The 72,089-nt window shown below is 37.6% G+C and overlaps 2 protein-coding genes and 1 non-coding gene across 3 annotated transcripts; 2 read left to right on the plus strand and 1 right to left on the minus strand.

Moving 5' to 3' along the window:
* The first annotated feature begins 9,788 nt into the window (after positions 1-9,788).
* Positions 9,789-39,846, plus strand: LOC149838973 (uncharacterized). Its single transcript, XM_090006910.1, has 9 exons — positions 9,789-9,903; positions 11,641-11,689; positions 15,816-15,904; positions 16,025-16,081; positions 32,839-32,901; positions 32,986-33,051; positions 33,797-33,883; positions 38,779-38,872; positions 39,023-39,846. Exons 1-9 carry the CDS (start codon positions 9,799-9,801, stop codon positions 39,550-39,552), a joined length of 1,140 nt encoding a protein of 379 aa, XP_089863036.1. The 5' UTR covers positions 9,789-9,798; the 3' UTR covers positions 39,553-39,846.
* A 7,974-nt stretch (positions 39,847-47,820) lies between these two features.
* Positions 47,821-47,894, plus strand: TRNAE-UUC (transfer RNA glutamic acid (anticodon UUC)). The gene has a single exon. It is a non-coding gene; the product is annotated as a tRNA-Glu (tRNA).
* Positions 47,895-69,468: 21,574 nt separating this feature from the next.
* On the minus strand, positions 69,469-70,636 carry LOC149838975 (transcription repressor OFP7-like). Its single transcript, XM_090008351.1, has one exon. The coding sequence runs from the start codon at positions 70,634-70,636 to the stop codon at positions 69,650-69,652; it is 987 nt and encodes a 328-aa protein (XP_089864477.1). The 3' UTR covers positions 69,469-69,649.
* Between the last annotated feature and the right edge of the window lie 1,453 nt (positions 70,637-72,089).

Consider the following 72,089-nt stretch of genomic DNA (forward strand, 5'->3'; position numbering starts at 1 on the left):
ACCCAGAAGAAGCTGACACCCAAGCCAACTCGATGGCAAATGTTGGGAAGACCAACATTGTTGCTGACACTCCAAGTCGCAAGGCAGAACTGGCGGTTATACAGGCAGAGCCTTATGAAGTTCATTTAGAGGGCGCATTGCCGGACCACATCTGCGAAAGAATGCAACAGGACACGACAGCTCGTGACTAAAGGAGAACACGTCTTCGTGCCACAGTGGGAAAGCCTTCACCACAAATTTCTTAAAGAGTGCCATGATACTTTATGAGTAGGTCATCTAGGTCAAAAGCGAACCTTAGCACTACTTGAGCGAGATTACTATTTGTTGTAAATGAGACACTATATGGAGGGGTATATGCGAACATGCCTTGTATGCCAGCAAGACAAGAGAACTAACCATAAGACTGTCGGCTTCCTTGAGCCTCTACCTATCCCAGAACATCCTTGGAAAAGCATTTTCATCGACTTTATTATTAGCTTGCTGAAGATAGATGGCTTCAGCTCCATCTTGGTGGTGGTGGATCATTTCTCTAAATATACCACCTTCATCCCAACTTCCAAAGAGTGCCCTGCAGAGAAGACGGTGGAGTTGTTCGTCAAGCATGTGGTAATGCACTGGGGTGTACCAAGAAGCATTATGAGCGATCACATTGTTTGCTTCAGGGGCAAATTCTGACGTAAAGTGTTTCGGCTACTCAACTCTGATATGCTATATTCAATAATTTTCCACCCACAGACCGATGGGCAGACATAGCGCTTCAACGAACTATTAGAATAATACCTCAGGCACTTTGTTAGCGCCAATTAGAAGGATTGCGTAAAGCTCCTGGATGTAGCTCAATTCTACTATAATCTTCAGAAGAGAGAGTCATCAGACCACATTCTGTTTGAGATAGCCACGAGATAGCAGTCGCTGACCCTGCACACTCTAGCCGCGCAGGAGAAGGGAAAGCCATCTTTTGCTTATTAGTTTGTTCGAGATTGGCACGAGTAGACTGAGTTGGTGAAGGCTTTTCTGCATAAAGCGACCATGAGGATCAAGAAATAGGCAGACACACACCATTGTCCTGCTGGGTTCCGTATTAGGGACTAGGTGTTGGTGAAACTCTACCTGGATTGCATAGGCATCTTCCATAGATGGCACCGCAGATTGATCAGGAAGTACGGGGGATCATTCACCATCACCAAGAAAGTGGGCAACCTAGTGTACAAGCTGAACCTGCCCCCAAACTTTAAGGTGCACCTGGTGTTCCATGTGTGCAACATGAAACCATTCCATGCAGATGAGGAGAATCCAAAACGTAGTGTGCTACAACACACTCCTATCCTGCATAGGGCCCTAACAGCATAACGGCTCGAGAAGCATCTCAACAAGATCCTTTGCCACAAGGTCAATTACTTGGGCGAAGCAAAGAAGTATTTGGTGCAGTAGGAGGAGACAACGAAGCAGACATGAGAGCCAACATTCCGGATGAAGAGCAATTATCCGACCGAAGTCAGTGCTTACCACGAAGCAGATGGCATCGAGGGGGCACATGACTTGAAGGGGGGAACCTGTTCCCCTGCGACCTACTTTGTAAAGTTGTGTCTAGGGTCTATTTTTCTTTGGTTGAGTCTTGATGTAAAGTGTTGAATCACTTGTAACTTTTTTCTGGCCACCCATGTACTTTGGTTCAGGTTGAAAAATACCCTGAAGGGTCAGCCCATAGATCTGAACTGTAACAAGCCTTCGGGCAAAAATGTGAATAAATGTAAATACGAAGCGCTTTCTTTTGTTAACCCTCATTATGATTGCTTCCAAATGATTGTGATTTCTCTCCCTCTCTACCCTCTTGCTTTCTTTCGCTTTTAGTTATCAAAGTTTCTGTAGCAACAAGCGAGTGGCCGAAAGTCTTGCGACGGTAAGGAAGGACCGTCGCGTTGCGCTGGCCTATTGAAGAAGTAGGCCCGTGACAAAGCATATGTTTTATAAATTTTTGTGATATGACACTGATGATCGCACCAGACTACATCTTGTCAAATGGTCTTCTCTTTGCCGGCCTAAACTTGAGGGAGGTATTGGTAATCGTAGGCTTTAGGATGTTAATCGCCCTAATCTAGTCTATATGCATGGATGGTAATATTCTTATTAAACCATCTCTTCAAGTTATGAGGAAGAAGTACCTCTTTGTTAAGAGCTTATGGTCTTTTCGCTTCGTGACTCATGGGCTTGGAAAGGGGTTTTCGAGGCTTAATGGTTCTTTTTGCCCCTTATTGTTGTGGCAGCTCAAAGATAGCAGCATAGCTAAGTTTTGGTCGAATTCGTGGTCAAATTATCTTATTTTGCATTACTTGGACACCCTCAGAGTATGATCTCAGTCGCGGTCAGCTCCATCAAACTGTGTGTCAGGTGCTTGAGGTTTTGACTGACAATCCCTCTATTGCTGCCATACTTCTCGATAGGATCTATCTGCAGAGTGCGAGTCTTACAAACTTGCCGGATAAGCTTGTTTAGAGATCTACACCAACACATACTATCTCCATGAAACAGATTTGGCAGGAGCTCAGACCTAAATCTCAACTTCTTCCTTGGTCTAGGTTTGTTTGGGTTCCCCATGTCCTTCTGAGAGCTACATGGGACCCTTTTCTTGCCTGTGATGACAAACTATCTACTTTAGATCGTCTACAGAAATTTGGGATCTATTTGGCTAAACCATTGTATGTTGTCACCATGAGGAGTCACATTAACACTTGTTTATCTCATGTCCTGTTACTTTTGAACTGGTGTTTTCATTCTCGCTAAATTTGGTTGAAGTCGTGTCTTTTCTCAAGACTCGAAGCAACTCATAACCCGCTGGTTCTCACTTTCTTTTCCCTTACCGTTGTTGACGGTAGACCCTTTGTAGCGATTTCTGAGATATCATCGTGTAGCGATTTATGAGAGATACCATTGTAGCAATTTATGAGAGATCACCATGTAGCGATTTATGAGATGACTCACACCACCATATAGCGATATGTAGATAAGAAGCGATTTGCAGGTATCAATGTGTAACGATTTACACAGTGTACCAGATGGATGACAAACACGATTTGCCACAAGAAGGAATTAACGTGGTTCGGTCATATTAGACCTACATCCACGACAAACACTCTCGCTTTCTTTTTTCTTTTTATTTGAATCATCAGGGATACAATATTTATAATACACAACGTATAATCAACTTGGAAAAAATCATAGCAATACGATATACAATTTCCATAACCAACTTGATACGCAAAGATGTTTCCTGTAACCGTCGAGATCAGATCCCGCAAATCAAGGAGAGAGAGGTGAGAAGGGTTATCGTCAACACTCCCCCTCAAGTGAGGTGTAGATGTTTGCACAACCCCACTTGTCGAGAAGGTCACGATGATGATCTCGACTCAGTCCTTTGGTGAATCCGTCAGCAAGTTGTTTTGCACTTTTAGTATATGGAGTAGAGATCTTTCTTCTTTGAACTTTTTCACAAACATAATGACAATCGATTTCGATATGCTTAGTCTGTCCATGAAAAACTGAATTTGCTGCAATATGTATTGCTGCTTGATTGTCACAGAACATGAAAATAAGTAAATCGACTAACATCTTTATTTCTGTTAGGAGAGTTTTGGCCCAGGCTATTTCACTGGCAGTAGTTTCCATGGCCCTATACTCGGCTTCTGCACTAGATCTGGCAACCACCCCTTGATTTTTGTTTTTTCAGGTAACCATATTGCCACCAACAAAAACACAATATTCTGTGGTAGACCTTCTGTCTGAACTTTCTGCCCAGTCTCCATCTGTGAACCCTTGAATTTGATGACAATCGTTTCGCTTGTACCATAATCCTTGGCTTGGCATTCCTTTCAAATACTGCAATATTCAATTTACGATTTTCCAATGTAGTTCCTGAGGAGCATGCATACATTGGCTTGTGAGGTTGATGGCAAATGTAATGTCTGGTCGAGTAATAGTTAAATAGATTAGTTTTTCAACTAATCTCTGGTATCCTTCCTTATTAACGGTTACATCATCAGAAGAGATAATAGTTTTTTGTCCACTTTCCTCCGAAGTTTTAACGAGCTTACACCCAATTTTTCCTGCACTTTTAAGAAGAACTAACATATATTTTCTTTGAGATAAAAATAGACCCTTTCTTGAATGAGCTATTTTAATGCTTAAGAAGTAGCGAAGTTTGCCCAAATCTTTTATGTTAAAGGCGTTATGCAAAAGCCTCTTTGTTTCTTGAATGCCTTCATCATCTGTACCTGTCACAATGATATCATCCACATATACCAAGATAATAATCAAGTGATTACCTTCTCCTTTGACAAACATTGAATTGTCAGCATTGCTTCTGACAAATTTATGTTGTTCCAAGCAATTGCTCAATCAATGGTACCACGCCCTGGAAGATTGTTTCAGGCCATAAATGGCTTTATGTAGTTTGCATACTCTATCAGTATTTTCTTCTTAAGGATGTTCAGGTGGAAGTTTCATATACACTTCATCTTTTAAGTCTCCCTGCAAGAAAGCATTTTTAACATCTAATTTATAGAGAGGTCAATTGTAATTACAAACAACCTATAAGAGAATTTTGATGGTATTCATTTTGGCAACATGAGCAAATGTTTCATCATAATCAAGACTTTGAGTCTGAGTATACCCTTTAGGAACCAACCTGGCCTTGTATCTCTCTATAGTCCCGTCACTGTTATGTTTTATCTTATATATCCAGCGACATCCGACTGCCTTTTTCCAAGAGGTAAAGAAACAACTTCCCGGGTCTTATTTTTATAAAGAGCTTGTAGCTCTTCATTTATAGCTCAAACCCATATTGGGTCAATTCTAGCCTCCTTATATGTGGATGACTCCTTAATCTGAGAAATGAGACTGATGTAGGCTTTGTGAGTCCTGCTAATTTTGTGATACCCAATATAATTTTCAATATGGTACATAACTGAGAATGTAACATAATCATTTAAATGAGCAAGAGCTCTGGATTGATGCTTTGACCTTCTTAGCAAAGGTTGATTTTCTGTTTCAGAGTTTGCCTCTTGAGATGAGTCCAAAGTTCTTCCTATACTGGTTGCAATTTCTTCATATGAGTTAGTCGCAGGTAGAACTACTTCTTCCTGAGAATAGTTTTTCTCAAATATGTCTCTAGATGTTGTCTCCCTCTGACATTGATTTTGCTGAAAGTATGAAACATTTTCGTTGAATTCGACATCCCTGGTGATAAAAAGATGTTGCTATTCTACATTATAGCATTTATATCCCTTTTGAGATGCAGAATATCTCAAAGAAGACACATTTGGAAGCACGACTGCTAAGTTTATTTGATCCTTGTTTGGCTATGAATACAACACATCCAAAGGTTCTCATGTGATTTAAATTGAGTTTCTGTCCCTTTAGAATCTCAAAAAGAGAGTGTTTTTCTAAAATCTGGCTAGGCAGACGATTTATAATATAGCAAGCAGTCAGAACAATATCACTCCAAAATATTTTTGGAACATTCATTTGGAATAATAGGGCTCTGGTAACTTCAAGCAAATGACGATTTTTCCTTTCGGCTACTTCATTTTCTTAAGGAGTACCTACGCAGGTAAATTAATGGTTTGCACCCTTTTGTTTTTCAGAATCGTCAAACTAAGTAGTCTTATACTCAGTGTCGTTGTCAGATCTTAGGATCTTGATTTTTGTATCATATTGGTTTTCTACCATAGAAAAAAACTCTTTAAATTTACCAAGGACTTCATTTTTGGTTTTAAGTAAATAGATCCAGGTAGCCTTTGGAAAATCATCAATGAATGTTAGATAATATCTAAAACCAGAGTAAGACGTCACAGATGAAGGTCCCCATACATCGGTATGAATTAGATCAAATGGTTTTTCAGCAATATTATCTGATCTAGAAAAGGGAAGCCTAGTCATTCGAGCATATCTACAAACATCACACGAATGACAATCAAATTAAAAATCAGGAAACAAAATGTTCAATGACTGGCTTGATGGATGTCCTAGGCGTTTATGCTACATACATCATTCATATTTTTCAGCAAGCATGGCCCTTTTGTGTCTTCCAAGCACATAAAGACCGTCTGAAAATTTTCCTTCACCAATCACTTTCTTCGTCGCTCTGTCATGAAATATCACATTATATGGTGAGAAAATGATATTGCAATTAAGCTCATTTGTAATTTTTGACACAGATAATAAGTTGGCCGATAGGCTTGGGACTACCATAACATCCAGTTCTTTTGCACGATCAAATGACTGAAATCTACTAATACCTGTTACCTCAACTTTTGTTTCATCCGCAATGACAACATGCTTACAACCGCAAATTGGTTTTAGCCTGGATTTATCAGCTATGGTCAAACACATATGTTCACTTGCTCCCAAATCAATGATCCAGTTTTTATCATTGTGACGAGCAGAAATATTACTTGGATTTGATGGAGAGGATGTGGAGGCCGTCATGGCAACTTGATCATTTTTTGGCAAACAGTTTTAAGCAGCTCAGCAATATTTTTCAATTGAGTAGACAAATTTTTTGAGCTAACTTTATGATTCGGATTTGAAGTGGTAGCCACATGACTAGATGGTGACGTCGAGCTGGAGCAATTCATGGTTTACCGTGAAGGTTTTAGCATCTATCCCGAGTATGTTCAGTTTTTTTTACAAAAGGTACAAGAAATATTGTTTCTTGTTTTATGGCCTGATGACTCATAGTTTTTTGCTACACAAGCTACAACATCAGAAAGAAGAGCTCTATCAGATGCTTCAGGGAGAGACTTCTCTACATTCATTACTCGACGGTGAGTTTTCTCTTTTATTATGATATAGCGTATATTGTTAACCGATGGTAATTCAGTTGATAACAAGATCTGACTTCGAACTTGATCAAATTCATTCCCAAGCTCAGCGAACAATTGAAATGCTTTTTCCTTTTCACGAAGTTTTTTAAAGGAAATCATATCCGTGCATGTGGATGCATATGACTCATATTCATCCCATAAACGCTTTATTTTTCCAAAAAAGTCAGAGAAACCTTGAGTATCCTTCTTGAGGTTATGAATCTCGTAGGACAATTGATACATACGAGCTATATTGTTTTGCTCGCTATACATTTCTTCAGCAGTGGTCCATATTTCTTGAGCGGTATTTAAAAATAAGAAACCCTCAGCAATTCGATTTTCCATCGAATTAAGAAGCCAAGACATAACAAGGTCATTCACAGACCTCCAATCACGATATTTGGGGTCATTTATGCTTGGCCTAGTTATTTCTCCATTACTATATCCAAGTTTAGATCTACCGCTTAAGTATAAGGAAACCGATTTGAACCATGAAAGATAATTTGTATCATTCAATAATATTGATATCGATGTGATTTTTATATTAGGTACCTGATCCTGAACAGGGATTCGCTCTGTTGATGATAGAGATTGAGGTTGTCCTGAAGAGCTGTTTGCCATGAAGAGGAATCACACACAGTTGCCAAAAATACTTGACAAGAATAAGAGGAAGACACAACAACTAGAGATCAACTAGGATCTGATACCATGTAGCGATTTGCGAGATATTGCCGTGTAGCGATTTATGAGAGATACCACCGTAGCGATTTATGAGAGATCGCCATGTAGTGATTTATGAGATGACTCACACCACCATTTAGCGATATGTAAATAGGAAGCGATTTGCAGGTATCACTGTGTAACGATTTACACAGTGTACCAAATGAATGACGAACGTAATTTGTCACAAGAAGGAATTAACGTGGTTCGGTCATATTAGACCTACATCCACGGCAAACACTCTCGCTCTCTTTTTTCTTTTTATTTAAATCATCAGGGATACAATATCTATAATACACAATATATAACTAACTTGAAAAAAATCATAGCGGTACAATATACAGTTTCCATAACCAAGAGATATTTCCTGTAACCATCGCGATAAATCAAGGAAAGAGAGGTGAGAAGGGTTATCGTCAACACCCTTCACATTGTTATTTGAAAATTTTGGGCAATTCGCAACCGGAGGATTTATTTACTCTCTCAATGTTATCAGAAATGATGTTTGGAGGGCTTGTATGGAGAAATTTCACAAGCTTGACTGGTGTGATCATGACCGGCTGGCGATTTGCTGTTGGTTTGACAAGAGACTTTTCCCAACCCCTTGGAAGCCTTGTGATCGTCTGTGCATTGATATTCAGTTTGCGGTTCTCTTTATCCACCCTTCCTATAAGGTAGCACCCCAGCTGGCGCCCGTTCTCCTGATGGTCACTATTTGCACATTGGCATCGTTCATTTACGTTTGCCTGAAACAATAACAGTCTTTGAGAGAAATAGAATACTCTCTTCTCTACCTGGCATGCGACTTCTTTTCCACGTTTTCTCTCATTGAAGTTGATGGATTTCTCACCTTGTTCGTGTTAACAGTGCTTATCCCTTTCGCTGATGATGTCCCAGTTTTCTTGCAGGAATCCTTACCTTTTCTCTCTGCTGCTTGTTTTGATTGTAATGTAATGTAATATGGGTGTTGGTGAGGCATGACAGGCCGCCGCCCTCTCTCTGAATCTGTATCTTGATAATTTTCTTAATCTTCTTTAATGGAAGGGGCCTAACCCCAGCTTTGATTATTGAAAAAAGAAAATAATAGACCACTGTTCTTCTGCAGTGAGGGTCCACATTACACTGTCAGAAGATTCAGAGTATGAGGTATTCAATTGCAAGTTGTATTGCAGTTTGTCATTTATTCCACTATCGTATCTCATATTTTCATTTCATTGGAATCTTAATCGGACCTTTGAATATGATTGTGCAAGATCTGATTACGTCTCAATGAATAATGCCTATATACAATTCTTATGTGCAATTGTGGTATTAACACGTTAAACAAAAGTATGTCTAGTACTCATTCACATCTCCCCATTCTAGTCTAGGGCTGGTACACGAGCTTAACGAAACCGAACGCAGCATAAGGCGTTGAATTGAAGGTCAGCTTATTCTTGTGGTGAACCGAGCCGAACTCAGGCTCATGGCAAGTTCGAGTTAGATAAGATGAGCTCAAGCTAGCTTATTTTACAAAAAAAATACCTTTTTTCAAAATAAAAAATAGCAGAAACCTGAATTTGCTCATTTTTTTACAAAATAAAATATATTGTTTTCAAAGCTGTAATCCACAGGATTTGAAACCTAAACTTATTATTGTCGGGAAGCTAAACACTTTAACCATGATATGAAATATATGTAGTACGTATTGATTACTGGCTGGCGAGCATATATGAGTCGAGCTGAACACCCACGGTAAGAGTAAGAGTTCGTCTTGAAGAGCCTATTTCAAGAACGAGCTGAAGGCAAGCCGAGGCACGAGTGGCGGCTTATCCAGTTTGAGGGGCGTTTGATTGTGTGTCCTGCGCATTGCAAGAGACGCTGGCACAGTCAAACCGCAGACATGCGGATGCTCTGCTCCACGTGTCTCGCAGGATGTGATTTTTTGGTTACGACACCCCTGGAACAGAGCGGATAGGAACAGGGGGACGATACTCAATAAAATAAAATAAAAGAGGGTGTTGGGGGGACGGTGTGTCCTGGATAAAAACACTGTCTTGTCTGTGCTGGACAGTGTGTTCTGTTCAAACTTGGACAAGCAGTCAAACACCGACGTGAATGCGGATCAATATCGATCGGAACCGTATCCGATCCGTTCTCAGTTGCATTACGGTATCGCTTTCCTAAATTGAGGAGGCGGGAATCGAAGGCTCCTCCTCAACGAAGGGAGGCAGCAACCATGACGACTCGAATCGCTCCGGGCGTCGGAGCGAACCTGCTGGGCCAGCACTCCGCCGAGAGGAACCAAGAAGCCACCGCCTACGTCGGCAATGTCGACGCCCAGGTAACCTCTTCCACTTTCTCCTACTAGGGTTTCTCTAAGGCTTTATAGAAATCTGGGGTTTGCAACTCTAATTCTTCATGACCTACCCTTGTTAAGGAATCAAGAGCCCCAATTTAGTTTCTGGCGGAATGATTGGGTGTAGCGATTAGGGTAAACTTACGAGCTACGATTAGTCCTGTTTCCCGAGTGTAGTGCTTGATTTTAGCATCCAATTTGTGCATTCTTTTCTTTTTTAAACACGCTGGAATTGTGGGATCAGCAATTGTTTGTTTGATGAACTGTTCACAATGAGATCCTTCTGCGCTGTTGTATTGATTTTTAGTAGCTAATCGGGCTCATTTGGTGCACCTCAATTTTTTTTCATAGTTTTAGATGTCGATTCCTCGCACTATTTCCATGCTTCGCGTGAGGTTTGTTTATCAGCTCCTACATTTTAGTTCAGATTATCCTACAACATGATGCGTTCCGACTAGGAGACCTAGCCTAGGCGGTAGGCTTGCGCCCTGCTTGACTAGGTGCCTAGTCATGATTTTGGCTACTAAGGTGATGTCAGAAATTGTTGTTATAGTCTTTTGAATCAATGGAAACATATTCAACAATGCGACCAATTACAGCGATACAGGAGAAGGCATGAAAACAGAACAGAAAGTGAAGGCACAAGGTGTTGCCCACATGTGGGAATAGATTCCAACAGATGAATTCTGAACTTGATTGCCTCTTTCCTGTGAGCATGGACTGCCCTCAAGCAATATGGATTTGGATGCTCAATGCCACTAGTGAATGAATGTCCCATGATTCACTTCTAACCAGATCTCCACCGGATGGATTTGATCTACCAGACCCACTGCATCGCCCATTTCTTCGCCCTTGGTCTCAGCTGCCTGGTAGGAAGAAGCAAACAACCATCCGTACCTAGTTTTTACATCTTATCAAATAAAAACAGCCTTCTGCTTAACTAGTTACTCAGTGGCTACTGCTAAACTTTTTGAATATAATGCCATAACATTCATGAGTCATGAGCTAGTTTATCAAGTATCTGCAATCTACTTACGACTACTATGTGTTAACTTCTGATTCCAAGATCAACTTCCGAGGAATGGAAGTAAGTTCTGAAACTCTGATACTAATCAAGTATTCATTACTTTGGATGCAAGAATCATATCAGACATCTATATGGACAATAATGATAAGCAAAAAGGTTTAGACATTGCATCTTAATGAAAGTTAATATGAAAAATAATTCATGGAGAAACACAATAATTAGCGTCTTCAAAATTCATATGTACAGTTATTAACTGAAAATATAATTCTAGATATACTTAGATTGGGTCATCCTACTAGATTGATTTGGTTGAGTCACCAAGCCAACTGCCATTTCGTGTAATGACATAATTTATAACTACTATGTAATAATGTAAATGAATGTTCATAATGTATTTTTATTTGCTTTGATTGATTCCTTTAATCTAACTTATAGGTGTTTTGAGCAACTGCTTACTGTGATTTTAGGTCTGAAATAGCTCCCAACTGCTCTGCACTAAATAGTAGTGTGGTCTTTTGTGCACTGATGATATCATTTGAATAACTTAAGACAGGCTAAATTTCTTGAATCTCAGGTTTTACTTTTATCAGCTTAAATGACTTAGGTCAGTCAGGTTTCTTGTATATTCATCTATTGAGCCTTCAAAACTTCCTTCTGTGTGACCTTTTGTCACATGGTGTTGCATCTTTTTGCAGGCCACAGAAGAGTTATTGTGGGAGCTGTTTGTTCAAGCAGGCCCAGTTGGTAGGTTTCCCTATGCTCATCTATATGCATGATTTGGATACTAATGCATAAACTAAAGAGCGATCTCAGCAGCCTTAATATTTTCTTGCTGTAATGGTCTTCAACACTGCCCATTGTGTGCTTGAATGATGTAGGAAATTCTTGTTACCATTGATGCTTTGTCGATGGTAAATGTTGTTTTCCTCTGGTGTTTATTTAGATGTCCTGCTTCCTATCTAATGATTTCATGAATATCAATTTTCCTATTGTATTGATATATAGTTTTATCAAAATTTTCTTTCTTTTGTTTTTCAGATGCTTCTTATTGCTTGAATTGTCATTCAAATTTATGTGCCAACGATGCTTAGTCTTCCATAACCTTTTAATACTTATCCCAACATAAGTTTTGGCTTGCTTTGATAGCTTGTTTTTTATTGATTTTCTAGAAAGGTTCTCATAGGTCTATTTTTTTCTTTGTTCACGCGCGCGTGTGTATCAAATAGAAAATCAATTTGTAGGCCTCACACGATATGGAGCTTAAGCTTCAGATCAAACTTCAAAGGATAAGTATTACTTTTCACCCCCTTGTGCTTCACCAACTAGGTAAGCAAACACCATATATAAATCTATGTTATGCATGTATAGCAGGCTATATTGATGGTTGGGCAAGTTAGTTGGCTTAATCGGCATCTTTATATTGAATTTGGAACCACACATTTTGTTTTCAAAATGGTAAGTTTTCCAAAAAAGAAAAGGAAAGAATGACATGCCTGACTTTGGCTGTCAAGTTTTTATATTATGTTTCCTTCTTGGTTGAATGTTTTAAATTGGGAACAAACTATGGAATTTTTAGCACTTCTTGTATTTGAGTGTGAAACCCATGCTTTTTTTCCCTTTTATTTTTAGCATCGGCTACGCCAAGGGAAAACCACCCCCCGATCACCAACCACACGTTGGCAAGCCTTTGGTTGGTAAAACCCTTGAGGTCCCCCCTGCCCACAAGGGAGCACAGCCAGCTTCGACCTTGTATCCAGGGAGCCCCCCTGTGGTTTTTGAACTGTGGTCATCCGATGGTTACATTAAGCACTTTATAGGAATCCTGTTTCCTAGGAAGTGGGAAGTAGAAGCGGCTGGAAATTTCAGTTCCTAGTCATGGGAACTTGATTCCCTGTTATGAAATTATCTGGGTACATGTTTATCATACAATGATATGAATATAAGTATGTTTGAATGTGAGATCTTTTAAAAAGTTGCTTGAGATAATGAATATATTTTGTTATTATCTTTTCCTACTTTAGTTTGGCATTGGACACCATTTTTCAAGTATGGATCTATAGAGCACTTTATACCTGTAGCATATTTTTTTTATTGTCCAAAATCATCGCATAGTAGTTAATTTTTGTTGTTAGGCTTACTTGAAGTTTTTAGATTTGACATACATGTGATAAAGTATCTTATATTATTTCAATGTTTTGTGTCCAAAGTGAGTAATAAGATGTTGCTTTTGGATATTTTATGCTTTTGTTGAATGTATATTTTCTCTCAAGGGATCTAGGGATTCCTCTTTTCAATGGACAAAAATTGATCTAGTGTTTTTTGATAGAATTATATAATCATTGATTGAGATCTTCATGTAACGACCCAAACTTATCCTCGTAAAAAGTGGATTTTTTTTTTTAAAACAATTGTGAAAACAATACCCAATGATCCAGGGTCTCACAGATTTAACATATTGATGCAATTTTTTGTGAAAGTATTTTTAAAAGATATTCTTCAATGAAATTCGCTTGTGCAAACTGTGCATCAAATTTCAAATTCCAGTTCACACTAGTGGTGAAGTCTGGGTCGAACACAGGGAATGTGAAAAAAAACTTTTGTACCCCACATAAGAACTATCTTTATTGTTTTAACTAAAAAAATAAAAGTAAAATCAAAAGTGCTACCCTCTACGGAGGGCTTAAAAATAAAAAGGCCTTATTACAACCCAATTAAATGGCAAGTGACCCTAAAAAAAAAAAACTGCCCATAGATTTTCCCGAGAGAACTCTAACAATCCAAGTCCACTACTCAAGAGTGCTCCAAACTGTGCACCAACCTCTGAATTACAAAAACCCTTCATAAAGAAGTCAATCCACAACAACCAAGAGAAAATAAGTAATATGCAGTCCCAACGTGAAAAGAATCACCCAACTACACCTCTGTACCCACAGGTCCAAGATATCGAACAAAGGATAGTACAGCCGATCTAGAATCTTCAAGAAGTTCAACAAGCAAGCACCAAAACACCACAGAATCAGACAAAGAACTACTGATATCAAGAAGACAACCATCTATCTTGATGCTATGCAGTAACAAGCAAGTCAGATGCTAAAATAGCAGTCAAAACACCACTATATGGGAAAAGTCAAAGTTACCGCCTACTATAAGGGACCCAAAACTTCACCAAATCAACAAATCTCATACCCAGACCATATACAACCATGATGCATCTATTTTGGGTCATCGAAAACCACTAATAATGAAATAATCATTGAAACACCATTATATGGGCAAAACAAGGTTACCACGTACTATAAGGGACCCAAAACTTCCTCAAAACTTCACCAAATTAACAAATTCCACACTTAGACTATATACAACAGCATCCACACATAAAATGACCAGGATACATTCATTTTGGGTCATCGAAAACCCCTGATGAGATCAACACCAGGTGATTTCTCAAATGTGAACACTATTCACATCACTATTCAGAAATTGAGAAAAACTCCATATAAAATTGAGTATACCTCCGATTGGAATGATTCTTCATTTAGAAATTATCTAAAATCAAGAGTTAGCAAAGCCCCAACACAATAGAATCAAACTGCAACAAATACACTGACACCCTTCTTGGGGCACACAAAACAAGACACATCCAATGCACCCGAATGGAGTTTCTTCTTCCGTTTTTCTTCCAGATGAACACCAAATACTTCTCTCTAGGGTTGGGTATGGATCTGATATCATATCAAAGCAATAAAGTTCCCACCATGAGAGAGAGCAAAGAAGATGAGAAGCGACGCTTCATTAAGTGGCAAAAGAAAGAGTTACAACAATATAAGGGGTCACCCCCCTTCACTACCAAACTATTAGAAAGAAGACATAAATAGACTTCTAGCTTGACTCTTACAACAGAAACTTAAAAAATACAAGAATACCCCTATACAACAACAACAACAACAACTACGCCTGCATCCCAAAACAATTGGGGTCGGCGATATGAACCAACAAAGAAAATCATTTTGGGTCTTCCACATGAATCCCCCTATAAACAATAAAATATACAAGAAGGGGCAATGCATAGAATGATACAATATACTACATTCTTCAACATCCTTTAATAAATTTAAGAAAAAAATAAGTATAGATATGGTGGATGATGAGTTTCATTCTTGCTTGAAATTCTGATCTTACAATGTGATTTAATGGTAACCTTGCATCTATTCATGGAGCATTGAAATTGCTTTTTTTCTAGCCACTTCTTACTCCGAACATTCTAATCATTTTGTATGTTATTGTGTATATGTATGATGTGGTCTGTTAATGTTTCCTAAAAGGGTTCTAGAGTTTCATGAAACCAAACAAAACCAGATAACCAATGATGACAAACTCTCGAGAGAGCAACCGATTTCCTAGCGTCCCCCTCATGGTGTCTGCATTGAGATGACTACAATCGTCCTGCATGTGATCAATGTTGCCCATGCTTCATAAGCAATTATATCTTTGTGGTATAATGCGGTCAGTAATTATAATTTGGTTACATTATATGGTGGCTGTCTGGGCTTCTTGTGAGATTGATTGCCTTTTCTCTGCATCAAAACATTTAACCTTGGTCTCTGTATTTTGATCATGCATTGGTGTACTTTGATTACTAACTAGCGTAGGAGTGTCTCAGACATGTAAGTTGTATTTCTAAGGATGAAACTTTTTTCTGTAGGTTATGTTTCTAAGGATGAAAATCATGAAACTTTTTTCTGTAGGTTATGTTTCTAAGGATGAAACTTTTTTCTTGGAACAACATTCGTAAATTCTTTCTAGATTAAATGCAGCCAACTTTTCTGTTAGATGGCCATTTTTTAAAATATCTTCTTAATTGCCGTTTCAGTTAATGTTTATGTGCCAAAAGACAGAGTGACAAATCTCCATCAAGGGTATGGTTTTGTGGAGTTCCGACGTGAAGAGGATGCTGATTATGTGAGTTACACTATTAAATTATTAATGCTAGGACTTAGTCTTGGTTCAGTGGCAACATTGTGGTAGTTGTTTGGGTTTAACATGTTTTTATATGTAATTTCTTTCTCGTGATGGATGCAGGCAATAAAGATTCTAAACATGATCAAACTTTATGGGAAACCAGTCCGTGTTAATAAGGTGCAAATGCATTTATCCTGTTGCTGGTTCTTACATTTACTGCATCAACCGACTGTTGTATAGTTTGCTGCACAAAGACACTCATTATTATTTGGTGAATATTTGACTAATTTTTGCCATAATTTGTGTACTCTGATATTTGCCCGCCTCTGATCTTGACGTTATGTGGCATTTTGTCTCATTGTAGACATGCAAAACAGCAATATGATAAATGTAGCTTGGTGAGTGAAGAATGCTAATATCTAATATATTCACTCTTTTCTAATCTCATCTCAATATCAAGATAAGGTAAAAAAAATTATGATTTTGCAAAAGAACTATGAAAACTAAGTAATTTCTGTAAATCATATGAATAGAAGGATCATCTAGCTACTCGGAGATGGCTGTTCCGATAATGTAATTTTTTGGCAGACGAACATGTCAAAGAAGCCTTTTGATAATGACTGTTCATGGCAATTCATTTCAACACTGTTCTGATTCTAAATTATACATGTTCATGGTCAGGTAGTGGTTCAAGTGTGAATCTAACTGCAATCAAGGAACCAAAAAAGCAATATGACATTTACTGGAGTCCTCCGCCACACAGATACTCCATTTTGGCTCCCATTCCATATCCCCATATACTAGTCATATTTAACATTTAATAAAAAAGGCCGTGTCCCTGTATTGTCTGCCATATCCATGTGACATATCTGGAGTCAATTATATGGTTGGTCTTTTGACTTGGGATTGTTGTGTCAAACTTTCATGCGTCTTTCTATTCTCAGGAAATAAATTGTTTAGGTTGCATGGTTTCCTTTCCAATTTCTAGCTAAAATATATTCTTTTCCAGAAAGAACCCAATTATGATTAGAAAGTGACTTTCTCCCTGCAAAATCCTGAGCTAAGAAATGTTCTTCCTTTTTTTTTAATATTTAATTGTTCTTTGACTGTATTTTGTCTGTTCCTAAAAAGGTTCTTTTCCTATGTTCCTCACCCATAACTTCCATTATTTTTTCTGATGTGCAACACAACATTGAGGTGGCTATGAGGCAACAGTTTGAGTACTATTATGTATTATGCTGTAGCTAGTATATCATCTTTAATTCAGTCTTTATTGTATTGAGACATTATGTGCTGAAATCTAGATTGGATCATGGATCCAAGATCCAGTCTCACTGTGTTATCATATTACACTTGTCTGATTACCTTATTAGCCTTCCTGTATAGTTTTTGTTTTTTTGTTAACAAGGGTATTTATGTCATGTAAAAGATGTCTGTTTAATATAAATGAGAAGGAATAGGGTGTTAAATTGTACATATATATATATATATATACTTGTGTATATGGTATTATACTTACATGTATACATACATATATACCTATTTATACATAATATATATTACATATGTATATATTTATCATATATAAATATATATGTAATATTGGGAGAGTCAAACTGATTTGACTGCTCCCACTCTTTTAATGATCTCTCTCTCTCTTTTCTACAACTCTCCTCTCTCCTTTTGGGTATAAATAGGGGGTGTTCATCCCTTTGTAAGTTTAGGTTTTTGGATACTCATTCCATTGAATAAAATATTATTTTTTATATTGTTCCTTATTGTGTATCCTCTTTGTGGGATTTGTGAGTATATTTTTTTAGAACACTTTTGTGGGTTGTGTAAGTGTGTTCCTTAGAGAACACCTTTGTCATCTACTCAAGTTGAAGATTTGTTAACCTTGTAGTTCGTGATTGAAGCTTTCTTGAATCTTTACATGGTATCAGAGCTTGGAAGTATTGAAGCTCATTTGAAGACTCTTCTTCAAAGTGTTGGTGATCATGCAAGTGTTCCAGTGATCGTGTGAATCATTGGTGGAGGAGTGCTCGTGTTCCTGATATTGCTTCTTCTTTCTTCTCCCCTTCTCTCCTCTTCTCTTAACCCTTGTAAAAAATGGATGACAATGATAATGTCACCATTAAACCTATAAAACTCAATGTTTTCAATTATCTAACATGGGCTTCTATTATGAAGCACTTTATTTGGGAAAAAAGGTTGTAGGGACTAGTAAATGGATCCGATCTGAAACCTAAGCTAGTTCTCACTAAGGTAGAGGGTGAGAAAGAGGTGCCTCTAACCGACAATATAAAAGTTAAGGCTATAATCATTTATGAGAAGAAGTGGAAGGAATGGAGGATGAGACATGCCAAGATCATGTCTAGGCTTATCAGTATTATAGATGTTAAATAGTGTTCAGGCCTTGCCAAATTTGAGCATGCTAACAAAGCTTGAGATTATCTTAAGAGAATGTATTCTCTTAAAGATATTGCACATATATGCAATGTGCAAGATAGAGTTTGAACTATGGTCCAAGGGAATAAAATTATTAGAGAATACTATAATGACCTATCCGAACTTTGAAAATAATTATTGACTCTCCTAGAGCCAAAATGACATTGTCATGAATATATAGAACTCCGCCAAAGGCAAATGGATGGGGAGCATTTCTACCAATTCATCAATGGTCTAAGACCGAAATTTGAATCTACAAAGTCTATTTTTCTCCATAGAGGAAAAGTTTCCTCTATTGAAGATACTATAGAAGAATTGAACATGGAGGAAATTAGATTGAAAAACATACAAGCAAAAGTGAAGATGACTCGGTTTGAGCTGTTTCTAGACCGAAAAGCTATGTTCTTGCTTATAAATCTCCTCACTATAGAAGACAAGGAAATGATTATGATAGAAAAAAACTATTTGTTATTTTTGCTATGAATTGAGACACATTAAGCCCTAATGTCCTAAACTAAAAGGGACATTTCAGAAGAAGGTTGCTTTGGTTGACTCTCCATAAGAGTCAAAGGACATTCCTACATCCTAAGAATCATCTATTGGAAGCATGTCTCTAACTCAATTAGTTTAAGCTCTTCAACCTCTTACTAGAGGATCTCATCGGCTGGAGCTATGATATCATCTTATTTCGATCCCGATAAGATTCTTTGGCTTCTTGATTCCGATGCATCTTTTTACATGACCCCAAACTATGATATTTTATCCGAATGTTATAATAACTTAAGTGTGTCAATTTTTTTTTACGGCCGATGGTACACCTCTTGAAATCAAAGGAATAGAAAGTTTTGAAAAAAATCTTTCTAACTCCAAAAAATTTCCCGTTTCAAAAATTAGATACATTCCTAAATTGAATTTAAATCTTTTATCCGTGTCCCAAATATTCGATTATGGTTGTAATGTCTCCTTCTCTTCAAATGAATGTTTGGTGCAAGATCGCTAGTGATGGAAGTTGATTGGGCAAGGCCATATAGATAAAAAGTCTCTATTATATGGATTTTTGGAGATATCGAAAGGTGATTTTTGTTGTAATGTCCAAAAAATGGATTTAAACTTGTGATATAGAAGATTATGACATCCTAGTGTATCTAAAATCTAATATTTTCCAAGTTTGAAATTTTTTGTAATATTAATGATTTCACTTGTGAAGACTGTGTACTTGGAAAAATGAAAAGATTGTCATTCAAAGATAAAACTTTTATTTCATCTAGACCATTTGAGTTGCTCCATTCAGATGTTTGGGGTCCAACACCAGTTGTGTCTAAAGGTGGATATGCATATTGTGTTATTTTTGTGGATGACTTTACTTAGATGTACTTAAATTTACTTTCTTAAGCATAAATTTAAGGTGTTTTCTCATTTTCAAAATTTTCATAAGATAGTAAAACATAGTTTTGAATATGATATTTCTATATTTTGTACTAATTCAGGGAGAAAATTTGTTGTCAAATGAATTTTAAAATTATCTCCACTCACATGGCATCACACATTAAAGATCTTGTCCTCACACACCACGACAAAATTGCTTAGCTGAGAGAAAACATCGATACATTATTGAAACTTCAAGGACTTTACTTGTTGCTAGCTATGTGCCTAAGGTCTTTTGGGTAGAAACTGTTCTAAATGCTGTTTATCTTATAAACAAAATGCCATCTTTTTTGCACAATATCTCACCAGTTGAGAAACTCTTTAAACTCACCCCTGATTATTCCAGATTATGAACTTTTGGTTGTAAATGTTTTATTTTAACCAATCAGAATGACAAATTTTCTCTTAGAGCTATTCCTTGTGCCTTCTTTGGTTATGCCGGCTGTAAGAAAGTGAAAAATACACTACAACAAATGTCTCTCAACAAGTTCTCACAAATACACCACAAAAACCACAAGGGTTCACAAAGAGAATTCAAGAATACACACTACTCGAAAAGGGTATACAACATGAAAAATAAATAACTTTATTGAGTTTGGATAAAAATCCCACACAAGAGATGGATTTACAAGGGGAATAGCCCCATATTTATAGAGAGGTAGAGAGGAGCCTTAAGGGAGCTGTTGGACTCCCCAACAGCTCTATTAAAGCCGTTGGGGGGGTCCAACGACTCCTTTGGATTTACCTTTTTGACTAGTCAAAAAGGTAAAGGCCAAATCGGTCCAATGAGGGACTGGTTTGGCTAATCCTAATATTTGAACTAGAACTAATTAAACTAAAAATCCTAACTAGAAAGGAGATAAAACATTACATGTCTATGAGATTAGATATGAGATATTATATGAGATTACATATTTTAACACCGACAACCAAAAAGGATATATGTGTTATGATTCTAAAAATTGGAAATTATACATCTCAAGAAATGTAACTTTCTTGAAAAAAGAAAAATTCTTTGATAAGGATCAACCTAAGGAAGTAACCAAGTGCTCTTTTTTGTTTGATCTTATTTCAAAACAGGATATTGACAATTGTGATTGCGAGCATAATTTAGAGAATGATGTTGAATCTCTTGATGAATTGCCCCACAATAATCCAACTTGTATTCAATATTCTAGAGGGGAAAATCAAAATCCTCTATATGCACTTGAAAAGTTTTCTAACCTTAATAAAGATGAACTACAAATTAGGAAATCATCTAGAGTATCAAAATCCCCATCAAAATTTGTATCATATGATTCCTTTCCTTCAAAAATACCAAGCGTGTATAGCCCTAATTCATTCACATGTAAAACCCTCATCTTACGCAGGCTAAAGAATACCTTGAATGGGTTAAAGCTACGAGGGTAGAACTTGAAGCTTTGGAAATGACTCAAACTTGGTCTATTCAAAATCTTCTATCAGGAAAGAAACCCATAGGGTGTCGATGAGTATACAAAAAAAAAGAGTGATGGAACTCTTGAGTGATATAAAGCTAAGCTAGCTGCAAAGGAATATTTGCAAGAATATGACAGATTATGAAGAAACCGTTGCATCGGTTGCTCGCATGACAATGGTTAGAACTCTTATTGCAGTGAGTTCTATTAAAAATTGGTCTATATTACCAAATGAATGTTAAAAATGCTTTTTTAAATGAAAATCTTATGAAAGAAGTTTACATGAAGGCTATAATGAAGTATGCAGAATTACAAGAACCATGTGCAAAAGTACATACAAGTCAAAGAGTAGACAAAACAAGGCACGATATAAGCACAAAAGTGCATAAGCATAAGTCTACTATGGGACAATACAAAGAGCCAGCAAAGGGCTACACAAACAAGTAAAAGAATAGACACTTTATTGATAATATGCTTTGAAAAAAACAATGAAGAATAAGGAGAAGCACATTCCCTATTTATATACAAAACCAAGGAGAGAGGCCATTGGGAGCTCCCCACATGGAGTCGTTGGGGAACTCCAAACGGTCATATTTATGACCGTTGGGGCCGCAACGACTCTATGTTGGGGAGCCCTAATGGCTAGATAAAAACAAAATAAAATAAAAATAAAAATAAATAAAATAAAAATAAAAATAAATTAATAATTGTTTCTAATAAACAATTATTATTACAAGTGAAAGGACCAAAATGCCTCTATAGGGAATTAACTATTACAATACTTGAGAATATATAAAATATATGAATATATATATATCTATCTATCTATCTATATATATATATATATATATATTAACACCCTCCCTCAAACTTACAGTGAAATCACCGAAAGTTTGCTAAGGAGAAAAATAACTCGAGCAGGAAGAACTTTGGTGAAGAAATCTGCAAGTTGGTATTTCGATGCGACATACGACAACATAATAGTTCCTCAGAGATACTCATCACGCCCATAATGACAATCCATCTCAGTATCTTCGGTTCGCTCATGGAAGGTGTAATTGCTTGCAATTTAGATTGCACTCTTATTGTTGCAACACATCTTCGAAGGTATTGAGATGATTACTCTCATATCACTGAGAAGACTTTTTAGCGACACAAGCTCTATTGTTGTTATGGCCATTGCACGATATTCAACTTCAATTGAAGATAATGATACTTTTTACTGTTTCTTGCTTCTCTATGCAATCAGAGAGTCACCTAAATATATACAAAAACCCGTAGTTGAGAATCTAACATTGGGATTTTCACTCCAATCAACATGTAAATCTAAGAAAGAAGACAAAGATAAGAAAACCCCCTTTGTTGTAGTATTCTTGATGTATCTAACAATTTTCAAGACATCTTCCAGCCTTAATTTAGCATTAATCATTTCTGGGGTTTTTATTTTCTTATGATCTAGAATGCCAAACTTAGTACAAATATCAACAAGTTTCATTTGAGAAATAATGTACCCTCTAGGAGAATACGCAACTTCAATACCTAAAAAAAATCTTTAAAAGCCTAAATCAGACATATCATTTTTTTTTAAATATTTTTAATATCGCTAACTCCCTGCTTGTTACTTTCGGTGATAATCATATTGTCTACATAAAGTAGAAGAATAACAACTTTAGAACCTATACTTTTGACAAAAAAAACACTGTTGGTATAGCAGGAATGAAAACCCAGATGAGTCACATTACTAAATGTATCATGTCAAGCCTTAGGAGCATGTTTAAGACCATACAAAGCTTTCTTAAGTTTAAGGATTTTTTTTCCACTATAAAACCCCGTCGAATGATCCATGTAAACCTCCTCATTTAATTCACCATTTAGAAAAGCATTTTTAACATCTAGTTGCTATATGTGCTATTTTTGAATAGTTGCAACGGTTATGAGTGTCCTAACATTAGTCATTGTAGTTATTGGGGCAAAAGTTTTTTCATAGTTAATTCCATATTATTGAGAGTACCTTTTGGCCACTAACTTAGCTTTGTATCTTTCTAAAGTCCCATTACTCTTAGTTTTAACCTTAAAAACCCATTTACATCCTATAAATTTCTTTCCTATGAGTAATGAAGCTATTTATCATGTTTTAGCATTTTCAAGGGCTTTCAGTTCTATATTCATTGCTTCAGCCCATTGTGGAAGATTTTTGGCTTCATTATAATGCGATGGTTCATGATAGGAATGTAAAACTATTAAACATGTTTTATAATTTGATATCAATGTGTCATAAGATACAAACCTACTTGGTGGGTTAGAGACACAATTGAATCTTCTAAGAGGTTTCTTTTAAAGACGAATTTTGTGAATATTTTTCTAAAGCACTTAGAGGATTCCTGTGCTCACTCCGAGTATATATTATATGGGTTTATCAACAATATCATCATTTCTTACAGGTGATTCTGCATTCTCATCATTTGAATACACATTATTATCACTATTTTCATTATCATTATAGGTATTATCACCGTTATCATTCAAAAAATTAATACAAGAAGTCAACTTTTCTTGTGGCAAGAGGTCAAATAGAAAAGTATAATCTACTTCCTTGTTTTCCTTGGTTCTCTCAAAACCATTTTCATTTTCCAAAAATGTTATATCTTTAGAAACATATAGTTTGTTACTCTTAGAGTCAAAACATCTATATCCTTTTTGGTTTTCTCCATAACTCATGAATACACATTCAATAGCTTTTGGAGGCAATTTATCTCTTTTATGTAAGAGTACAAAATACTTACAACCAAAAATTCACAACCGCTTGAAATTGGGTGTTCTTTCAAATAAATTTTCATAAGGGTATACAATTTTTAAGGATGATGAGGCCATTTTATTTATCAAATACGTTGATGTTAGAGTGACATCGGCCCAAAAACTTTTTGGAATATCTTTAGAAATAAGTAGTGTCCTAGTGGTTTCTATAATATGCCTTTGTTTTCTTTTGACTAATCAATTTTGTTGGGGATTTCTAGGACAAGACTTTTGGTTCAAATCCTATTTTGTTCTAAATAATTTTGAAACTCATTTGATAAATATTCACCACCTGAATCAGATCTAAGAATAAAAATATTGCTTTGAAATTGATTTTTGATAATCATATGAAAAATTTTAAATATAGAGAATACATCGGATTCGAAGTTAAGGAAGTAGATCCACACATATCTAGTGAAATCATCGATAAAAGTAACATAATATGAATATCTTCCTTTTGATATGATGAGAGAAGGTCCCCAAATATCTGAAAGCACTAATTCAAAAAGTCTCTTAGAGATAAAAGTTCTATTAGGAAAATGGATGGATTTTATCTTTCCAAAGATACAATCTTTACAAATTAAATCTTTTTTATTGCAAAATTTTTTCCCATAAGGAAGAAGATACATCTTTGAGTAGCTTGGATGTCCAAGTCTTTTATGCCAAGTTTCAATATCCTTATTTTGTACATAATTACAAAAAGAATTTGGAAGAAGATTTAGATAATTCATGAAGTAAAGATCTCTCCTCCTGTGGCCTTTCTCAATCTGCTTCTCGGACCGGAGATCCTTGCACGGAGCATCTCTTAGATGATAAGGAGATTTCACATCCATGATAAAAAAATTTGAGAAACGGAAAGGAGATTTAAATTTAGTTGTGAAATAACCCTAACTTTTGGTAAACAAAATTTTTGAAAAGAATCTAAGGTTCTAATACTTTTAATTTGCAAAGATGTTCTATCGGCCGTAGAAACATAAGTAGTTTTTGAGTTAGTGCATAAATTGGATGGACCATTCTCATGAGGTGTCATATGAAAGGAGGCTCTCAAATCAAGGATCCAAGAAGATATACCTGGAGTAGAAGATGGGGCTATCACAAAACTCGATGTAGATGAAGGTTTGAGTAATTGTTAAAGTGCCTTCGATAGTTGAGCACGTGAGAAAAAGTCTCTTCCCTTGGTTCATCCTTCTTTGGTGTGGATTCTTCAACGGAAGCCACCTTGTTCTTTGGAGAGTCATTCAACTTGGGGCAATTAAGTTTTATGTGCCTCGGTTCATGGCAATGATGACAAATAACCTTTTTATAGTTTTTATTATAGCTATTTTGCTTCCCAAAGTGTGGAGGCTTGTAAGATTTCACATGATTTTCAGGTTTAGAAATGGCTAACAGTGGAGGGGATAAATTTTTGTTCAAATTTGAGCCTAAGACCATGCAAAAATTTTAAAAAATGCTCTTTTTCCATTTGTTCTCTTCTTAGCTCAACATCCTCACTAGCAACCCATTTGGGTTCAATAAGGGATAACTCGTCACATAGAGGACCAAGAGTACTAAAGTAGTCACGGACATTCATGTCCCCTTGCTTGATGGTATATTTTTTTTCTTGAAGAAAAAATTGCCTTACAGCGCGATGGCAAAGTAAATGACATAAAGCAAGGCCTGATGTGTGAAACCACACATCGAGCTAAATAAACTGCGTTAGCGATACGCGATGTACGAAACTGTACATCGGTTAAATAAACTGCATAAGCGATGCACGCTGTATGAAATTGTACATCAGCTAAATAAATTCTTTTAGTAATACACAATTTATGAAACCATATATCATCTAAATAAATTGCGTAAGTAGTAGCTTGTGCACCTAACAACGCGACGCCAATGTAAATGACATAAATTTTAAATGGACAAGAATACACAAAATTGCGTCCTTGAGTTAAAAGCATATATATAATTACGTATAAGTTAGAAATATTTTGTCATTTGTCCTCGTATGCAACTTTTCTTTACCTCGGAGATGGTCGAACTCGCTGATGATTCAAAGCGTAGGTTTTTAAGGGCTTGTGCCTTGGTAAGCATGTTGCTTTCGTGGTGCCAGCGTGGAGCGCTAATAAGATTACGTTGCGCTGTATACAGGATGGTATTAAAAACCTTGCCGTGATGATGATTGTGTTGCAGGGGCCAAACCCGAACTCAGTTTGAGCCTACCGGACTGAGCCAGGCTCGATACAAGAGGCGGGGTGTAAATCTTGTCTGAACCAAGCTCAGTTTTCTAACTGAGCTGGCTCAGTCTGAAAGCAAAGACTAAGCTGAGCTCTGTTGGCTACGAGACCAACGAGAGGGGGTGGGCTCGGTGGTCAGGCCGAGCTCGACCTGGTCCCCATCTTGCGACAGGAAGGAGGGCTGACAGGGGGCAACAAGGTCTAGACACGACAGGGCTCTCACCCTCTCCAGCGCCTCGATTAGGGCTGCATTCCCAAACAACTTGACTCGTTAACAACGTCACTGATGTGACGGGCTGGCCCTGTCAGGGCTCAACTCGACAAAGAGGTGCGACAAGGGTTGGCCCTGTCGGGGCTCAGCTCCGCCAAAAAAAAGAAGAAAAAAGCGGAATCGAGTGCTGCCCATGCCCGATCGTACTCATAATTGCATCAGGTCTCCAAGATGAACAACCTTTGGCCAACAAATCCGTAACTTTGGGAAAAGGATTGGCTCTGAGGGCTAGGCACGGGGTCCCTATCTCGAACTGGAAGGTGGGTGGCGGCTTCAGCCGTCCCACCTAGTCGGCAGGAAAAATAACAAAAGCAAAGGGGGTGGGGGTGCTTGGCACTCTCCCTCTTAGCAAGCCAGAGCCACCAACAGTTGTAGCTTTGGTTTTGTCGACAGAAAAACGGAAGAGAGGGAGAAGAAATGGGGGAACTGGGAGGAAGAAGAAGAAACAAGGGAGGAGAGGGGAGGTGTGAACACCCCAAAATTTTCAAAATTTTGTAAATATATTTTTTTTGCCTCCGGCCCCCATTTTCTGAGTAATTGAGTCAGTTTTAATCTAAATTCCAGTTATTTCTCAGATTTTTCTGAAATCAAATCCATTTTCTATGTCCGACTCAATTCCGGATCTGGATCCAACATCAAAATTCAATTCTGAGCCCCGTTATCCAATTTTTAAATCAAATTTATAAAAAAATTCAAAAATGATTTCTGAATGGCTCAGACAGTCCATTCGGTATCCGTTTGGATCCACTGTTCTATATTTTTCAATTCGAGGTCCAAAAACTCAAATATTTCCTCAGAATCTGGATTTAAACCCATTTTATGAAGAAATTTCAAAAAAATCAAACCCGAATTCTCAAAAAACCTTTCTTTTGTAAATATTTCTGAATTTCACAAAATTAGTTTAAAATCATTTAGTTTCCATAGTTTTTTTTTAAAACACAAAAAATAGAAATTACAAAGAAAAAACAAAAAAAATCAAAATGGAAAAAGAAAACACGAAAAAAATGGTTGAGAAGTCCCTTTTATAAAAGTTGTTTTTAGTATAAACCCTTTTTAGAATTTTTTTTATAAAGGAGCCATTTTCCTAATTTTTTCTTAAAACTTCTCGGACCATTTTTGAAAAATCCCCCAACGGCCTTATGTTATAAGAAGAGCCGTGGGGTGGGTGTCGAAGGGCATCGCATTTCACCCCACCATATTCTTCTCTACTTTTCAATTTTTTTCCTTTCTTTTCCCCTGAGAGAGTCGGAGTGAGTCTAGAGTGAAGGAAAAGGAAGATCGCCTTCACCCCTCCCCTTCTGTGTATATCGCTCTCTCCTTCCTTTCCTGCCTTCTTTTCCCCTCTTAGTTCTTCAACTTCCCTTCTCTCCTCCCTGGTGTCTCCCTTTAAGCGGTAGAAGGAGCCCCGATTCCACTCTGCAACACAAGCCAACCTCGGAATCAGTGAGATTCAATTTTGCGTAAAGCTCTCATTCTTGGCTGTATTACCAAGAAGTCCTGGAGGTCTGGATGGTCATGTAGCTTTCATTAGCACATAGTCTAAATTTAGCTCAAAAACTTAGAAGGAAGCAGCTTGCAGTTATTCATATATACCTCGTGTGGAGGGAATGGCGAAGGATTTTGCAGGTTGGATGGCGGTTCTGTAACTAGCAACACTTCCTGAGTTCACTGGTAAGTCACAGCAAATCAACATATCTCTACTATAGCACTTTCAGTTTTTATATATTATATATATATATATATATATATATATATATATATCACCTGTGTATGACCCATCATTCCATTACATTGCTCACTGCATTTTTTTTTTTCTTTTTCTTTCTCTCTCTTTCTCATTTATACCCTCTCCATCCCAATACCACTGTATACCTTCACCTTGCTGTCAACATTTTTCAGCTACTTACCCACTGCTACAATGCTGTTTGCAGCAGCTTGAGTCCACTTTATTCCCTTACACCACTCTGCACCTTCCAACATCTCCATCATTTCAATGGTCCAGCATTACACACCCCCTTACCACTTGCATTGGTTGCATATGGTCTTGGTGCCACATCTTGTATTCAGTACAGCAGCTACTAGCTGCATAGCTGCCTCCATACTCATTCCATCTTCATCCCCTCTGATTTGCACAACTTATCATCTTCACTATATTTCTATATTAAAACTCCTTCACTGCATTTTAGTCTCATACCCCAGCTATTACCCAACATCATTCACATTTCCAGCACCTATAGCAATACTTCTGCTGTCCAGCGTCAGCAGACACTCATTTCCGCCTCCCCTGTGTCACCTGCAATATCTGTATAGCCTTCACTGCTATTTTTCATTTCTCGTTCATAGCTCAGCTTCTTACCCTTTCCACCATCATACCAGCCCATCTATACACTTGCTACACTTTGCATATATTTACCCCCAGCTGCCTTCCATCTTAACCCTATTCATATCTCCACCTTATCACTCGGCATTTTCACCAAACTTCACTTGCTGTCCAGCATCAGCAGGCACCTATGTGCTGTGCCTCACCTGTCGTACCATAGCCTATTCATTGGATCCATCATGGCTTGCAAAATTGATTTCTCCAGCAACATCCCAGCATCACCTACCACATGGAGTTCAACAGCTTCACCATTAGGCTATCAGTTCCTTTCCTGCCACTTGCATTTACCTCATTAATATATATATCTCCTGTCATCTTCTGTCTCATTGCTACATATCTTACATGGATATTCAAAGATGTTTTCTGAATGTTGTGCTCATAATGTGTCATGCTTCACTCTCCCTATCATTACATTATTATAAGTTCACCTTCAAACACATACATTCACACAACTTCTCACAGGTGAGTTCTCATTAACCTAATGTATCAATTTTCCATGTACATAGACATTTCATCACTTGCATCCTAAAAATGCAATATGAGATTTCTTCCACATGCATCTTTGTATATACTAACCCTTTTTGCAGGAAATGTACGAACAATGTTATTTCTTTTCTTAGCTTAGAAATTATAATTTCAACTCCAGAATTATAATAACTAGATTGTAATGAGAAGTTTACATTTCCTGTATTAGATTGGAATGTATGTGCATATAAATATCGTAAATTGCTTGTTTCATGTCATTTTCTCTTTTATTTAAAAAATTCACCAACGGGAACATGAATGACACATGCACCATTCTAATAAAAGGTGATTAAATCCTAAGTTGTTGATTTGCATTTATGGCCATAGTCAAAATGTGAACAAAACTTAGGATTTTCATCTTTTATGGAATAACATTGGATCTACACTAGATCTCCTTCAAAAAATCATCATATTATTCTAAATATTTTCTTTCTTTATCAGAGTTTGACTTAAAATTAATTCAAAATATATATCAATGGCCATAATCAAGATATATTGAGAGTTAATTTCATTTCAAACTCTATAAAGGCACAAAAATGTGTTTTATTCTTCACTTGAATTTAAATATAGATTATTATATAATACATTTTATGACCATAGTCAGAGATGCATTATATTTTCAATCTTATTTAAATTCATTTAAAGAATGAAATATGCTTTTCAATATCCAATTTTCAAAATTCTTTAATTCATTCATCATTTAGGATAGAATTACATCATTTTTCAAAATCCAAGTGATTTTGAGATAATTCTTCAAATATCTTCATTTCTTAAATCAATTTTCAATTTCTTTTCAAATTATATTTCATTTTAAAATCCAAACTTCAATTTCAAAGTCCAATTTGACTTTGAAATTTCGAATTCACTTCTATATTCCAAATTCAATTTCCAATTTCAAAGTTCAAATCAACTTTGAAAATTCAAATTCATTTCCATTTTCAAGATTTGACTTTAAATTCAATTCAATATCCCAGATCGTATTTCAAAGTTCAATTTAAACTTTGAAATCTCAGATTCATCTTCTGATTTCAAGATTCAAGTTTAAAATCAAGTTTATTCTTTATTTTCAAAATCTTCAAAGTTCTATCTAAAGATTGAGTCTTGATTCTCAATTCAACTCATCCAAAAGCAAGGTTTTGAGATTGATTCTGAAACCTCAAAAATTTGATTTTCCCTAAATTTAAACCCACTTTTAAATTCAATCTGGATTTCCCAAAATCCAGATCTATCTTCAAAGTCCCATTTGGTTTTTCAAATCCAATTCCATCTAGGATTCTAGATTTCGAATCCCATTCCATTTAGGACTCCAAACTTCAAATCCAATTCCATATTGGATTCTAGATTTAAAACCTAATTCCATCTAGGATTCCAGGTTTCAAATCCAATTCTATATAGGATTTCAGATTTCAAATCCCATTCCATCTAGGACTCTAGACTTCAAATCCAATTCCATATTGGATTTCAGATTTAAAACCCAATTCCATCTTAGATTTCAGATTTTAGATCCAACCTCATCTAGAATTTCAGATTTCAAATCCAATTCCATTTAGGATTCCAGATTTCAAATCCGATTCCATCTTGGATTCAGATTTTTAAAATCCAATCCCATTTTCCAATTTGATTTCCAAATTCCAAACTCAATTCCATTTCCAAATCTCACATTGATTTTCAAATCCGGATCCCAATTCCAACTCTATTTTCGAAATTCACTTTTCCCAAGTCTAAATTTAACTTCCAAATTCGGTTCCTGTTTCAGGTTTTGAATTTAAAACTCAAGATCAATGACCCCTTTTTCAAAATCGATTTTTGAGAATCAAATTCAAAATTCAAAGTTCATTTTAAACTTTGCAATCTCATTCTTCAAATTCTACCTCAGTTCCAAATTCTCCTTTTTCTCTTCATTTCTTCAAATCCAAGAGCTATTTTCCAATTTTTGACTATTCTAAGGCTTAGAATTTCAAGTCTTCTAGGTCTATTTCAAGTCTTAAGTTAAATTCAAAATCTAACTTTTCCAAATCAATCTTCAACTTTCAAAAATCATATCTTGACCCTATCCTCAAATTATTTCAAAATTGCTTGGAAAATCCCAAAATTTCTAAATTATTTTCTCAAAAGCATATATTTCTGCATTTGCATTCACACAAACATGATTCTTTATGCATTTCTAGACTTCGAATAAATTCTTAGACAATATTTAGGCAAAGCAAAAAGGCATAAGTTTGATCTTTGGTTCGATTACCCCTAGTAAAGGCCCTAGGAACGGTCGAACCTCGTACCGACGAGCGGATCCGGTCTCTCCATTTTTTCGCAAATTTTCAAAAACGGAGGCGAGTAATTTCAAAACATTTATTTAAAAATTAAGGTCAAGTGAGACCTTTGCAAAAAAGTTCCTCTCTCTTCTTCCTTTTCTTTTCTCTCTTCTTTTCTATCTTTTATTCCCCTTCAAAAAAGGAAATAGAGGCTAGAAAGGAAAAAAAGAAGGAAAAGAGAGAACCAAGAGAAAAAAATTTGCAATGATCATAGGAGGGCAACGTACCTGAGGGGTATCGGGAGGTGAGGGGGCTCCGGCGTGCCTCCGATGCGGGGATGTCGGGGCTTCGATGTGCGCGATGGATGTGTGGCTCAGGGTGAGCAAGGGAAGAGTCGAGAGAGGGGGTGTCGGGCCTGTTTTCCGGCGAGGGAAGGGGGGCTCCAGCGTGAATAGGAGAGAGACGAGAGACGAGAGACGGGAGGGGTTTTGGGGTCGAGCTCTCGGGGTGCACAGGGAAGGCGTCGGGGTTGGGTCGTGCTTCGGCGTGAGGAAGAAGACGAGAGGGGGGATTTCGGCAAGGGATCGGGGTCAAGCAAATTAAAGGAGAGTCAGGGCAAGAGGGCTTCAATGTTTTTTTATAAAAAGGAAAACCCCCCTGTGGGGGGTTTAAATAGAACATCGGGGTGGGGTGGGGGTAAAGACCCGGATTCGGGTTGGATCCAACCTGGATCCAAAACATTTTCTTTTTTTTCTAAAAAGCATGAGTCTTACAATTGATTATGTAAATACATTATTTTTTAATAAAAGCTCAATTATCATTGTTGAAAATTTGATGTCTTTGGAAGCACATGTCCCATGACAAAGTAACCAAATCTTGAAAGCGCTTAGTTTCCAACTTCGAAAGCAGCTTCCGTGGATTTTATTTTCTCAAGATAGGTAAAAGGTTCAGGGGACCGTGGTTTATCTATGACTATGTATGATGCATGTTTGGAAGAGCCTCTACGTTGCTAAGAGAGAAAAGACTAGAAAGAAAACAAAGATATAACATTGACTTCTACTTAATTTGGTTTCCTTCTAGTGATGATTCTCAAAAGGTAATGCAGAAGATGCAGGGTTTTATTTAACAATTATCACTTGTAGCGTGAGAGATCAGAACTGAGGTTATCTGACATTATTTTTTCCTTTTCAGGCTTCCCAAGACAAGAAAAGTTTGGACATCGGTGCAAACCTTTTTGTAGGAAATCTTGATCCGGTATGAGTAAATAAATATATCTTTCTGTTTATTTCTTTAAACTTTTTTTTTAAATACATGACACTTAACTTACTAGTGATGCAGGATGTGGATGAAAAGCTTCTCTATGATACATTCAGTGCATTTGGAGTCATTGTCACAAATCCAAAGGTTCTTTCTGTTGTCTACTGCAGCTATTTCTGTTTTATATTGTTATTGAGGTTTCTTCATGTATTTTCAACCCTCTGGGAACTTTTCCATAGATGTCAGAAATCACTAATTTTCTTCTATCCAAGTCATTTAAGTAAAGCTTAGGATAAACACACACACACACACACACACACACACACACACACACACATACACACACACACACACACACACACACACACACACACCTGCATCAACTTTGTTTAATACTAGATCTATGCCAAATAAACAAGCACAAAAGAAATAAATACACATGCATGCAGCACAAACTACTTGGACCATCCTTCTTCTTGGTGTTGTCTTTCCCATTCCTGCTTCTGGCTACCAGCATTAATAATGATCAAAATGTCTTCTATATTAGTTACAATTCCCCAATCTTCTCTTTGTATGGTTGGGAGGAAATGAAAGTGTCCAGGGAAAGAACAAATGCTGCTACTGGGTATAGAGGGCATTACTATGAGTTTAGATGTTGAGAACCATGCTATGTAATTTTTATTTCTGATGCAAATGTAAGCAGTATTTAATCTTTTCATGAATAAGGAGCTTTGACTGGCTCGGTTTTCCTGCTCTACCTTAAAAGCTTTTTTTAAACAATCAAAAAACATGTTTGTAATTGGGATGTGGATTGGTGTATTACTCGATGCATTGTGGCTTATAGAGGTGATAATTACTGTCTATATCAAAACAATTTTTTTTTCTGTTGTAGATAATGAGAGATCCAGAGACTGGAAATTCTCGTGGTTTCGGCTTCATAAGTTACGACTCCTTTGAATCATCTGATGCTGCTATTGAGGTAATTGTTAGTTTGCCAGGATACTCTGCTTTGGATTCTCTTTATTGTAAGCATTGATCGTGTATAGAGTTTTCTGAAGGGATGCTTCAATAGAGGTAGTTCCACTTTCAATTTCCTTTGCAGAAAATCAGATGGAAACTAGTTTTTGCTGAAGTTTTGTTTGAGACATTTCTTAGGCCTCCTTTGTTTCATGCAACTTACATGGGAAAGCGCTGAGCTGGCAACCCTGATGTAATCCTTTCCCACCATGAATGAAACAAACATCAAATCATTATGGTGGGAAAGTGCCATGTTGGCACAAATGGGCCCCAGTTTTTCCCACCACCTACCGCTTTTTATGTGTAAATTCTTTCATACCTCTCCCCTTATGAAAGCTTTCACATGGGAAAGCTGAGCTGGAATGATTATTTAGAAATCTGTGCCCATTCCCATGGAAAGCCTTTCTTTTACATGAGAATGAAACAAACGAGGCCTTAGTCATTCATTTTCATATGGCTTAGTTATTTTCTTTAAAATTACATCTGCACATCTGAAGCCCTCAGTCTCTATGCACATACATTTCTCCCCCCCTAAGACTTTGTACATCAACTGGCTTCCTTGTCTAATGAGAGAGCGACACTTTATGCATTAATTTGATAGAACCTATGTCACATGGGTGCGGGTGCGACACGGGTGCGGCGCAATTTCAAAAATTTTGGACACGGGGACTCGGCTATATATATATTAAAAAATAAAATAATATATATATATATATATAAATAAGACTCGGTCAAAGTTGTGCCCATTAGGGGACAGGTGATGAGTTGTGAAGGCATTCTGTACACTTTCTTCATACAGGAGTAATTCACTTTTGGGCACTTTCTTCATACACTGTAATAATTCACTTTCTTCATACAGGAAAAAACCACAAAAACTTGAGTTGTGCCCATTCTGTACTTAAAACTTGAAAGTGTACAGGTTTTTTAGTTGTGATGGGTTTTTTTCCTTACAGCTGTAGCCCAGAAAATTAAAAAAAAAAAAATTCAAAAAAAAAAAAATCCAAAAAATGGACCAAAATGACCCTGGGTGCGTTGACCACACCCAGGGTCGGGTTGACCGAGTCCGAGCTGCACCCGTGTCGGTGCGTGTCGACGCGGGTGCGGCGACCTTGGAGCCGAGTCCGTGTGACATAGGATAGAACAATTTTCATGTCCGAAATATTGTAAAAGCAGAAGTGAGGGTAATAGGTACCAAAAATTAGATGCTTCATGAGCTCTTTTAAACTAACATCCTTGCCATGTGTTCTAACTTCTAACAATGTCAGTAAAAATGTGTTTATCCATTCTCTATATAGTTTTCCGAAAAAAAGGTACTACTTACATGGCATATTGTAATTTTTCAAAAACTCTTAAGTTACCACGTAATTCTCTTTGTCTTAATTGTCATAATAAAGTCTGTCCATTCCTTATCAAGAAAATGTTTCTCTCTCTCCTTTTTCATTGGCCATGAAAAAAGACCAAATCCAAATGGGTCATAAAGTGGAAAGTTTTGCAAGGGTGGTGACATGGTCTTCTTCCTTTACAACCCTTGATCAAATAAAGGAAGGCAACACAACCAGAGTATTGACAAGAAAAATCCCAAGAGATTGACCACAGTTATTTGGCTAAAAGATATTAAGGCAATCTAAGATTTTTTCCCTTTTTAAATTCCCAATTATTTGTATGTCTTTTGTTCAGTGAGTCTTCCATTTTCTATTGCTTAATTTCTGGCATAAACAGATGAGTTGGGAGGCTACCCTTCATCAAATACTATGGTTTTGTTACAACTTTGCATTTTGAAGAAGGCAAACATAGAGCTAATATGTGAGTTTTGGTGGTTGATGACAATAGGACTTCATTGAAAAAACTTGAGAAGTTGCTTCAATGTTGTGGATATGATGGTGATGCTTATTACTTGTTACTCATTTTGTTTGTGAAAATGTTTTTTTTGTGCTTTCTGTCAAATTATATTGCACGTGGAGTTGTTACTATTTTTTTTTTCAGCATCACGAGCAACTTTAGATTACATCTATATTTGGATGAATATCATAAAATTTGAGTGATTGACAAGCATGAATGTATTCTATGCATGTCAATGTTATATATATGGGTTTATCTAACGTCAGACTAGTTGTGTTTAACATTAGCTACATTCAACCATATTAAAATAACTAAAATACCCTTAAAAAATGACATTTTTCAAAATGCATGGTTATTTTTTTGGGCATTATGTCTTTTGAACTTGAGGGAAATGAAAAGTCAAGCATATTTTCCAAAAACTAACTTTATGAATTTATCTAAATTACCTTTTTGACCTCAAAAAGTAACCATGTATTTTAAAAAATGCCATTCTTTGAAGGGTATATTAGTACTTTAATAAGGTTGAATCCATCTAATGTTAAATACAATTAGTTTAATGTTAGATAAACCTTATGTATGTGACGCTTTTCTTTACATATGATTTTATATTTAATTTTTATTATTAAAGCCCGTCTCTTGGACAAACTGTATTTTAAAAATAAGGTATAATGTGTTTTAAACACATTTGTATTCTTTATCCATTTATTTGTCATAAAAATGTTAATTTAAACTTGATTTATCTAGGCCCGGACATATGAATGACCCCTAAATATTTACCTTAAATGCAGATCTAAATAAATAAATGAAATTTGAATGGATGCTTATAAACATGCTTCATTTCTTCAGAAATTATGCATTTGCATAATAGGCTTGTTTGAAAGGAACTATCCTTTTGAAGCATGAAACTAAGTCAAAGAATAACTGGAACTACAAGTAGAGTTTGGAAGCTGCTTCAGAAACAAGGAATTGCAGATTCTCCTATTACAATGATGTGTTTTTTCATAAAAGTCAAATGGCACAATGCCCAACCTCTTGGTTCTATGAAACTCTTATGGAATACTATTTTTTGTTCTGTGCTTGAGACACCAAATCATGCTCCTTCACCTTATCTTAAATGAAATTTTTTGCTTTAATGCAAAATCTGCTTGAGCTCATCCAAAGCCAAGCCTAACAGCTCAAGCTTCATGAGCTTGATGGAGCTAAGCTCACCATTGGCCATGCATAGAAGGGAACAATATGCACAGAAGATTTTATTTGGGAAATTTTCTAAAACACTCCTAAAGTTTTAGTGATAATAAAAGGCACACCTAAGTTTTTTATATTGTTACAAACCATTGTCACCAATATTTTGAAAATATTGCGAGAAATACCGACATTTTAAGGTAGCCGATATTAAAGGGAATATCTCGCTATATTTTCAAAATATCACCAGAAGACAAAATATTGCGATATTATCACGATAATATCACTATATTTTTTGGGAAAAACTTTTTTTATTTTAAGTTTGCATTGCCTATTTTTTGTTTCTTCTATATTTTAAAACCTTTAAAACATGTTTCATTATATTTTGGAAGAAAAATAATGCCAAACTTATTATTTTATTATCTTTTTTATTGTTATTTATATTTTTTTCAAAATTTTAAACTCCCAAAATTTTTCCATGATTAACCTTGAACGATATAGGTAACTATGTTACAAACATGTGCAAATTTATGCTGCTGTTAATTAAAAACGCGTTGCTGTCAATTTAACTTGGGTTATCATTAACCCAAGTTGAGTTAATAGGAGAAAGTTACTGATTTATCCTCAAGACAACAAACTTTTCCAGAAAACATTTTCAGAATTGACACCTAAAGTTTTGGTGATAATATAAAAACACACCTAAGTTTTGGTAATTACAGCTCACATTTAGTGGCAACTTTGACAGACATAAATTCGATAATTAACCATGAAAAAGCTTAGGTGCATCACCAAAAGTTTAGGTGTATTTTTGAAAATTTCCCATTTTATGTTTGTCCAAGCCCAGCATGGTAAGAAGTGATCATCCATGCTGCAAAGTCTACAAATTACCATGAAATGCAACATAAGCAAGTCTCAAGCTTCTTCACTCGCTAAGCCAGCATAAAATTCTCTTTCATCTTCATAAAAATGTTTGGTTTGCTTGGATGGCCAACCAATTAAATGCTTGGGCCTTACAATGTAAACCACTCCAAGATTAAGAGGATTGGAAAATTTTAAAATGCCTTGAAATATGATTTGCTATAAAAGTAAAATGTTCCTGTCAAAACCAGCTATATGTAGATGCACAAAGTCTAGTTCTTTCTTCTAGTGTATATGATAAATTCCATCATCTATGATGCCTTCACCTATATAAACAGGCAGAAAGGATGGAAATATTTCAAGTATTATGATGATAAAGAATAGTATGTAATATCTTGTGTTGCATTCATCTTGTTTCCTATATGCTACTTTGTTATTTTCTTTGATTAGTCAGATTTGATCTATACAATCTTCATCTTTTGCCAAGACATCTTCTGAAAAAGTGAAAAAGGAATTTCTGTACGGATGTTTTATCTATAGCAAACCATGATGCTTATTGTATATAATACGGAGTTATCCAAGTGTTAGCATGATAATGATCATTATTGAACATGATATTGTTTAGTACTTGTGGATTTCCATGGGTGTTGCTTCTTGGTTCATTTCTTGAAATTCACTTTTTGTGTACTTGTACCTTTAGAAATTATTGATGAGTTTCCTAGTAACTAGTTTCTTGATTGAACTCAAATCTGCTATTGCTTGGTTTCGCCAACAAGTCCATTCTTGTCGTCAGTGACATCTCATGTTTATGCATTTTCATTTTTTTGACATTCTTCCCGGAACTTGTTTCCATTTGGGCTCTGCTGACCGATACCTGAGCATGTGAACCTTGTATTATCTGTTTCATGCACTTTTAATCAACAACTTAATTAGTCCTTTTTCTCTCTCATCCATTTCCAAAGTTGTTTCTTTTTGTAGGCAATGAACGGTCAGTATCTCTGCAACCGTCAAATAACTGTGTCATATGCATACAAGAAAGACACCAAAGGAGAGCGCCATGGCACCCCTGCAGGTAAGCTGGCTGAGTTTTATTATTGCATTCTTCTTTGCTGTATTGTTTTATGCTCATCTTTTAAGTTGTTGGGAAGAGAACCAGTGATGTGTGCTGTTCTTGGCACCCTTTTTTGACATGTATCGAATCTTATATATTATCAAAATGCAGAGAGAATACTTGCTGCGAGCAACCCTGCTTCTCAGAGGATCAGACCACACACCCTATTTGCAAGTGGACCCCCCATGCTTCCAAGTAGCAGTCAAGTCAGTGGCACCATAAATGCCGCTATCCTGCCTCGGCCCTATGTCAATGGTCCAGTCCCAGGTGGGCAAATACCAACTATTCGCACACCACTGCCACCACCACCACCATCACAAGGTGGACCTTTCCCACCACCTATTCATTTATCAGGTGCACCAGCTTGGCCAGGTCAGATCCCACAGCAAGGCCAAGCAATGCCACCACCTGGAATGGTGCCATCTCCGCTACACTTCAGGCCCCCAGCAAGACCTTCCCTGGTCAATATGCCACCACCACAGCAGGGAATGGTACAGAGACCACAGTCACCATTAGGAGTTGTGCCACCTCCTGTATGGTGGCCTGTGCCACCACCACATATTGCTAGTAGGCCATTGCCTCAGATGTCGATGCCACCCCCACTGAATGCACCACCACCTGCTTCTGCTGGATCTACTTGATAACAGCGAAGGACTCGAGCACATGTTGAGGGACCCTTCAGTGTTAGCAGATGTAATCTTTGGAGAAGTGGCCTGATGTGAGGTTGCTCCGCTGAAAGACATGCGTAAATTCTTTGTATATTTTAGAGTTGTGATTGTAATATGAGGATCCCTTAATTGTAAGATGCGTCTCGTCCAATTTTTGCTAATGTCATTACATAGGAGGCCAAAGCTGTTCTGCGTACAATTTTGAGAGGACAAACTATTACAACTTAGTTGGATTTTTTTGTTCAATTTTGTCTAAAATCCTCAAAACTGATGTCCAGATTAACCTGTGGTTTCTGTGACTGACAACCGTTGATTGCATTAATGTATACATGTGATTGCGTCAACCACTGATCTCATGAACTGATGGTCTTGACGAAGGGTGCCGACGTAATTCTCTTTAAAGTGGGACATGGAAAACGAGTTCATTTATCATTGGATCTTGGTAACTGAATATTTCGATTGGTGTCTTTTTGGTTTAGTTACACGGAGAAACCCTGGTAACAGGTAGATCAAAGGATCGATCTCCTTGGGGGAGAAACTCTGTGGGCTAGGACCCTCTCCCCCAGGTCCTATGCTGGGTGTTGGCTTGGGGGGGGGGATGATGCCCACAGGATTCGAACATTGACCACCAGTATGATAGCAAAGGCCCAACCCCACTAAGCCAACCCCTTTTGGGGCTAACATTTTGATTGGTTGGAATTTGGTTGCCAACCCTACCCATCGGAAAAATTTTGATATTTTTTTTCAAAATTCTGACGGTAAAGATGTGTTCAGCATGATTGATTTACTAGAGATCAACACTTGGATCATGAATGTTGGATACAAAAAATGGTATTTGGAGCCTCAAAAAATTATAAAAATTTTACGCCTTTGATTTTTGAAACTTATAAAACCTATCCATGCATTGGAATCAAATGTTCCAAGAACTGATTTCTATAAAAATAAGCATTCATCTGTGCAGTCAGAATTTTGAAAAAAACAAAAAATTCAATAAAATGTGTGGTGGGTAAGTTTGACATGTTTTTTAGCGGGCAGGTTTTCATTCATATATACATATATATATATAAGAAACATGATCCAAAGCATGATTTCTATCAAGTAAACTTGTTGAGTAAGGTTTGACTGAGAAGATACAAACTACAACCGTAGGATTTTGATTGGTTAGAATATATATATATATATATATATATATATATATATATATATATATATATAGAGAGAGAGAGAGAGAGAGAGAGAGAGAGAGAGAGAGAGAGAGAGAGATGATTGAAGGGGGGTTAGCCTGAGACATTAGGATGGCCCAGAAAATGATGCCGTAAGATTCAGAACGGTTGTCGATTGATTCATCAAAAATAGTAGTTCCTTTGTTCAAATTACCATCCTCTGCACAGTCAAAGATTTCGAGAGGATTTTATATCTGTGGAGTTCGATGCAAGCGGCGGGTTTTGGAGGCTAAAGACAGCCACTGTTTGGGAGTTTGTAAGCCGATGGCTGGTGGTTGCCACTGGCGAGAATGCTGAGCCACTGGTTCCCAACATCCCCGGGATGGAAGAATTCGGAGGAAGAGTCATTCATACATGCCGATATAAGAGGGGCTTCCACAACCAAAAGGTGTACGTGCAAACATGGTGGTCCGCGACACTGTAAGAGCAGACCATGATAAATCGTTAGATAGATCCGAGATGTATTACGAACCTGGGTATCATTTAGGTCGATACCTAAATAGGATTTAGGTAATGAAACTTGATCACTTAGGACAATATAACTTAATTTTAGCCAGTTTTCTTAGCTGTGAAATATTAATTAGTTTATCTTCCAGTGTATTTAAATCCATGGTTTGAAAACTCAGTCACTTGGGAATCAACTTGTCCATTTACATGTGACAAGTTACTCTTGGAGCAAGGGCAGCGGAAGCAACTCCAGAAGATGCAGAGGCAGATCGAACTTCCCAAGTGATAAAAGAAAGAAAAAGGGGAAGAAGAGGAATTGAGTGGCGTCTTTGAGGTTTCCTTCAAAGGCTTCTAGTTACAAAGGTAGATTTCTCTCTGTGTTTTTAGGGGTCGAGTCCCTTAGATTTATAGCCTTCGGTTTTTCTCTCTGCTCAACAGTCAGTTAAGAGAATCACAGTGAGTTGAGGTTTTTGATAAAGATAAAATGTGAATTTTGAAATGCTTTTATAAAACAGACTCTATTTATCCATGAGCAGGCCTACTCATGGATAAACACAACGTGCAACACATGGCCACATGCACCAACATCTCTCACTTGGACATGAGACTGCTCAGTCTTTAATGAACCTGTTGATCCATACTGCAAATGTCGCGGTTGCATTACACGCGATATACTCAACTTCTTGAGTATGCTGAGCCACACAACCATGTTTCTTACATGACCAAGCAACAACTCCTCCTCCAAAGAGGAAGATGTAGCCATAAGTAGATTTGTTGTCATTTTCGCACCCTGCAAAGTCAACGTCAGAGTATTCGATCAAGTCAAGGTTGTCAGCTTGAAAACTCAATTGTAAGCCTTTAGAACCTTTTAAGTATCGAAATATTCTCTTAACAGCTTGCCAATGAGGTCATCCTTGATTACTTTTATATCTGCTAACAAGACTTACTACAAAGCTTATGTCAGGTCTTATACATAGCATCACATACATTAGGCTTTCAACAACCTGAGCATAAGGAATTTCAAGTCTTTGTTGGCCCTCACCAGGACAATCACTCTTACTCAAGTTTACTCCTTTAGCAATAGGAGTCCCAATGAGTTTGGAGTCATGCATTCTATATCTCTTCAAAATATAGTCAAAATACCTTTCTTGACTTAGACAAAGAAACCTTGAACCTTTGTATCGGGTGATTTTAATTCCTAAGATATAAGAGGTTTCACACATATTCTTCATTTCAAAGTTGGTAACCATTTCTTTGTGTTGACTATCATTTCATTATCATTACCAGTCAACATAAAATCATCAACGTATAATTATAGGATACAGAATAGACTTCCACTTTTCCACACATATACACAGTGGTCTAACTGATTCGGTATGTATCTAATCTTTGTTATGGCTTTATGAAAAGCCAAATACCACTATCTGCCGTACAAGGATTTTTAAAACTTGTACACTTTATCATTATTTGTCACATAACCTTCTAGCTGAGTCATATAAATAACTTCTTTTGAATCACTATTAAGAAAGACAATCTTTACAACTATCTACCATATGTCCAAATCATAATGAGTAGCTATGGATAATATTATCTGGTGAATAGGTTTCTGTATAATCAATCACTTTCTTTTGGAAAAAACCTTTTGCAACCAGTTTTGCTTTAAACTTGTCTATAGATCCATCAACTTTATACTTTTTCTTAAGAACCCATTTATAACCAATCGGTTTTCTTCCTTCAAGAAGTTCAGTTAATTTCCAAACTTGATTCTTTTCGATGGATTCAATTTTTTCACCCATAGCCCTTTTTTCATTCTGATGCCTTTTTCGAATTAATTGCATCGGCATATGAGAGATTATCAATCATTTCATCAAGGTCTATAGAGTAGCAAAGTTTCTCACATAATAGTCATCCAAATAGGATGGAGAAGCTCTAGACCTTTTATGACCACTTAATCCTTGAGAAGTAGAGGGTTCAAAATCAGTTGGTTCATTGCCTAACTATTCTATAATTGGTTCATTACCTAATTGTTCATCTTGATCATCAAGATCATCTAGCAAATCAAATGGATCCTCAATTGGATCATTGTTGAGATTTTTTAGAAACTCAACATCTCTACTCTCAATTAGTCCCAATCTTTGGTGGTACAACCTCTAGCCTTTTGATCCTTTTGGATAACCAATAAAGATACACCTTGCAGATCTGTTATCCAATTTATCCATAGTTGGATCTAAGGTCTTCACATGAACTACAGATCTCCATCTCCTAAGATGATTTAAATTTGGTTTCATACCAATCCATCTTTCATATGGAGTTGTTGGGACAACCTTGCAAGGTACTCTATTTAAAGTATACATAGCTATATTTACAGCTTCACCCAAAAAAACTTTGGGTAGTTGTGCACTTGCCAACATGGATCTAACCATATTCAAGAGGGTTCTATTACACCTCTCAACAACACCATTTTGTTGCAGTGTTCTTGACATTGTTCTTTGCCTATTAATACCAAGATCCTTGCAATAATCACAAAATTCATTTGAGGTGTATTCACCACCTCTATCAGATCTTATAATTTTAATGTATCTCTCAAGTTGTCTTTCAACTTCATTCTTGTATTCTTTAAATTTCTCAAGTGCTTTAGATTTGAGTCTGATAAGATACAAGTATCCATATCTTGAGAAATCATCGATAAATATTATAAAATATAACATGCCACTATGTGTTTGGACTCTAAATGGTCCACAAATATCTGTATATATTATCTCTAATAATTCAGTGGCTAGTATAACATTAGGTGGAAAGGATTTTCTTACCATCGTTCCATATATACAGGACTCATATTTTTCGAAGTGAGATTCATTAAAGGTAGGAATTAGTCTTTGTTGTGCTAGTTTTTTTATTTTCTTTAGGCTTATATACCCAAGTCTTTTATGCCATGTATTCAAATCAATAATTAAGGTAGAATCAATATAAGAGAAAAAGTTGTCTTTATTATCGCATAACTTAAACATGCCATGTTCTTTGTCAAACTTTCCTTCAAACAGTATCCTACAATGTTTTTCCATTGTGACATTTCTTGGGACAAAACGGACCTCAAATCCTTTTCCAGTCAAAGTTGGTATAGACACATGGTTTCTTCTCATTGAAGGGACATAGTGAACATCTTTAAGTAAGACACTAGTCCCTCCGACATTGAGTCTGTAAGACCCGACTCCTAATATATCACTGTAGGAGTTATTGCCCATGTAGACCTCGTGCTCTCCTAAACCCAGCTCTTTAAGATCCACGACTCCATCAGTAGACTTGGCAATGTGGCATGTAGCTCCAGAGTCCACCCACCATCCAAAGAGTTCTTCATTCATGAAGTGGCATTCCGGTACATCACAAACAACTTCTTTTTCATCGTTCTTCTTGTTTGAGGTGTTGTATCTTCCATTGTTCTTATTGTTGGGAAACCTTGTCATGCAATTCTTCTAAATGTGTCTCATCTTGCCACACTTGAAACACTTGACTTGCGAGCCCTTGTTGCCTTGAGGTTTGAAACCTGCATTTTTCCCTTTGTAGAACTTGCCATTACCCTTCCTTTTAAAGTTGTTATGTTTAAAGGGTACTTGGCTATTGGATGGTGTCTCTTGAGCCACCATCAACTCGGTCTTTTTTTCTTTAATCATATGTTCTTACTCTATGGCTAATTATAAGGGCAACTCGGTAAGGTTTAGGTTTTTTGAGTTTAACCTCAGTGCATTTGTCACAATTTTTCATGAATGTGGGAGACTATTTAGTATAGTGGACACCTGCATTCTGTCTGGAATGACATTTCCAGTAATGGCTAGGTCTTTAGCCATGACCAACATCCTATTCACATAGTCTACTACACTTTCACTTTCTTTCATCCTATACGAATTGTATTGTTCAAGTAGTAGTTGAATATGGACTTCGAATGTGGTATCGTACTTCATGACGATTGCCTCCATCAACTCCTTGGCAGTCTTATAGTCTTCAAAGACCCTAATTAGGTCATCATCCATATAGGTGAGCATAATTGTTCTGGCCGTTAGGTCATCATTTTGAAATTTTCTAAACATATTGATATTATCTTGGGTTGCTTCAACACTTGGTTTGTCCATAGATGTGTTTAGAACATATTCTAGACCTTCGAGGGTTAAGGCCAAGGGTATCCATCTTTTTCAAACTAGAAAATCAGTCTCATTCAGTTTGTTGGTTTTGGCTAGCTCAGAAGCACATGCTCAACTTGTCATTTTATACTAAAGTATATTGTTTTATTACTTTATGGCAAGTCAACATAAAAAGGATAAATAAAAATAATAATAAAAGATTTCCGTTAGGCTAAAAAATAAAAATAGAATTTAAAACAGGTCTATGTTCATGAGACAGAACAATTTCGGGCCTTAAAATGGAATTTAATAGAAACCAGGAGCTAATTAGTAATAAAAAAATCTTATTTCTACAACACTAATTTTGAATATTTTCTAGAAATTTCAACTGACGCAAGCCTATTTCTGAAAAATTTTAAAAAAAAGTAAAAAGGGGTGGCTTACAAATTTAAGAATTATAACAACCTTTTTGAAAAAAAATGCATAAAATTTTAGGGGAAAAAAGTCTTTTTGCCCACCGAGATATAAAACCCCAAACCTTGTCAAAAACTTTATTTCGATAAGGGGGTTTATCTCTCCTCTTTGTCAGAGCTCCAAAGCGATCAAAACGACAAGAGAGTTTTTGGCCGTTCTCCGGCAGCGACAACCCAACTCTGTGATTGGGTTTGCTTCTCTCGATGCAGGCTCCCTCTGTACACAAACCCAGGGCCAAACGATGGCTGAAAATCAGTTTTCTGGTAACTTAGGGTTTATTCTCGAGTTTCCTTTTTGCCTCCTGTGTTCGGTCTCCCGAGTTTCTACTTTTCTCTTATTCTGTGATTTGGTATTTGCAGGTTGTTGTTCGACCACTGAGGGTTTTACCCTCTGCAGAACCGGGAGCACAATGAATGATGCCGGAAAGGAGAGGGCTTCTGTTTACAGAGCTCAGATCCACTCAGTGCTGTCGAAAAAATGGCAGTCGACCGACCTTAATCCAACAACAAAAAACTTTTCTTTTTTTTTTGGTTTGCATAGACAAACAGAAAAAATATCGCCTCTTTCATGAAGAAGTCGAGCCTCTGTTTGCCATTTAGGGTTTTCAGAGACAGAGAGAAAAAATGTAGAGGAGTAGACTCACTAGTTAGTGCTTTTCCTTTCGTGCAGGTTGGAGGCAGCACAACTTGGGGAGCGTCCTCGAACCTTGGCTCTGATACCACTGTTGGAGCAAGGGCAGCAGAAGCAACTTCAGAAGAAACAGAGGCAGATCGAACTTCCTAAGTGATAAAAGAAAGAAAAAGAGGAAGATGAGGAATTGAGTAGCATCTTTGAGGTTTGCTTCGAAGGCTTCTAGTTATAGAGGTAAGTTTCTCTGTGTATTTTTAGGGACCGAGTCCCTTAGATTTATAGCGTTTGGTTTCCCTCTCTCGGCTCAACAGTCATTTGAGAGAATCACGATGAGTCAATGTTTTTGATAAAGATAAAATGCAAATTTTGAAATGCTTTTATAAAACTGACTCTGCTCAGTGACGACTAGGTTTTAATAACTTTTGATTTTCTATAGAAATAATGGATCATTCATTTACATCGAAAAATCAGTATACAAAATGACAGGTTACTTGTAAAATCACAAAATAAGTTAAATATCATCGTTGAGCTATAACTAAGCCACATTTAGTGTGTGCGTCTCTCTCTCTCTCTCTCTCTCTCTCTCTCTCTCTCTCTATATATATATATATATATATATATATATATATATATATATATATATATATATATATATATATATTAGTAACAGTAGGGTGCACTTGTTAAAAACCGTAAAATTTTATATAATATAGTTTTTTATCCAACCTTGCATATATGATCTACATATATTTCTTATTGGAAAACAAGTTTCAGATCACGTGATTGTGATGTGCATGTAGCTTTTTTAAGATATTTAAAAAATGGATCTCATAATGTACCAAAATTTTATGACAAAAATAAAGTTATTTTTATGTCCAATAAACATAATTCAAAACACGAGTCATGTCAAACTGTGCTAAAGGCATCTACCAGGCCTGATTTAGAAGATGTAGTCTATACCCGTGGTTTTTAGCAGGTGCTTGTGGTAAATCCGGAGCACCATAACATTATACATATGATTCAATGATATATAGTTAGCATGTACATGCACTAGGGTGGCCATATATGTATGGTTGATGGATCGTCCATGACAAGAAAAGCAAAATCGGGTCGGTCACTCTCATCGGAAACCACCATAGCAGCCATGTTGACTAACCGAAGGTACATATCCCTAGCATCTCTCTCTCTCTGTAAAACATGCACCTTTAACACCCAACACCGATCAGATTTTTCCGTCGAAAATCATATGGTCTGTCACGGGAATCACGACCATGTGATACGGACCGAAGTCGGCAGGATACACGATCTTAAACATATAATTAAAATAAGATTTAAAATCCCTCATTTGCAACCTATCCATTGTCGTCTAGTCCGGTTAGGATACCTGGCTTTCACCCAGGCGACCCGGGTTCAAATCCCGGCAATGGAAGGTTTGCCTTTTGCAATTATTTTTTTTGCCATCATTAATAAAAGTTTCTTTCATTAAAAAAAAAAATCTTACCAAAGTCAACCCGGTATCTTGGTTGACTCTGCCTCATGGAGGGTTAGTTTTTAGTGAAAGACGGGACATCTGGGAGGTCAGTGATTGGGGGATGTGTTTTGCCTTGGATTATATAAAAAAGAAAAAAAATGTATCCTTAATTGGTCCTCGATGCATTAACGACTGAACGCAGGAAGCTTGTGGACCCTGTGGTTATCTCTTTATCCAGCTAACCAATTGTGATGCAGCTTGAGACCAGTGTCTTTGTGGTCAAACTTAACAAGTTGCGACAATGAGTGGGTAGAGAGATAGAGATTGATGATCAGGTGAAGCAGTACACTAAAAGTGTACATTAACATTGCATCTGATCCTCCCTAGGGTGGTGGGTACGATGAGTAACGACGGGCTATGCTGGATCTCCTGTTTTTACTTGAAACTTTACGCATCGTTTTTATTTTTTTTACGATGAGAGAGAGACTGGGAAAAACCCTTTTTACCTTCATCTTTAAGATGCATGTTGCATAGAGACGGAGAATGCCAGGCATCGAATCTCCTTTTTAAAAAAAAAAAAAGTCCAACTGGGGGTAGGCAGACCTTACCAGATATCTCTTAAGCTCCATGTGGCAGAGGGATTCCAACCTGGGCCTTCAGCTTCGCACAGGATCCCGCATTAGATATGGGATACCACCTCGGTGGTATAGCATCAAATCTTTAATATACCGTTGAAGGTCAATATTTGTAATAAGGCTTTTACTGCTAGGACAAGGTAAAGTGTTGGATTTTGATAGGGATTCAGTGTGATCATAAGGTCTCACACTGAAACTGACAACAGGAACTAAGTATTGGATTCACAAAGTATGGATCCATAATTAGTTACTAGATTCTCTCTAAAGAATCCAATGACCTTGGTAGTGAGCTTTTAAAACAGCCCCACGTCATATTGAATTCCAAACATGTTTGAAAATCCAATTAGACAAATAAGGCTAAGAATCAGCTAGCCGTTGCCTTTGCAGGATACAATAAATTAGAATCCAAGAAATCTCTTCTGTTAAATCGAATCCCATTCTCTTATCCTCTGTCGACCTGGTCCCTCACCCCCATTGCGCACACCACCGATCCCATATTTCAACACCCAAGTTCCAGTGTGCGTAGTAACTCAACATAGATGGAAAGTTCAGGAACTACCAGGCTCCGTTGACGGTTTTGCCTACGGGAATTGGCTGTTATCCGAAGTGAGACCGCGCAGCCCATGATGCCGGTGTGAGGCTGCGAAAAAAAAAACGAGCAGAAAAAAAAGGAGTGCGGCCTCTGCTGGATGGCCGAGCCTGGCTGATCGGATGGGTCCGGCAGAGCCGCCGAAGAAGAAGGGCTCACAGGGCAAGTCCCTCCGCCGGACTTCGGTGGCTCTACGTTCTTCTCCACCAGAGACGCTGTGCCAGCCCCAATGTCTTCAGGTTTAATCAATCCCAGGAACGCCGATGACATCTTTGCCGAGTTCTTCGGGTTCTCAAGCCCGTTCAGTAGCGGCGGCGGTACCTCTTCTTAGTGGTCGTGCTGGTGATGGAAGAGATCCCCTACTGCAGCGATCCAGATCCAAACGATTGGAGGAGCGATCAGAGCTCAAGAGATGAAAAAAAAAAAAAAGAGAGAGGTTCTCTGTTTTTTTTTTTGCAACAAGAGCAAAGGGAATCTCCCCTCCACTGGGTGGTGGTTACCGGTTTTAGAAGAGCAGGAAAACCCCAAACTAGGGTCTGCTACTTGCTACAGAGGCCGGAGGAGGTAACACCCCCTCCGTCCGGAGGTCAACTGTTTTTGGCGACCTCTGATTCTTACAGACAAAGAATGAGGCAAAACCCTCTTTGTTAGGAGGTCGTCGAACTCCAGCTACCCCTACTGACAACATCAGAGTGGGTGGAGCAGACCTCTTCTTCGGTAGGGGATCGACATCGTGCCTCAGGGCGGAGGAGGTGCTCCCTTTTTCATCAGCTTTTTCGGTTTGTGTCAAGGGCAACAGACGAGAACGCTGGCTGTGCACGACTATGCTACCCGAGTGGATCATCTATTGTCGCCAATCGGTTGAACCTTCGGTGAGAGGCGGCGGCGCTGATAACATCCCTTCGTCGGGCGGTTGCCAAAGAGAGGCAGTCGCGGTGGGTCGTCTGAGCCATCGCCCTTTGCTATCGGCTTGAGGAGACTGCAAAGAAGGCGGTAGAGCCCCATCAGTCATCAGACTCGTCGGACGAAGCAGGGGGTTGCAGAGGAGACACCTCCGCTGGCCAGCCGTGCAAGACGAGGACAACGCCGATGGTGGTGCTCTTCCCCCTTCGTTTTTTGGTATATACACCTTTTTTTAAATGTATTTATCGTTTTACCTTCGATCTTTCTGCTTAATTTTGGATGTATCGTTTTAAGTTCATTTTGGAATATACGGTCAGTGCTCTCTGTTTTACAAAAAAACAATTAGAAATAAGTCAATCCTCGGGTTAATATCCAAGATAGCGTCTTGCGTTTTTATTTATTTAGAATAGCCTCAAAGCTTTCTGAAATTATAGAAAACCACTTACAGACTATATTGTTGATTTTACGTGGAACTATTTATGACTCTTTTTATTTTGTAGAAAATTGCTTCGGGTCCCAGAAATTCCTTTCTGGGCGTTATTTAGACATGTTTGGATCTAGATTCGATCCAGTTGGTACAAGTAGTTTCGTAAAGACTTGATTGGATGTGGTAAAACTTTTTAGATCTTGAAATACTTTGTATTATTGCATATTTTTTTATATGCTTTATAATTTGTCTATGTTTGAATCATATTATACATGGATCTGGATCCTATATGATTTATTATTAATTTAGTTTTATAACAAATCAAGTTTAATTAAACAGGGCATCAACTTGGTTTTGCGTTAAGGAAAAGTAATAATGGGGTCGGCTAAGGCCGGACCTACCACGCGATCACGTGTATTAGACTTCCGATCTTGGTTCGACAAAAGAGCCCTTTAGGAGCCTAGTCTGACCAGCGGGGCCTTAGTTCCTCTGGGCTATAATGAGCCTTACCCGATTTGATATGTTATCCATATTTGCGTCCCTTCTTTCATGAATTCATCGCTAGGCCGGATGTTATGTATGATCTAGTGTGCATAACCCTGAGCAATTGTAGGTGAAGTGGGCATGACCCTTTTATCACAAAACCAAAATTGATTGGCCTTTGAAGTGCACACCCAATCTTGCTCTCAGCCTGGTTGAGTCCCCTAAATAAAATGGAAAAAAGAAAACGGAAGTCATTAATGTGTACTATTCCTACTGATAAAAGGGTTATATCCGGTACTAGTGAAAAAACCATACTATCTAATAAACCTCAAACCTCCATGATTTTTTCTAGCAACTTGTTGAGTGCAGATGTGACTCTAGTTTCTTTATTAAATAACTTTTTTTTTTTTTCTTATTGATACTTTGACATGCATGTGTGAGATAACGGGTCAGACATTTCATACCACAGTTGGTTTGCAAGAGCATCAATGCTTTATTGGCCTTATAAATGTTTCTGTTAATTTCATCTGTGATTACATTCATTTAGAGTGCGCGCGGCAGTAAACTTTGTTACCCCGACTCCCGCTGCAAATGATATTGGGATTTGGTATTGGACTTTCTTGAACAAAGACCCCGCTGGCCCCCGCAAACCCTAGCATTGTTACGCAGAGAATTTTGAGAGTCTTTCTTATATTTTCAATCAACAAATAGTGATATTGGCAACTTCTAATACAAGTATTATTAAAAACAAATAAAAATTTACGAAAAAGGACTCTATCTTTTGAGGTATTTACAAAGACACGCCTACGTTTTGAGATACTACAATTAACGGCCTGCTTTAGCACTCGTGTTTTCTTTACGGAAACGGTTACTTTTGTGCATTGAAATGGCCGTGTTACCGCTATTCTTGGAAGTTTTGACTGCTATCTCAGTTTTTGCTGTCAAAACCACTAACCTCCCATTGACCTGACTCCATTTGATTTTATGGTTTCTACAACAAGGATATATTTCAATCCGTGTTTCTAACATATTCACTCTTCAAAAAAATAGATCTGATACATTCTAATTCATGTTTCTAATTAACAGATTAAAAAACAAATCTTTGCCTACCATCTAAAATGCCCCTTTGGAGTTTGGACCCAAATGGCACAAACAGGCAGTCAAATTTTTTTTTTTTAAATGGCAAACTGCTCTAGTGGGCATAACCCTAAGCAACTGTAGGTGAAGTGGGCATGACCCTTTTATCATATAACCTTTTCTTTTTATCCATCAAACTAATATCCGTGCTCCTATTTTTCACCGCTCCCTACAAAGTAGGATTGTAGGGTACATACATACTTAACCAAGGGAAAGCATTTTTACCATTTAATCAATGGGTAGTGTTGGCTACCCTCGTGAGTATGGAACTCTTTAGTGTAAAAACGTAATATTTCTTATAGTTTTGTTTTTTTGCAAGTTTCACCCTTCAAGTTCATATGTGATCTACACATTAAGTTTAGTAGAAACTGATATTTGGATCATGCATGTTTTGTCGAATTTTATGAGGATTGAAAAATCAACTGTGTCTAAAAAGCATTAAATTTTTAAACCTCAGAAAAACATATTGTTTATGTCAAAAAACTATAATCCAAGGGTTGATTCTTACTATTTTAACCATGTTGAACACATCCATGAAGTCATATTGGGGCAAAACAACCTTTCCCTATAAGTTCTAACTAGCTAGGGGATTTCTTATCCACAAGGGTAGCAAATGCTATTTCTTTTGTCAAACCCTAAATCAATATGCAATTACTTTCCTGTATTAATCCAATCTTTTGGTTTAATTAACTGGAGATCCAGTACCACAGAAAGTGTGGGGCCACAGATCATTTAGGGCTTGTTTGATGGCTTGTCTAGTATTAACTATATGTAAACAAACAAAGTGAACAAAACACTCATTTTGTTCGTTATGTAACAACTGTATCAAGTTTAACATTTGTTTTGACTGTACAAGAGGTTGTGAACCTTGTGTTCAATGTTTGTTTTTACCCGTATGCATGTAACATACGTAAGAAACTTCAGTAAAAAATTTAAAACCTAAATCGTTCTTTACGATTTATGACAAAATTTACATTAACAGCTAAATTCTATGTTATCAATCCTGAATTGAAGAATTATTTTGTTTAATGCATGTGATGAAGAATTATTTATAGATCCAATATAGATGTGATATCCAAATATAACTCATGATCCAAAACTAATTGGTAGGGGTGGTTTCCAAACTTGTCTAGTTCGCAATCTGCATCAGCAAAAGAGCAGTTAGTTTGGGAGACCCTGTCTTAGATTTTGTTTTGACCCTGAAATGTTAATCAGGCTCATCCTCCAACAAGTGGTGGATCAATAGGATGAGGGCAATGGCGGAAGGTGACTTTTCTATGCCCAGTAATCTTGCAAATGTTGGAGCAATAATTTTTTTGTTTAGACCAATGTTATTAGTATGGGCAGAAAATCTATACATGGCAAGCCCGAATCAGCTATTTTTTTAATAAATGTAAAAAAATACCAAAATCTATATTTTTAATAGTTTTAACACATGTCACGTTATGATTGACAACACATACTAATTTTTTTTTTTTTGGGAGTACACAGAACGATTCACTTGAGTATCGGTATCGGCCAATATAGCTGAATTCTGTAGCCAAACAATTAGGATACTGACAACAATGGTTTAAACAATCTGACCTATTGATAGCTGATCCATCTTTTTGTACCCCTCAGGGTGAGGATTGCATCTTGTGGAAAGATAACCCCCAAGCTGGGGGTGCCACAAACAACTTCTTAAGTGAGTGTAAAGCAAAGGAAGGGGAGAGCCTCAATTCCCCAGTTTGTGTATCAAAAAGAAAAAAAAATACTAAGAATTCTGTGAACTTGAACGCGCCTTCAGCGTTAAAGGTGTTGGAAATGGTCCACGAGGGCTCAACTCAGTTGTAAGGTTGACTTGCAGATGTTACCAAGTTTACGAGACATCACAAGTTCAAAATCTGTCAAATCATTTTAAGAAAGTGGTTTGACATTTTCACTGTCCATTGCTTCATTCCACGAGGACCTATGGTCCACATTCCACGAGGACAATGGCAGTAAAGGGTACTTAAGTCTTTGCAACGGTACTACATTACGATGCAATATGATGCGGACATACATGGGGATACATGCCGGTCTGCGTGATGCTATTTGAGAACACCCGAACATGAGATGGAGTACCCGCCCTGTTAGGGGGGGAACATCACTTGACCTGTCAACCAGAGGCCAGGGCTTTCTAATTCTCAACATATAATTTGACTGTAAGAACCTAACTATGGCAAGTTTATATTTGGCTGCTTCAGTTTTTAAATAATTAAAACAAACACCTACACTTTCAAAAATTAATATTTGAGTTACTTTTTGTATCACCCAGCTTTGGTTAACCCTCTAAAATGATACATTTAACAATTTCCATCTTTAAACTACTGGTTGTCACTTTTGCAGTTCCTGATCATTTAATTTTCTTAGGTATAAATTAATAGAATGTCCTCAATATATATTGATTAATTTCATAAAACACAGTTAAATTTTTTTTTATCAAGTCTCCCAACCGTTTTCTGCTCTTATCTATCTATACGTAATCGACAGTGGTTGTACTGGGTTCTGCCTCATCCCAAAAACAAAGGCAGAAGTCAAGAAGGTGAACTTATGATTTTGAAGGTATTTGGAATACCTAAAAAAAAAACAAGAAGGTGGTTGAATGAAATAACAGAAAATTTATCAGCATTGTAGATAAGTGATTACTGATAAGTTTGTAAAATGTTTTTTGCAACTTTCTCAATTTTATAAATTACAGAATTTAGAAACTTATTAAATTGAAGTGTCTGTATTGACGAAAAGAAAAACTGAAAATAATAAAAAAAACGACAAACGAGATGGCTGACTTCCGTGACAAAAAAGAAAAGAAAAGAAAAGAAATGATAATAATAACGTAGGCGCCTCAACAGTCAAAAACCATGTCTTCTCATCTCGAAACACAACCCGGAAATTAGGGATTGCGATGAGCTAACGAACCCACTTTGATTGCAATATTAAACAGAGTGAACCCACATCACCCACCCAGAAACCAACCACCCACAGGAATTATTTTTTTATTTTAATGGTCAAATCAATGGCATTATTTTATATTTTTATTTATTTTTTTACATATTTATCTGTCCATGGAATCGGGACACAAACTATGGATGCATGTGGGACATGGACAAAAGAAAGATAAATCTTTTGCTTGGTTGGTGACAAAAAGATCAACTGTGGGCCATCTTTGTAATCAAGCTTGTACTACGCGAGCGGTTCATGGATTTGAGGTGATGTGTAGCACAAGTAACCTTCAAAAATCTTATTCAAATCTCCATGTTTCTGTTAAGCTGTTGCAGTGGAACATGGTGCCATCATCGTTGCTAACTCTTGGGTCAACAATGTGCTTAGTGAGTCCAATGCCCATAATCCAAGTGGATCCTAATCAGAAGGTGGGCCCACGAGCACAGCCTATGCCTATCATCATAGGCGTATAGGATATCATCAGCACCATCACAATCAGTAGGCCTTTTGTCCATTCAACGTGAGGGTCCTGCCGGTTCTGGATCAAATGATTTACACCGGACACCAAATCTCCCAAAATTCTTCTTAATGGAAGATTTGGCATCCGGCCCTTGATCCACCAGACGAGCTTGTGGATATTGTTAATCAGCGTCAATAGCGTTCAATGTTTCATTTTTCATTTCTCCTTTTTCCTGCATCATCCCTCTCAGCAGGTAGCCCTGTGCCCTACCACTATATTGTGCACCATCGATCCATAGAATGGACCGCTTGAGAGGATTAACAACCATTTTATGCTACCAACGGGGGCTCTATGTGCACGTCTCCTTGCGGTGCGACGTTGCAGGTTCAAAACCCAAGGGTACGGGGGTCTGCTTAACCCAGCTTGCCTTTCAAAAAATAAAACATTTTATACACTAAATTGGGCCGGATGCCTGGTGGTAGTTTCACATTAACAAGATTGCACTGTTTCAAGTTTCCAAGGCAGACACCTATCCCTAAATTGAGATGCCTACTCTCTCTCTCTCTCCACGACGGTCAGCGAGGCCACACACTCCCCGGATTTTTCCAGATTGTGTGTCATGAAGTCTCTGTGTTGGAATATCAGGGGCTTGAATTGCCCATCTAAGCGTTCGTTTTTGGCTAATTGGGTTAGACAGGAGAAGCCTGACCTGATTGCTATCTGTGAAACTAAGATGGATGAAGTTTCTCGTTCTGTTGCCTCTGGTATATGGAGGGGTGCTGACTACTTTTTTAAGCCTGTGGTCAGCCATGCTGGTGGTATCCTTATTTTGGAGAAGCAATCTTTAAATATTTCTCAATTGGACATTGGTCTGTTTTCATTGTCTGTTGCCCTAACTTTACAGGACAGTGGCAGGAGGGTTGTGGTCACTGTTGTGTATGGCCCGAATCACGCTGTCATGAGGCCTGCTTTATGGAACGACCTAAATAGGATTGTCATATCAAATGGGGAGTATCATTTTCTCATGGGAGACTTTAATTGCCTTTTGTCTATCCAGGATTCTAATAATTTCGTTCTTCCCAATCCATCCATGAGAGGTTTTCAAGATTTTGTTAATCAGCATCACCTTTACCCAATTCCTTTTATTGGGGAGCATTACTCTTGGTCGAATAGGCGGATTCGCCCATGCTGCAGAGTTCTTGATAGGGTTTTTGTCACTCCAAAGTTGCTGGATCTCATTCCCGATGTCAAGTGTGTCTTGATGGCTCCCTCTATCTCGGACCATGGTCAGTTAATCACTATTTGGGGGGATGGTTTTAAACAAGCCAGGAGTTTTGTGTTTGAACAATGGTAGCTCCAAGAGACAGACTTTCACACTATTATTTCAGACTCTTGGAACAAGCCTTCCAATGAGCAGTGGGCAGCTATCCGGTGTCATGAGAAGTTGTCTCGTCTAGCTAAGGATATCAAAGCTTGGCTCCATAATCGAGATGTGGCTAAATTTCATCAAATGGCTACTTGGGAGCAAGAGATTTCAATATTATATCAAACTATGTCTTCCTCAGAGTCTCTATCTGATTCTCACATGCAGAGTTTGCAGGACAGATCTACTGACTTATCAACGCTTTTGAAGAACTGGAGGGTCAAAGAGGAAATTAGATGGAAGCAACGGGCAAGGGTGAAATGGCTTGCAGCCGGAGACGATAATACTAAATTTTCACTCTTATGCTTCTCATCGTCATAGGAGGAATGTCGTCCCATCAATCACTATTGGGGGCGTTTCGTACCTTAATCAACACGTTATTTCAGCTGTCACTCAGTATTTTAAAGATTTATATTTTGTTTCACTTACTGCGAAGGGTGTCATTGGCCCTGTTTCTGTCGGTTCGATTCGGCAAGATCAAGCCAGAATTATGCAAATGAGGTTCTCTGAAGATGAGATTTTTAGGGCCATCAAAGGTTTGTCGGGGTGGAAAGCTCCAGGTTCTGATGGGTTTCATGTGGATTTCTTCAGAATTTTTTGGTCTTGTGTGAAGCCTGATATTATTAACATGTTTGATGAGTTCTATCGCAACTCCAGATTGCCTATTCAAACCCACTTGGCAATTATTTCTTTAATTCCGAAAGAGGATGCTGCCACTGATATTTCTAGGTTTCGCCTGATTTCTGTTATGAGTGCCCTTTATCGGATGATTGCTAAGGTATTGGCTAATAGGTTGAAGGTCGTGGCTCACCAAATTTTTTCGAATTCTCAGTTCGCCTTTATCCACAATAAGAGGATTCACCATTCATTCATCTTGGCCTCTGAAGTCATTCACTCATTACATCTTAGTGGACAACCCTACTTTTCTCTTAAATTGGATTTTCATAAAGCCTTTGATTCTGTGCATTGGCCCTTCTTATTTCAAATGTTATCCAATTTTGGCATTGGTCGTCGTTTTTCTGGATGGGTGAGGGAATTAGTCTCTAATGCTCATGCCATGATTAAGATTAACGGCACTAGAGGTGGCCAGATCAAGTTGGGGCGTGGTTTAAGGCAAGGTTGCCCTCTATCGTCTTTGTTGTTCAATGCCATTGCTGAGGGTCTTGTGGTGTTGCTCAAGCGTGCTGCGGAGAAACGCTTGATAGATCCTCTAGATGTTCCAGATTTTTCGGACCATATTCTTATTTATGCTGATGATATGATTATTTTTGGGCGAGCAAACGTGCAGCAGATGCTTAGATTCAAGCTTATTCTCCAGTTCTTTCTTTCTCTTTCTGGGCTTTCCCTAAATGATAGCAAATGCTCTCTTACTATGTTCAATGTTCAGTCTCCTATGCTTGCAGTGGGTAAACAGATTTTTAATTGTGCAATCTCTGAGTTGCCGATGACATATTTGAGTCTGCCGTTACAAGTGAAACGCCTCTCTTCCGCTGCTTGGGCTCCAACTATTCAAAAAGTGAAAAGCAAGCTTCTTTCGTGGCAGGCTTCTTATCTCTCCATTGCTGGCCGTCTGACCTTAATCAGACATGTTCTTTCTTCTATCCCTGAATTCTTTATGTCAATTTTCGTGATGCCTGTGGGCATGAAGAAGCAAATTTGTCGTTTAATGTCGGATTTTCTTTGGTCTGGGTGTCACCTTAAGAGTAAGCGCCATTTGGTTGGTTGGCGAACAGTGGTGTTACCGAGGCGTATGGCTGGCTTAGGTGTTTTTGCTCCAAGACAGAGGAGTATTGCTCTCGTAGCCAAGCAATGTTGGATGGCTCATCAACCAGGCTCTCCATGTGCTCGCCTGCTCCATGCTAAATATGGTGCTCCTGATTTATCTCTTTTTCGCCATGGAACCCGGGGTCTGGCGATCTCGCACTTGCGAAGCATGTGGCTGAGAGCCTTATCGTCCTTCAGAGATCAAACTGGGGATGCTGGAAATTATGATCAGTGGTTGCAATGGGCGATTACTCCAAATGGAGCGTTCCACACCCACAAAGTGTATAGATCGTTGCTCCCCCAAGGGGCAGATTGGTTCCCTGAGCGTGCGTTATGGGGTAAGGGCCCTTCTCCAAGATCTCGGTTCTTGGCTTGGTTAATTTTGCATGATAGGGTTCAGACTCACAGTTATTTAAAGAAGTTGGGCTTTCAGTTTCCAAGTTGGTGTGTGTTGTGTCAAGCTGCTGAAGAAACTACTTTTCATTTATTTTGGTCATGCCCAATCTTTGTGGCCCTATTTAATAGGACGTGGAGATCTCCGAACGTAATTGTCAAAGAAGAGTCTTTTGCGCTTGATCTTCTCCTGGGCCCTATTGAAATTAGACGATGCAAGCGGTGGAGACTGATCTGGAAGACATGGTTGCTTACTACTTGGTGGTTTGTTTGGATGGCACGCAATGATGCTACTTTCCGTCAAATTCCGGTCATCTTTAATCATCTTGTCCATAAAATCCTTGTTGATGTATATGCAATATTACGTATGCATCTTAGAGACCTCTCCTCTCATCTGAACGACGTTCACTCAGCGGTGGTTTCTTCTAATCCTGCGGATCCTGGTTGAGTAGGCTTTGTTGTTTTGTTGCTAGCTGTCTGTAGTTTCTTTTCTTTAGCTTTGTTTTTTCTATATTTTAGCTTTGTTTCTTCTGTGTCTGGTTCATGGGTTCAACATTTTGTTGATCTTCATGAGTATTAATGTTGATATTCTTTCGGCTCTCTCTCTCTCTCTCTGTATATATATATATATATATATATATATATATATATATATATATACACGTGGAGACCCCTACAAGGACATTTACCTTTGAACTAACTTAGCACACAAGTCTGTTAAGTTTTCAGTCGTGTCATTATTTTGTCGCACCGTAAAACATAATGGAGTTAGGGCTTTGAATCAAATTTTTTAAATTATGGTCTTTTATAATTAATTTGATTAGACTTTTCTTTGATTTGATTAGAGTTTTTTCTTTGATTTTTTATGATTAGGCCTTTGAATCAAATTTTTTTAATTAAGGTTTTTTATAGTTAATTTGATTAGGGCTTTTCTTATATTTGATCAAGGATTTTTTTATTTTCTTTGGTTAGGGTTTGAATTAGGGTTTTTTTATCCGTTACATAATACATTTTTTGTATGTTTTTGTATTTTTTCTAATTTAAGATCTATATTTGGGGCAAAATACATGATTTTAGACATATATTCATAATTGGATTCATATACAATACCAATTATAACGAAAAAAATTGTTACGTACTTGTTTTACATACATTTTGTATGTTTTGGTATTTGGATTCAATTCAAGATCCATATTTGAAGGCAAAAATTCATGATTTTAGACATACCTTCATAATTAGGTTCATATCCGGGCTAAAAATCCATAATAAACTTGTTAAAATATGCAAAATAATGAGTGAATCAGGTCATACAATCCAAAACAAAGTAATCTGACTCATTATCCATGTCTGTCCAAGTTGTATTCACATCGTCATCAAACAATAGACATTTTGAACACAGGATCTGAGTACGGTCCAAACAATCATTGTACTTGGTATAGTTGTTACGGAATGAACAAAATCAGTGTTTTGCCATTTTTTTTTGTTCATTTCATTCATCAAATCAAGGATTGGATGCAATGAATAAAAAAAAACTGACAAAACACTTATTCTATTCATTCTGTAACAACTATACCAAGTCCAACATTTGTTTGGACCATACTCAGATCCTGTATTCCAATGTTCATTATTTGATGACAATATGCAGACAACTTAGACATATAGGGATAATCTTTGGATCTTATTGGTAAGATTTAACTTTTTTAATATAAAATGATTTTTGATATGTGAAAACTTTATGAGAGCACGCAAATTGAAAATTTTTTGTATATACATTTATCAAATTACATTGTATATATAGACCATAGAAGATGACAATAAACAAAAGAGATAAGCAGTTACAATATCTGTTATAATAAAACTCGTCAATCACAATTTTTTCAAAATAAAGAGACTTGATTGGATAAGATTAGATATAGATCGATAAGATCTAGACCTTATCATAATCTCAACACTCCCCTTTAAATTGGAGAGTGCAGATTCAAAACTCCTAGTTTGTTTGTAAGACACAAGAATTGTTCCTTCCCAGAGCTTTAATAAAAAGATCTGCAACTTGATCTTTTGACTGCACATATCTTATTTGGATGACACCTTTGATGAGTTTCTCTCAAATGAGATGACAATCAATAGCTATGTGCTTAGTTCTCTAATGAAAAATAGGGTTGGCAACAATATGGATAGTTGCTTGGTTATCGCACATTAAATCAGTAGGCCATGGCAGCTTCACTTGAGGATCTTTAAAGAGAAACATCAGCCATGTTATTCACAAGTTGCATTTGTCATGTCCCAATACTCAGCTTCTGCATATGATTGGAAAACCGTATTTTGCTTCTTGGTTTTACATGAGATTGGGCTTTTCCCCCAAAAAATACAGTACCTAGTTACTGATTTTCTAGACTCTGGACATACAGCCCAATTAGAATCACAATAAGCTCTGACATGAAGATCGAACACGACTGATAGCAGAATTCTTTGGCTTGGACTCTTTTTTAAATAACGTATCACATGAAGTGCAGCCTCTAGATGAGGTTTTCTTGGCACTTGCATAAACTTGCTTAGAATGTGAACTGCATACATGATATCGGGACATGTAATGGTCAAATATATTAAACATTCGACCAATCTTCTATATATAGAAGGATCTTTCAACTCTTCACCATTTGAGAATTCTCAATTAGAGATAGCTTTTGATCCATTGAAAAATCAACTGTCTTGGCTCCCAACATACCTATTTCATCTAAGATATCCAAGGCATATTTTCTTTACATATTCCAAACTTGGATCTGGACATTTCTATTTCCAAAAAATATTTTAACGAACCCAATTCCTTCATACGAAAATTCTGATTTAGATATTGTTTTAGCTCAGTGATAATGGCATCATCATTTCGTGCTATTACCAAATCATCCACATAAACACATTTTCTTTGCAAAATGTGAATAAGGAGTAGTCAGCTTTAGACTGAGAGAAACTATATTGAATCAAGGTGGTGAAAAGTTTTGAAAACCAATTTTGGGGGGCTTGTTTGAGGCCATATAATGATTTGTTGAGTTTGCATACCAAATTCTCCTCCTGTTTGCCAATCCCTGAAAGTAATTCCATGTAAACATCTCCATCAAGGTCCCCATGCAAAAAAAAAACATTATGAACGTCCATTTGATGAAGGGGCCCATTTTTTATGGCTGCGATAGCAATAAGACAACAAACTGATACTAATTTTGCCACTAGTGTGAATATCTCGTGGTAATCTAGTCCTTATTGGGAGTAACCCTTAGCCACAAGTCGCCCCTTGTATTTCTCAACAGACAAAGTTATATTTTACCTTGAATATTCATTTACACCCAATAGGTTTTACTCCGTTTGGGAGAGAAGTGACAGACCAGGTGTTGTTCTCCTGCAAAGCTTGCATTTCTTTACTCATAGCAACATGCCAGTAGTCATATTGAACAACTTGATGAAATGAAGTGGGTTCATCTACAATGGAGATGGCTAGAAAAAAATTTTGATGTGATGTAAAAAACTTTTGGAAGGAGACACAATTGACTAAGGGAAAATGTGTACCTTTTGGCTCATTTGTCAAAGTCTCGATCGGATTGGGATTTGATTGAGCGACTGTACAATATAAATCTCTTAACATGACAGAAGGGCGTTTTTCTTGAACTGATCTTCGAATATTTGGTTCAACATCAGGTAATTGGGTACTATGGTTACTTGGAGGAATGGTGTTTTCAGAGGTGGATATTGAAGCAGAATGATTTTCAAGTTACATAATTTGTGAAGAGTTCACCCATGGAGGTAGGGATTGGCAACACTACATTATTGTCACCCTCTTTAATCATGTGATATGGAAATGTTGATTCACAAAAAATAACATCACGACTGGAAAATATTGAGTGAGATTCTAAATCATATACTTTATAAGCTTTTTGTTCAAAAGGATAACCAATGAAAACACATTTTTTAGCTCTAGAATCAAACTTGGATTTATTTTGATCTGTGTTAGTTGCATAACACAAATACCCAAAAAGTTTGAGACGATTGAAAGTAGATTTTGGATTAAACAAAACCTCGTAAGGTGATATTTCTCCTAAATGAGGAGTAGGAGTACGGTTAATTAAGTAAGCAGTGGTTAAAACACATTCAATTCAAAACTTGAATGATAAACTAGCTTGAAACATTAGAGCTCTTGCTACTTCTAACAGATGTCGATGTTTTCGTTCAACAACCCCATTTTGTTGAGGTGTGGATACATAGCTGTGTTGATGGTTAATTTCATTGTTTTCAAAAGAACTTTGAATCTCATGAGAATTTTTTTTGACCCATTATCAGATCTAATAGATTTAATAGAATGTTGAAATTTATTTTAAATCATATAAACAAATTTTTGAAGTAGATATTTTATTTCGCTTTTATGGCGCATCAAGAACACCCAAACACATCAAGAAAAATTATCTACCAATATGAGAAAGTAATGCGCCCCACTTAAGGAGCTTTGAGAGTAGGGGCCCCAAATATCGACATGTACCAACTCAAACACAGTTTGTGTAGATATTTTACTTAAACCAAAAGGTAACCTTGTCTATTTAGCATGATGACACAGATCACAATGACATGAAGTATCTGAAAAAAATTTAGAATCATATTTAAAAAAAAAAATCATATGACTAGTCAAAGGATGTCCAAGTCGTTGATGCCAAATACCCGGATTGTTCATGGGAGACGATAATGATGCAATAAGAGGTGGAGAAACATTCAACATGTACAACCCATCTCGCTTTTTACCCGCACCAATCTTCGTCTTCGATGCTAGGTCCTGAATAATACACGAGCTAGGAAAAAAATCATTGAACAATTCAAGGATTTGGTTAACTGGGCGACAGAAATCAAATTTAATTTAAACGAAGAAATACACAAGGCATTTTGTAAGGAGATTGAATCTGAAATTTTTACAAAACCTTGACGTGATGAACCCACATATGACCCATTTGAAAGTTTGACATGAATATTAGATTTTTCATATTTATCAAAAAAACTCAAAAGAAGAAATAATATGATCACTGACACCTGAGTCAATGATCCAAGATGTATTTGAATGAGAATGAGAGGACAAACCTACGAAATTGGGTATAGATGACTTGCTTTTGATGAAAGCCATGAGCTGGTTATACTCACTCCTGGTGAGCACAACAACCTCATTTGTACCTCATTTTGCCTCACCTCCATGTGATATTGATGCATTAACCGAGGATGTAGGAGCTGATTTGCTTGGTTTATACAATCTATATCCAGGAGGATATCCATTAAGCTTGAAGCATTTTTCTTTAACATATCCAATGATCCCACAATGTGAACAGGTAGGTCTATCATGCCTTGTATCTTTGGTCCGCTCATTAGAGCCAAATTGAATGGCACTAGCTGAGCGTTCACGATGCTCATTATGAGGAGAACTTGAATACAAGGCCGATTTATTTATTGTAGTTATAGAGTTAACTCGAGCCTCCCTACTTTGTTCTTCTTGAATAACCAAGACATATATTTTGGCAACTGACAACAATGGGTCCTTAAAAAGGATTTGTCTCCTTACTGTATCCTAAGAGTTATTAATTAAGGCCCACAAGGAACTGAAAAACTCTTTCACGTTCTTGTTGTTCCTTCAATTGTTTGACAACACCACATGTATACAAGGGTAAATGATTATACGAAGACAATTCATCCCAAAACCCTTTGAGTTTAGAGAAGTATGTAGCTATTGACATAGAATCTTGCCAAAGATAAACTATTGCACATTGGATTTGATAAATTCTGGGTGCAGTACTTTGTGAGAAGCGCTCATGTAAGTCTGCCTAGACTTCTTGAGCGGTAGTGGTATAAATAACACTATTAGCCAAATCTCGAGAAATTGAGTTTAAGAGTCATGATAGAATCATGTTATTAAATCGAACACACTTCGAATAATATGGTGAATCAGTTTTTGGTTTTGAAATCGAGCCATCTATAAAACTGATTTTATTTTTAGAACTTAGGGCCATTATCATGGCTCTATTCTAAGTGGCATAATTGTCCTCATCAAGGGGTTGAGACACAAGTTCCTGAGTGGTGTAGGTAGAATGAACTTGCAAACTCATCAGATATATTAGAGGTTGCAGAACTGGTTGCAACTATATTAACCCAAGAAAATAATGAAACAACTGCACGGCATGAAGCTTACTGCGCAGGATGTAACTGATAGCCTATAAACAAAATCTTGAGCAAGCAATCAAGTGAACTATGATAAATGTGCTGCAGCAGAGAAGGCAAGGTGCAGGGGGGCTGATCTCAACAGGCCAGCGAGAGATCTAATTCCTTCATACCAACGTCGCTCCTCTGGAGGCTGCTGCTACAAAATCGAATGATATTGACCTTGTTGCCGAATAAACTTGTCTGTAGTTTGACTTGATAGATGACTCCAGACCTTGTCAGCATGGGGATGGAGCTGAATAGGTAGATCTGAAGGAGACGATCGAAGGAATATGCAGAGGTGTAGTCTGCTCTGCAACATAAGCATCACGACACCCCAACAGGAAACACTCTAGTGGAATAGTAGCTGTAGAACAAAGTTTTCTATTCTGCAAAAGAGGATGCAAGAAGTCTGGAACATAGAAATCAGAGGACCAACAAGGATCGTCCAAAACTGTTGTTGAGATGAGTGTGAAAGCAGTAATCGATAAGCTAAACACAGCAAAGATGCAGTGCCAAGACGTTTGCACACAACACAAAAACAATTGTGTAGAGGACATCAGATATTGTTTTGGTATCTCAATTCAGAATAGAAATTGGGCGTTAGAACCTGCAGGTCCTTATGAATCGCAATGATAAAAAAAGAAATAGAAATTGAAGGCCACGAGTTTGTGGTATTCACAAACACAGGTCGATGAAGAATTGAGCTCGAACTCAATAAGCACAAGCTGATGAAGAAGGCCAAGCTAAGCGACTGGCGAAGAACAAAAATCCAAGTCGATCAGGGTATCAAAAGCTCTGATACCATGTGAAAACTTTATGAGAGCACATAAATTGGAAATTTTCTGTATATACATTTATCAAATTACATTGTATATATAGACTACAGAAGATGACGATAAACAAAAGTGATAAGCAGTTACAATATCTGTTACAATAAAACTCATCAATCACAGTTTCCACATAATAAGGAGACTTGATTGGATAAGATTAGGTATAGATCGATAAGGTCTAGACCTTATCATAGTCTTGGTAAGATCCAGATTCAAAATTCTCTTCTATTGATTCATCGCAAGCTCTCAATAGAGCTTTAAAAAAATTGAATTCAATCGGATATTTGATCCAAATTTGAACAGTTGCATCTCTACGCAAAACCCTTGCCTCAAAGGGGAGACCACAAAACCTATGTTTCTCCACCGCGATCCCTAGGATTTATTGTAGAGATGGTTCCGATTAAAAGCTAAGGATTGCAGTGATGAGTGGAAGTCCTGCTCTTCTTCTACAACCCCCAAACTCCACCACCCATATCTTCATAGCACCATTCCCCACCACCCAATGCCCCTCTTCTCATTCATAACCAATGGAAAGAGAAGGAACACTCTCATACTCAAACTTTCTTTGCTATGAACTGACCCACTGCCTGTGTCGTCGCTCTCAGATTTGGAGAGCTTGGACTCCGATGAGTTCCTAGTTGTTTGAACCTTCGAGAACAACCTGAGTAGGCTCTTCGTGATTGAAGGCGTTAGTCTGCAACAAGCCCTCGCCATGGCTGCAGCCGACAATGGCTGTATTGTCGATGAGAACATCGCAGCCGGATTGCCAATCATGGCCGTGGAAACGGTCTTTAGTGGGCACCCCGATGAACATAATTACTATAAGATTGGTGGGTTTTATAGATTTTGATTATTTCGTTGAGCCCTCCTTCTTTATTTATCAAAACTGGTTTCAAATCTTGCTACAGAGAGAGAGAGAGAGAGAGAATCAGACACCCCCATCAAGTAAAGCAGGTTATATGTTCTCCCCCGAAACACGCAGGTGCATGTTCTTGGGTCTGAATGAGCGCCACGTATATAAGCACGTGGGGCTCATTTCTCCGTGTGTGTCAGCATCACTTAGCATCGAAGTTTGGTGCGTTTGCAAAGACTTAAGTACCCTTTCCCGCCATTAGCGCTATAAAATGATATTTTGAGTAAAGGACAAAAATGTCCTCCTGCCAGAAAGGGTTAAAATCGTCATCATTTTTTCCCAAAGGAGTAAACTCCTTTGTAATATGTTGCTCTAAACATTCTGGATCACCCTTTGGCGATGCATCATCTGCTGTAACATGAGCTCTGATTGACGACGCACCCTTTGCCATCGTCTGCTGTCGTCGAAGCACTGTTTGTTGCCATCTGCTGTCGTCGAAGCACCCTTTGTCGTCGTTTGCTGCCGCGCAGAGCACCCTTTGTTGTTGCCATCGTCTATTATCACCGGAGCACCCTTTGTCGTCATCTATTCGTGAGAAATAATTTAACTACCAAAAAAATCAACATTTTGTCTATTGTTCACCATGATACAAGGGTGCAAACATCGAACTGAGTAGACAAAGAATAACGATTTACAACAAAAATAATGATGACAACGTCAAACTGAGCAGAGTAACGATTTATAATATAAATCAGATAAGAGAGTAACGATTTACAGTAGAAATCAAATCAGAGAGTAACGATTTAAAGTAGAAATCAGATAAGATAGTAGTGATTTAAAGTAGAAATCAAATAAGAAAGTAGCGATTTACAATGGAAATCAGATAAGCGAGTAGCGATTTACAGTAGAAATCAGATAAGCGAGTAGCGATTTATAGTAGAAATCAAATCAGAGAGTAGCGATTTACAGTAAATATCAGATCAAAGAGTAGTAATTTACAATAGAAATCAAATAAGAGAGTAGTGATTTACAGTAGAAATGAGATAATAGAGTAGCGATTTACAGTAGAAATCAAATCAGAAAGTAGAGATTTACAGTAAAAATAAAATTAGAGAGTAGCGATTTACAGTAAAAATCAGATATAAGAGTAGCGATTTACAATAAAAATCAGATAAGAGAGTAGCGATTTACAGTAGAAATCAGATCAGAGAGTAGTGATTTATAGTAGAAATCAAATCAGAGAGTAGCAATTTATAGTAGAAATCAGATCAAAGAGTAGCGATTTACAGTATAAATTAAATCAGAGAATAACGATTTACAATACAAATCAGATTTTTACCGTAAATCGTTATTCTCTAATTTAATTTCTATTGTAAATCGCTACTCTCTGATTTGATTTCTATTGTAAATCGCTACTCTCTGATTTGATTTCTACTGTAAATCGCTACTCTCTGATCTGATTTTTATTGTAAATCGCTACTCTTTGATTTGATTTATATTGTAAATCGCTACTCTCTAGTCTGATTTCTACTGTAAATCGCTACTCTCTTATCTGATTTTTATTGTAAATTGCTACTCTTATATATGATTTTTACTGTAAATCCCTACACTTTGATTTGATTTCTATTGTAAATCACTACTCTCTAATTTGATTTATACTGTAAATCATTTTTTTCAACAGAGAAAGAATGAAAAAAACCACGACCGCTCAGAGAGAAATCTTATTGATCTTTTCAACAGTTACAAGAGAGAAAGAAAAGAAAGAATTTATACAAAGTAAGGGCGACAACCCTAAACCTAAACAAGTTGGGTCTGATCCATAAGAAACTGAGTCTCAAACATAAGCCCAAAAAAATTTCTTTTGGAGGGCGCTGCCCCCCACGAGCCCCCGAACCCCCCTTCCTGCAAGGGCAAAAACTTCGAATCAGGCTCCACAACTCATCAGGCAGAAACGAGAAGGTGGCTATGTATTGTAACACAAGCTAAAAACAAAGGCAAAACATGCAAATCTATTTATGAGGAGCAATATTTATAAGGAGCAAGATGATATTTTCATCCAACACATATCTATCTTATCGGAGGACATTTTTGTCAAAAGCATATCTACCTTTTTTATATGTTATTTTATTATAAAGTCATTGTGGGCAACATTGGCATATGAATTATCGCGGGTCCGAAGATATTCCTCTGCACACACCGGAACACGCAAATTTGTGTTTCGAGGAGCACATACCCCCCCCCCCCGTCGAGGCATGATGTTTACACGGTATTTTGGATGCGGCGGACGACATTCCTCGCATCCGATGAATCTTTGTGAAAATGGCTTTTTTTGTCCCATCGCTACTCTCAGGACACACCATCAAACATGCCCTAAGTTCCCACCAATAGGGGCATCAAAAACCGTAAAATTACAAAGATATATAAATTTCTGCCGGAAAGTATGGTACAGTTGAATACACATGCATATAAAAACCCGCCCGCACTAACAAGTAGTCACGTACAAAGGAAAAAAAAAAGAGATGAAAAGAGGGACATAAACTACCATTTAAGCACCAAAGAAAGAAAACTAAAATTGTGGATATGTATATATGGAAATTGAATTATTCGAATATGGTAATCCGAAGGGAGTGAAGAAACCGCTAGCGGCTTGGAGTATTGGCAGAGGAGCTAGAGAAGAGAGATTTCCAGATGTCGGAGAAGACCCGAACGATGACGTCGTGGTGTTGGGGGGGGTTGAGGGAGAGGAAGCAATGCAGGAGCTGCTCCAGATCCGTGGCGTCGAACATCTGCTTCTCCGTGATCATCTCCATCATCGACATTCTGAAGTCCCGGTACGGGTCCCTCGACCGCTTCACCACAGGGAAGCTCTCTCTCACCTTCCCGTCGACCGTACATGGCAGCAGACGCCGGAATCCCGACGTCCTCGCTGGTGAGTCGGCCTTTGCGGGCTTCCTCCTCAGTTTTGGCGACTCCTGGATGGTCCTGAGTTGGTTCTGGAAGAAGTCCGACGAATCTGACGAGAAGCTTCTGGAGGAGAAGAGCGTCTCGGTCTCGTCCTCCTCGCTACTGAACCAGCCGGAGTCGGCCGACGAGTTGCTCAGCCTCTGGCTTCTCGAGGAAGCCTTCCGCCTGACTCTGACATGGCTCCTCCGCCTCCTCTCCGGGATCATGAAGCAGGAGCTCGCCGGGGACGCCGGAGGGCAAGCATCGCCATCGTCGGAGTCGGGAGAGATGGAGATCTTCCGGCGAACCGTCTGATCGTCGACCCGCGAGATGACGTGCCAGTTCTCCTCCATCATCCACCGGAAGCCGGAGCCTTCCTCGACGAGGAGGTCGAGATCGTCGACGAATTGGACGCCGGACCTTTTCCTGGCCGCAGCTCCGGCTGGGATAAGGCCGCAACCGACGACCGTGGAGGTATTTCGGCGCTTGAGGTAGGAAGAAGGAGTCTTGGTGAAGTTGGGGAAGTCGATGTCCAACGCCTTGGGGTTGACCGGAGAAAGGCAGAATTTGGAGGTGGGCGCCAACGGGATGGGGTTTTCCGGCAATGAAGAGGCCTCCTTTGAACGACACGAGTGGAAGGAAGGGATGACCCGACAGATTCGAAGCTTGAACCCTCTCGCCATCTCTCTCTCTCTCTCTCTCTCCTTCTGTGGGCTGGGGAATGGAGAGAGAGAAGAAAGGATCGTGACACGCGTTTATGATATGACGAAGATGGAGGGAGAAGGTTTTAAAGTGTGTTGGCCTTGCTTTCGTTATATACAAACTACGAAAGTAAGACTTACTGTTTTTATTATTACTATTGTGTGAATGATTAATTTGTTGTTATAAATCTGAGCTTTTGGGTTTAATTCAATAAAAAGAAAAAAAGTGGGATGATCCTTTCGTAGGACGCCAAAGCCTGCAAGGAAAGCGTCTCCAGGATCCCATCATCCATGGCTGGGTCCCACTTTAGTTTTTTGGCAAAAGAAAAAAGACAAATTTACAAAAAGGCGCTTAACTATCAATTTATTTACAAAAAGCGCCTAGCATTCTGAATATTACAGCTAACCGTTTGGAATTTAAAAGTAATGCTCAGTCAAACAGACGCTTGAGGCAACTGTCTCGTGTTATGTTTATATGTCAATGTGTCAACTCTTCTTTTTATCCTACCACGAGATGTCAAAATTCGATTTTCAGGAGTTCAAAAAAGTAATTTATTTGCAGGTGACGTGAAAAATAAGCCCTGACAGCCTGCTTATGATTTTATCAAGTGTGCGGAGAATGCTCATAAACTGCTATCTTTTAGCAATTCCGTGAATACTCGCAGCTGCCGCAGCTGGCTGAATGACAGGGAGGGAGATTTCAACTTTAAGGTTTTGCCTTCATCACTACTCTAACCTGCAGAGGTTAAAACTTCAAACATTTAGGGCTGGGCCTATATTTCTAAGGTTATTTGATATTTCGAACCCCCTCCCCCTTCTCTTTTTGTCTCTTGTGAGATACCAGGATTTTTTTTTTTTAAAATGCAGTGGCCCGTATGTTATACCGGTTGATTGTTGATGCCACTAAATCTCTGTCGGCTAGTTTTTCAGAAGAACAAATCACCTTTTTCAGAAGTTTCTTTTAGTTCAAAAAATAAAAGTCAGTGTACATTAAAATACATAATGTACAATATCTTTGAAATTTCTTGTGAAAAAACTCCCGGGAATGCTCTTTACCGAATGCAATATCCCTGTGCATACAGCAACCTATTGCCTATATATGCTAATGTGTTTGCTGGTTCTCGGGTCCATAGTTAAGCTCATCTGCTCCTGTACAAAGACCAGAATCGATTCAAGATCCAGTAGACAGGCACGACCCTGTGCAACTTCACGCAGGAACAGTTTGGAATATATATATATATATATATATATGGTGAGACATGCGTGCGGCATCGTAGTATCAGTATCCGTGAGACAATACATATGATGCACTAATTTGAGAAAAATATACACTCAAGCGAGTGAAACCACTAGCTTTATTGGTTGCTAATTTTATCATAGGTTCCCCCCCAAGGCATGAACTAACCTGACTAGAAGGCTGGGGAGAGTCACATGC

The sequence above is a fragment of the Nuphar pumila genome, chromosome 5 (assembly GCF_984573655.1).
Source record: "Nuphar pumila chromosome 5, dmNupPumi1.hap1.1, whole genome shotgun sequence".
NCBI lineage: Eukaryota > Viridiplantae > Streptophyta > Magnoliopsida > Nymphaeales > Nymphaeaceae > Nuphar > Nuphar pumila.

What these genes read in the sequence shown, in the direction of transcription:
- LOC149838973 (XM_090006910.1), top strand. Translation starts at nt 9,799, where the DNA reads ATGACGACTCGAATCGCTCCGGGCGTCGGAGCGAACCTGCTGGGCCAG. An exon ending in TCGGCAATGTCGACGCCCAG is followed by an intron (nt 9,904 to 11,640) that starts GTAACCTCTTCC and finishes ATCTTTTTGCAG; the next exon opens with GCCACAGAAGAGTTATTGTG. An exon ending in TCATTGTCACAAATCCAAAG is followed by an intron (nt 33,052 to 33,796) that starts GTTCTTTCTGTT and finishes TTTCTGTTGTAG; the next exon opens with ATAATGAGAGATCCAGAGAC.
- LOC149838975 (XM_090008351.1), bottom strand. Translation starts at nt 70,636, where the DNA reads ATGGCGAGAGGGTTCAAGCTTCGAATCTGTCGGGTCATCCCTTCCTTC.